Source organism: Atractosteus spatula, chromosome 14 (assembly GCF_055471065.1).
Source record: "Atractosteus spatula isolate fAtrSpa1 chromosome 14, fAtrSpa1.hap1, whole genome shotgun sequence".
Classification (NCBI taxonomy): domain Eukaryota; kingdom Metazoa; phylum Chordata; class Actinopteri; order Semionotiformes; family Lepisosteidae; genus Atractosteus; species Atractosteus spatula.
Window position 1 is genome coordinate 37,879,036 of NC_142719.1, and position 72,089 is coordinate 37,951,124.

General features: G+C 35.6%; 1 protein-coding gene across 1 annotated transcript; it reads right to left on the reverse strand.

Annotated features, from left to right (window-relative positions):
- Nucleotides 1-25,959: 25,959 nt before the first annotated feature.
- On the reverse strand, nt 25,960-36,224 carry slc25a48 (solute carrier family 25 member 48). The gene is made up of 7 exons (XM_088932731.1): nt 36,159-36,224; nt 34,533-34,576; nt 31,212-31,283; nt 29,704-29,956; nt 28,729-28,995; nt 26,971-27,104; nt 25,960-26,510 (listed from the first exon to the last, which is right to left on the reverse strand). The coding sequence occupies exons 1-7, from the start codon at nt 36,202-36,204 to the stop codon at nt 26,406-26,408; spliced, it is 921 nt and encodes a 306-aa protein (XP_088788857.1). The 5' UTR covers nt 36,205-36,224; the 3' UTR covers nt 25,960-26,405.
- Between the last annotated feature and the right edge of the window lie 35,865 nt (nt 36,225-72,089).

Here is a 72,089-nt window from a genome sequence, read left to right on the forward strand (position 1 = left end):
GCTGCAAAGAAATTATTCTTTTGGCACAAAGGCAAACTAAAAGAGAATAGATATCCATTGTGTTTATTCATTATTTTTACCTAAGAGCAGGATAATATATTACCAGCTGTTACAAAAAGCAGCTGTGCAATAGGTCTTCCATCCGCATACAATCTAAAAGCAATAAAGTGTTCTTTGTAATTGTTCCAATACAATTTGGACCATATGGTGGCTAAATATTGTAAAGCCTCATCAAAGTGCTTGTTTTCTGAATGATCCAAGACTGTATCGAGGGAGACGGTAATGGCTAAAGATGTATTAAGGTGGAATATAAATCTCATTATGTCAGAATGACACTTCCAGGTTGTGTTTACTTTCAAATTTCACAGTTTTCCTATATAATCTATTGCTTCACATTTTTTATCATCTCCACTTTCTTAGAGGACCGATGTACACCAGAACAGCATCCGCCTGAATACAAAAAGGTGGCAGTCAGTTCTTTCCACACGCTACTAAACACACACCCATGTCTCTGACACAGCAGCAATCAAGTTAGCTGCTCTATTCTCTGTCTTTCCATTCTCTCTCTGTCTGTATCCTGGTGGTTAGGCTCAAGTAAGACTTGGCACTCAATATATGCCATCTAGATTCCTCTCTCTCAGCTGTGGGATAAAAGTAGGCGGCTACCTTGCTTGGCAATACAACACTCCACCAGGTGCGGATACCTCCAGACAACCCTGGTTCAGCTAGCCAAGCATGTTTCTGGGAACACTTTATCCCAGTTGAGCCTGCCAAATGAACTACCACACAGCCCATCTGTCCAGAACCTGTGAAGGCCCTCAGGACAGCCTAAGCTTCACTTTCTCAAGGCTCACATGCTTATTGTTCCATAGAGCTGTAAGCATTCCCAATGTATCCCTCGCAAAAGCTCTTCCCCGTGTTACTGTTCCACCATCTCGCCACCAGAGGGCACCCCAACCTCTACTGCCTACTCCAACTGCACAGCAGAAGCACAGACAAAGCAAATATTGATAGCCAATCCCTGCTTGCCTAGTGTCTCTAGCTCGCCACACCTCCGCTCCTCAAGCCTATTTAAACCCTGTTCTTTGTTCAAGCTGTGCTTAGTGTTGGTTATACTACTCTGAGCTCTAGATCTTGTCTTTTCCAATTTTTTCCCCAGCTCCTGATTGCTTCTCTGTTTATCCTCTTCCTTGTCTTTGTTGCGGGTGTGGTTTTCCTTACCTGGTTTTGGACCTTGGCCTGTTTATTGTCTTCATGTTTTGGATCGTGTTCATGGTTGTTTTTCTAGATTAATCTTTTTGGTTCTGGACTTTTGCTAACCTCAAGATTCTCGGCGTTGGATTACCCTCAATTATTCTCTTTTGGATTTTTTGCTGCCTGGGAACCCAGATAGGGTCCATTTCTTGTCTATCTGATCTTAGGACCAGCCTTTCACCCAGGAGTTCTCCCTCTCCGTCCTCCCAGGCTGGAGCCTAGACAAAGACCTTTCCTTCCCATTGACCTTATAAGTTTCTAAATTAGTACAGAGGTGTGGATAATTCTATGCAGAGCCCATCCTTTCCTTCCCATGGAATCTCATTCCTTCTGAGTGTTAATTAGTCATTCTGTAGGTTTTCTCAATTAACAGGGGGCCATCTTGGCTCAAGGCCACACCACTGTGCTTGAGTTTTGAGCAAAGCTGGTGACCTATTTAAAAAAAGCCATGTTTTACTATATCCCAGACTGCAAAGATTCAGAAATGGTTAGCTTAACCAATGTACTGTCTGCTGCAAATATTTCATTAAACCCAAATCATTTGTTTTTTAAAGCACTAATTTAAATAATCAGGAGATAAAATAATAGATGACCACATTTACTGTAATTAAAGGTGAATAATGGTGTGTGGTGGACAGTTAAAATAAATTCTCTTACCAGCCTACTTCTCCCCAAGTTTTAGATGCTTTCTAAAGTTCTCCTTTTTCCTTTTTAGGAATCAGATGGTATCTGAAAGCAATAGATTTCAGTGCACAACTGACATAAAAAACAAACAACAAAAAGATTAATTTAAAAATTCAGTGGTTTCATGATTTTTTGTTCCTCTAAAAGCTTCTAACCACCTTATGGCATAAACACTTGATCCTGAAATATCATTATTAAAATCCAGCATGGACTGCACTAAGAGCTACAAGCAATGGGTTGGCAGAAATTGGCAGAGGAATCCTTGTCTCATTACTCAGCAATAACTCTTCTGGTTGGCTAGTATTTCGCTGAACTAGGCAATACATGTCAATCCACACTGTGCTGTAGTTACAGGCCGGCAAGTATCATGTTACTGTGAAAAATGATTCCAAAATATCTCAGCGAAGATGTGTCTGTTTCTGACTCATCAACACATGTCAATACATACAACCAAATATGGAAAATTGTGATTTTTTAGCGTAATTGTTAGTTACACAACTATTGAGTCATAAGGGGGAATGAAGGAGGGGGGGGGGTGTTAGAAAAATTCATGTGGAATAGCTGATAAAAGGAATTAAAGGCTGAAACTGTGACTTTTTTTCTATTTTGTTTATATTTGATGTTTTAAGAGGAGATGTGTATTGCAGTAAACGCTAGCTTCTTTTTGCAGAATCTTTGAAACTGCTCAGAAAAATTAAGCAATGGAAAAAAAACACAATAGAAAGTATTAAGTATGATACGAATTACATGATATACAGTATATACACTATAACGTGGAAGCATGAGACACTCCTTTGGAAGGAACTACGGTGTCTTGACCAAACTCGGTTATACCTCTTATAAAATATCTTACATAATGGAACAACTATACTGAGAGGCTTTACAAATGTCACAAAATGTTATTAGGACCCACCATGAAATAAAAATCCTTTGAATTTAATACCTATATTATATGCTGCATGAACTGCAGTGTGTCAACAGTAAATGTGGTAAGAGGAGAACACACATTAACCAATGCAAAATGGGCAAAAGATATACATTTGAGAGCCCTTTGACTAGACACTATCCTACCAAGGACCACCAATCACTAGAAAGGCTGATAGTCAGATATTGATGACATTAGTGATAAACCATGCTCAGTAATTACATGATGAAAACTCTTCTTGATCAATGCGGGGCAATATCGTTATGATCAGAGTGACTGATCTCCACTATGCTGATCAATATAGATGCTAATCAGTATCTAGGGTCACAGTACAGCCGCAAATTTCAAAAGCATGTTAATGAGTAATCTTAAAACATGTCAGAAAAATTTAAAAGACAATTAGAATATATATTTTAATGTTAAATGGAAATAAAACACTTAAATTAGACTTTAGGATGATTATAACTTTCTATATTCATTAGGTAGCATTTTTTTTAAAACCAGCACAAAACAGCTTGCTCCCTGACATTGGCAATATACTGTATGTCTGTTTCAAATCATATACACGTACTGTATTTTCTCTGCACAGTAGCAATATAAAGATTTAACAGAAATACTGCTTTGATTCATCTGACAGATGTGAAGGTCTTGATCGATGTTTCCAAATACCTTAGGCTTACTTCATGCACCAATATCCAGCCGTCACATAGAAACTTGTGTAATTGAAGATAATTAATTGCTTTACTTTTTTTTTTCTTATTGTGTTGCTTCTTCCATTAGCATAAACTTATTAAAGCTGTGGGGGGCACCTGGGCAGAAAATGGGAATGCAGGGGCCTGCAGGCTGTGAAATGACTGAAGTTCATTGCCCTAGCAGGAAATCAAAGAGACAGAGTTTTAAATCAGCCCTCTTGCCAGGGAAAGGAACTGTAATTATACAGAGCTGAAGGCTAGACACTGAAATATTAAAGAAGCACCTTCACCCCAGGCTCTTTGGTAATGTATTGCTAATGCAGGCTGCTTTAATAAAGGAAAATGACTGCACATGCTATGGATTCTGACATCGGTCAAGAATAGATTTTTTTTTGTGATAATCATTCAATGGTTTCTATTTGGTTATATCCAATATTTGTTTTATTACATGACATGTTAAGTGAGATGCTCTATATAAAACGTCACACAGCAAATCACAGTACCCATTTCAAACCACAGGCTGTCATAATACTAGCAAAAATATTGAAAACCATCTGGAATTGAAAGTCAGCAGTCAGGGTTTAGCTTGTCAGTGACATATTCCTTTTTTTCCTCCCATACAACACATAGTATATACTCCACATCTGTGCGTCTGGTCATAGAGAAGTATTGTCTCTTAGGTTGCTATATTCAGATAATGGTAATAATAATGATAATGAAGATTATTTAATCATGGTCTAATCATGGTCATTAATTATTTCAGTAGTTTGAACAAATTCTCCTTCCTTTTAATGGTGGCTGATCCAGGCACCTGCCGCAAGGCTGAAGATGAGTGGATGTGAAAATTAAACATGCAAACAATTACACAAGAATCATGATTCAGTATCATGACTAGTATCAGTCTCAGTATATTCACGACTTTTCAGTATATGTAGGTAGGCAGAAGAGGGTGAGATTAGGGTTTGACCTCCTCCTGACCCTTAGTTTGAAACTTCATAATATCATTCAATAATAAGGTATTAAGATTTTGTGTACAGTTAGACATAAAACAAAAGTAGTAAAAGTATACACATCTACAGTATAATACCTGTTTGTGGCGTGATGTAGATGAATTATAAGCATTTAAATACAGGTTAAGAGTTTAATTTTTCTCTTGTCAAAGACAAGCAGTGCATAGAGCACATATTTTATTTTCACCTTGACTGTGCTCAAGTTCCGTTTAAAACAGCAGTAGTCCCATGAAGTTCTGCAGGAAAGTTTAAGTTTTATTTCATTACACTGCATTTATACACATACTGAAGGCATTCAACATTTGGAATGCAAAACTGATACCCTTTCCATGAAAGCGTAATGTTTTTTTTTAATTCAAGCCAAGCAGTTGTTGGTTCTTTTCCATTTTGAATAATGTGACTAGGTCGAGAACAGTGCTTTGAGCCATTCAATTAGTTAAATGTAACTTATTTTCAAGGGGAATAGCTGTACAATTTAAGAGAAATGGCTCAATTTTCTGAGCAATCAATTGCAGACAATTTATAACCTGGGAATGGACCCTAAGGATAGGTGAATATAGGATGCCCAAGGTTAAAAGCTGTGCAGTGCAGTCGTTCATTTTGCAAAAGAAAAAAAAAGCAGAATTTAATCCATTATTCAGTTTAAACTTTAATATGCACCTCGGGCTGATTTGACTGGGATGTAGTTTGTTAAATTTGGATCACGATTGCTCTGTTTTTTACAGAAGCAGGCATGGAACTTGCCTTGCACAAGGAAAGCAAAGATAAAACTATGTTATTTTAACCACCAGAAGTTACTTTACATCAGCCATTGATGCTAACATTATAGGTGAAACATAGTGCATCCTTTGAGAATAATGAATAGTTCCAAATTCTCCCTTCAAAAATGTCAACATACAAAGGGATTAGCTATATAAATAAAAAAATCACATACTCCATAAAAAGGGATTCATTTCTTATTCTAAATAAAAACACAAAATGATTATTATATCAGTTAAAGTGACGTTTATTAGGTTTTTGTCGTTTCAGTTCCCCTTTAGTCACTTTCACTAGACATCCCTTTACAAATGACAAAAACTAGGAATTTTATTAATATATTTTTAATTCAATAAAGGTATGTAATCATATTCTACTGAAAATGTTTATGAAATTGGTTTTGATTGTAAAAAATTCAGAACATACAGAAAAGAAGCAGTACAGTACAGACAACCCGTTTAATCTCCCCCTTATTTTCTTCTACTGTGATGGAATTTCTTTGATAATGTTAACAAATATAATGAAAAATATTTGTTGAATACAATTCTCCTTTGACAGAAAAGATTTAATCAATATTAATTAAATATGTAACTTAGTTTTTCTTTTATATTTCACATACAATTTTAAACACTTAAACTAGCAGAACTATGTTTTATAATCTTTGCCACCAAGTTTTTTTTTCTAGCCTCTTGAAATGGGTGAACGAAGTCTGCAATACATACAGGTACATGCTTAAACCATGAATGCTGGGCAGTTCCAGAAAAGTGTTCTAGTGTGTTTATAAATTAATGTGTTTTAAAATGGAACACTGTGTTCAGAATCTCAACACGCTGGAATTTCTCATAACAGGTAAAATCTTGAGAGCATTCTAAACATTAAAATAATTAACGCTAAATGTTAAAACGTGTTCCAAAAATATGTTTGAGAATACATTCCTACTGCTCTTCCAGTGTAGGCTAAACAGAAACTGGAAGTAATTAAAAGGCATGCATACAAAGCTTGTACATATAATCATGCTTCACTCTGTACTCAACATTTTGTTTTGGTACCAGATTGCCATTTGACTCAACTGGGTATGTAATGAGAAGGGATGTGACTATATTTCCATGCACGTACTGTAAGACAAGCAGACACCGTTTCAGCAGTTAACAAATTAAGAACACAGTAAGTAGCAAGTGTCTCTAATGTCTGCACTGCACTGCTGCCTTAAATGGGTTTCCTTAATATATTTCTTTGAGCTGAATTACATTGAATTCTTTAATGAAAATAAAAATTGATTGATCATTTCTGTTTATGATTAATATAATGTACCGCTATGTTAAATAGTCAAACGTACAGTGGGAGAGTTGGATGTAACCACTATTAATAAGGAATCTGGACTGGCAACACAATGTACAGTATATGCAATATAGGTGAACATCTGCACGTGCAAAGAAGGTTTGAAATGCATGTAAAAACGAAACAAACACAGTTTAAACCCGGAACGAGATCTGGAACAGGGACAGGGAAAAAAAAAGAAGCCCCAGACTCAGATGGTCAGGACGCCGTGATGAAGCCGATGCCGTCGGGTCCCTCCTGGACCCGCTGGTAGGCGGGCTTCCGGGCGTCCATCTTCCAATGCTGAGCCAGGAATACCGAGAGCGCCAGGCTTAAATAATGAGACACAAAACAGGTGGCAGGTGCACATAATTAACTAAAATACAAAAGGGTCGGAGTGCCCTTAAGAGGAGGGATCCCGATCATGACAAAGGTTTGCCATCAATGTAATTGTCAAAATCATGTGAAATACTTTCTCACCTTCTCAGTTATACTATACCTTCAGCCATTTGGAATTTTAGCTAATAATTTAAGAGATCTTGAATCCATTTGAATTAATATATACATATATTATTAATATATATTAATAATATATTTCTAGTATCTGAAACAGTAATAAGTAATATTTTCGAGACGAATCTGGACAATGCAAGGTAATGGAATACATACATCAATACGAATATATGAAAAATATTTTTCTTTAATTTCAAATTTCATCCTAAGGCATTTTTAATGCATTCGTTAACATACAGTAATATCACTTTCAGACATAGAAGAAGTGTTTTTTCAGATAAAGTTTCATTTTAATCAATAGTTAAGATGTATTGTATATACACATCCTAGATAAATAGAAGATGGCGCTCATTTGAAATGAAAAGCTTTCGAAGCTATTTAAGATAAAGCTAAATAAGTGTTTAAGTCTTTTCTTTCAGACTGCAGACTCCAGAGATTTGTTAAATCAAGTGTTGAATTAAAATGTCTTGCTCATAAAAGACAACAATTCTGTTACACGGCAGCTCAATTAACTAACCCTACATTTGGGTCACTTGACTGTCTCTCTCCTTGTGTTTTCTTCACTCTTCATGCATTAAATAAAGCCTTTCTTACTGACTGTATCTGTGAGTAACCCTGACTGGAAGCAGATTGGAGCTGAATGCAAGCTCTGAGACCTACCTTGTTATATGTAAAGAAAAAAATAAAAAGTTCCCTTATTAGTTTGTTGCTTCATAGTCCCAATCCAGCAATTGGATATAAAAGCCACAGTGTTTTGTTGAAACTCATGTGGAACAAGTTGTGCTAGGGTGTAATTAAACATCATCAATCAGAGGAAAATTGCCATTTTAATTAAAGTAGAACCCTCTGGCAGAAATGGGATTTGATCACAATTTAGAATTTGGCTGGTTAAGTAGGCACTCTCTTTGGCAGATGTGCACAAGCAGAGTTGCAGTCAGATGCTCAGTTCACTTATGCCAGCTTATCCAGTGGAGTGAGTCCTCAGAAACACAGTAGGGTATTTGCTAAGATGCAGGGCAACTCCATTTAATCCATCTTTGTCACCAATGCCACATACTGTTGTGAACGTGTGCAGTAAGCAGCTTACTTAGGCTTTAGAATATTGGGGGAACCTACTGTACAGTAAAACAATTAGATGGGTTGAATTGACTTTCTTACAATACTGTAGGTCCTTAGCATGACCCTCTCAGGACATAGTGTTAGACACTATGTTAGTGTTGGATATATGAACAGCAAAGCCATCCAATATGCACCCCTCATTAATTAGACAAGCAAAAAAGATTTCTCTAGAGACAACTCTAGCATTCTGATCTATGACATTGATGTCCTCTGCTCCAGATGAGAGCTTAAGCACTGAATTGATATTCATCTTCAAGTTGCATCAGCAGGGTGTAGAAATACACCTTGAACTACAAAGGATAAGAACCTTTTTGGCTGAGCTTGATACTAATCCTGTGCAAAAAATGGAAAAGGTTAGTATATTATGCAAATGAAATGCATGTCAGTATAATGCTATAGTAGTTAGTACTGTACTGTATATATGGTAGGTTTAATTTTAAACAAAAGCTATTAGTAATATGTACTGTGTAGTATGCAGTATTACCACATTTTGTGTTGTTTCCATAATTACTTTCATTGCTGCGCATGTAATATGCCCTCTGTTAACTTGTCTTTTTGTTAGTACGTTAGTATTGGTACAGTAAGTTTAATTGTTCCAATGCTGAGCCCTGCATTTGTACTTGTAACATTGCATGGGCATGAGCTGCAAAGCTGAGCCAATGTCATACTGTAGGATTCGGTGCTGCACACTTGCCATAGCAGAGTGATCAACCATGGAATTAGCTCCCTGTTTCCAAATAAGTGGTTATGAGCTGTTAATGTACCATATATCTTAAAGTGCAATGTTTTCTTTGTATTGCTATGTTCATGTGTGAATGTCTACATTCAACAACAGTGATTCTATCAAGCATGTTCTCTCCAGGGAGTTTGCCCAGTAATAAGGCCTTTGATAAGGTCTTTGTGAGGGGAAGTATGATTGATTTTTCTTTCTTTATTTAACACTTCTCCTAGGGGACAAAAGGGGTGTAACTTGAGTCTGAAAAAAGGGTATAATGATTTGCTTTGAAATTAATGACCATAAATGGAAATAAATAAAACTTGGTCAGTTGTATTCATTTTAGACATTCCTAAAAAAAAATTCTTTATGTTCCAGGATTTGGGGTCAATGTTGAAGGTCTGTGTCAAATACGTTGAAGTAATATTTAGATAAGTTTAAGCAATGTTTAATCACTGGAGAACGTGACTAAACCGTAGGTTCAGGGGTGGTCACAGAAGTCATTAAAAATATATGCCAGACAAAGAATAGTGCTAAATGTGCTCTAACACAAGATACATTTTTAAAATGAAAAAGACAAGCTTTCAACAAAAATAACAAACTACTTTTTCTCCAAGGAATTTCCTACTCTGAGTTTCAAGACAACAGGCCTGCAACCCAGGTTACTGTATGTAGCAACATACTGTACAGACAAGGATACTGTCACGCCCTCTGCAGCCAGAGGGCGCTCCTTTTCTGTCCTGTCCCTAGTTTCCGGTCTGCTGTCCTTCCGGTCCCTCTCTTTCCCTTGGGCTATATATTTCCGGGTCTTGCACTCTGTCCGGGCTCAGCATTGATGTTCGGATGTCCTGAGACCCGCCTAGCACCAGGGCGCCCCACGTCCGCTCCCTGAGGGCATAGGTTTCTATACGGCAGTCCTGAACTCTTTGCACTAATGAGCCCGGGCCTTTTTCCCGTCTCGCCGCTACGCATATGGGTCTTTTTCCGCTCTCCTGCTCCCCACGGTTAGTCTCTTTGGACGTCCGTGACAGATACGCTAGACTAAGTCTAAGACTAAGTCTATGCTAGAATATTACGTTAAGAGCCAGGTTAAATACCCTTTACTTATGCTGATGGACAGGTAAACCTTTATTTAAAACAGAGGTGAGTCGGGCTCTGCCACCTGACACAAAATGGTGGGATAGACAGACAAAATGGCGGCTCCACAACAGGTAAGACAAAATACAGCCAATACGTTGATGAAATTAAAATTATTTTAATTCATAGCTTTTCTTCCTTTACATTGTGTAAAGTGTATGCTATTGTTGGAACAAAAGAAGAGAAAATAACCTCATCAATGACAAACTGTTAGGTGTCTTTCCCACAGTTCAATGTTTTGGTGAACCTCTGCAGATTACTAGAAACCACATATATTAACATGGAGTTTTGATTGTTTGCTAATTTTCTTCTCAATTCCATCTGTGTTGAAAGCATAGTGAAGAGGAGATCAACATGTTAGATCAGTAAGTTAGGCACCACAGGAACAGTAATTGAAAATGATCACATCATTAACATATCAGACGTAAGCATATACAGTAAAAGAGTGTCTAAGTTCCCAGAATGGAAGGACACTTGAGCTGTACAGAACTTGATATAGTATCTTTTTAAAAGGGCTGAAATGTTATAGCAAGCAGAAGGGGAAATAAAAATTTGAAAAAAACCAGCAAGGTGTTCACTGTGTGGCTTAACCAGTAAAAGTGCGCGTTTAACGTCTAGTTTTTACCCTGATCTGTAATACTCCAAGATTCTCAGGTCACAGGCATGCAATTAACTGAGCAGCCCTGGGGCTAGGAGGGTTTGAATCTCCTAATGCGTTCTGAGTTTGCCATGGATCAGTGATTCTTGTGGCTTGCCAAGAACCGGCACATTTTGTAAGTGAGAAACATATCTATCCTCTTGTTGGTGCCCTAGTTCCTTCATTTGGGTCTGTGGGCTTGCACTGTGGGACAGAATTACAGTAGATAATTTGGGAAGCTCACATTTACAAAGTAATGCATGTGCCTTGTCTTCATCTCTCCTGTGCCCCCACGAGCATGGCAACACTGAGTCAATATGATTAATAATTTAACATTCCAACATAGGTGTGCGTGTGTAGGGGCAGGGGAGAAACAGGTATTAAAATAATCTCCAGAAAGTCTGTGCAGGAAAGTTTGAAACTACATGTCATGATCCAGCACTATAAATTAAGGGGAGACATACACTAGATTTATCATCTGGATACATTGCAGTGCTGATTGTATAATAAAGGAGCTTGAATATTTTATGACGAGCTGCTGAGGGGAAGCTTCTGTGCCAATTGGAAGAAATGGTAATCTCAGTGACAGATAGACCCCAGTCAGTTAGGGCTAATTTTAATCACAGCAGAGGCCCCAAGTAGGTCCTGCTGTCTGTATTCGTCATCCAAGACTTGGATGACACAGTGCCTGGAGTATGAAATTTCTTGTCTAGTTTATTCAATTACCAACTAAGGTTAAAACATAAATACTCTCGCAAAATAACGGGGCTTAGATGATGCTCGTCTTGCAGAAGCAGTGCAGTGAAGTTATTGCTAAGGTTCACAGTACCAGAAAAATATTTTTAATTTTGCTTTTATAGGCCAAAACATTTTTGAGACGTAAAACCCTTTTTCCTCCTCGGAATTTATATTTCCCACTGAGGTTCGATCCTATTCACTTCTGAAAAATTGGCAATGCCCAGAAGTTACGTATTCAAAAATTAAACTTGTGATACATTTACAGATACTCTATTGTGTTTCATTGTTGTCTAAAGATTTATTTTACACTTTATTTTTCTATGTAGGCTCTTATGGCAGTATGCAGATGTCTTTGCACAGAAAGATTATCTTAACTTTTCAAAATGGATAAATCCAGTTGATATTTTTGAAGCACATCAGCAAAAACAACTAATATTTGAATGTGTTAGATTCTTGAATACAATTAAACATGTTTATTTTAAGTAAATGTCAAACAGTGCAACAGTCATAAATTTACATTTTCTAAATGAAAACGTATTATTCAGTCATTCAATTAAGGTTTTAAACAATGTGTGACCTTTTTGTCCATCCTTAAATTATTTTATTGCAAGCGGTTATGGTTATATTCCCAGATGTAAGAACTATGAAAAGCCAATAGCATTATTTAATATTATTCTGACACCTGGCATTTTACCTTTTGTTGTGTTATTGTTATTGTTCAAAATAGTTTTTGGCACCAAATATCTGGTAACTGTTTTTACCCAAAATATTCAAAGATGCAGAGAAAATATATTGATGTTTTTTTTTAAATATTACGTTATGCTTCTACAAATTGCTCAGGTTGTTTTATTTAATTTTATCTCTGACCCATTAATAATAACATTTATGCAACAGAAATGCAGTTATTTGATTGCATATACTGTAATATAGCAATGATATTCTGTTGTTCAAGCTTATTAATTGTTAAATACCTATAGAATGTGGGAGAATAAGCATGAGCAGGAATTGTTATGCATTTAAGTTTTTCAAAGACTAGTTACAACCATACAATGTGAAAACTATAGAATTTCCATTTATAGTAGTTTCCTCTATGTACTGTATATTGTCCCAATCACAGATATACAGCAGAATGTCTTTTTGAATATAAAGCCTATCAGTTCACAGAAAAAAGTTAAAGTAACACTATCCTCTTCTTAACACAATGAATAGTACAGTATAGCTACTGTCTAAATAAAGCAAGGAAGACTAAAACTGCGAAGAGCTCTTTTGATGTTGAGCTTTGCTCTGCTCCAACCTTCAGTGTGAAGAGGATGAAGTTTAAATGCTTGCTTTCAGGCCCAATTTCACAGTAGCTGTGGGATTAAGAAATGTCAGAAGAGATTAGGCATCCCTCATCTTCACTGAATGCAACAGAACTTCTAATTACAGGGAACTGCAAAATGATCTGTTGAGCAACAAAAGAAAAAAAAACAGGATTACCATAACAGGAAGATAAAATAATGATGCCACATTTGGCCATACTGTGCTCATAAAATTACTCTAAAGGCATTTACAACCTTATACATTGACGTCAATCACTGGCATGTTGTACCTTTCAATTGTATAAATGATCTAAAAATAAAATAAAATATAGTCATGGTATTGTTCTGAAAAAAAACATAACAGAATGAATACAACATCCTTGCAACATGCATTGTGTTCCTGTAAAATCAGACAAGACACAGGGTTTGAATAGGGGGCTTTATCAGAATGTGGGTTATAATTGAACAAATTGAACATCACATTCACCCTGATATATCAGGAGGAAATTGGGAATATCTTGATTTCTATGCTCCTTTACACCTTGTTCAAACCTTGTTCAAAGGCTGCCTATTTCACCAATTAATTAGTAGGTTTCTTTGGGAGTCAGGATTGTATTCTTTCTCAGGAATGCTCTGCATAACTCTAGCAATTAATTTGATTAGCAACATGCAGCACCATCAGTCCTTAACATAAAAATTGATTGATTATAATCTTGAGCATCCTGCCACTGGACAATATATTTTGACTCTAGCTGATGCTTTCCAGAATCAGAAAAAGCCCCACTTGAATGACAAATCCCTGATGATTTCATTCCAGAGGCTGGATTTCAGTCCCTGCCAATAATCCCTCCTCATACAAACAACTTCTTTTAAACGAGCAGTGCCTCAGAGCCTCACTGACCCAGAGCACTATCAAGACAATCAGAATACCTCATCCGTGGAATGATGACTCACCTGGTCTCATTTTGTTTGGATTGGCAACACTGGCAAAAAGTATAAGATCAAAAGGTGAACAAGAGCATTTTATATTTTTCATAAACTGGCTGACTTCTTCTATGTCTTCGAAAGAAGTGAAAAGGGACTTTTCAGAGATAGTATCACCTGGAGGAGAAACTAAGACTGCTGTTAGAAAACTTGAAATTTGCTGTTTTTCAAGATTTTCAAGATCTCAAGATCATCATATCGACTCTCCAGAGTGTAGTCTTGTCCTTCCAGAATGTTTCAAGGATGGGCTTTAGACATCGCAGCCTTGACTGGGAATAAACAACTTCCTGACAGTGGATCCGAAAACAGTACAATAGAATTGATATGGAAGAGTTCATTAAGTCTCCCAGTCTGTTTCAGGATATAGATCTAACTTTCAATGGACAGATTTAAACTGCAGGAACCCCTGACCCCCCATGCCTTCCATAACCTGCTATAAGAACTGTGAAGAGTGAAAGAAAACCTTTTCTCCCTAAAAAGACTAAAGAAATCTTGATTCTCAAGAAAAACAATACATCTTCATTATGTTGTTTAACAAATGTGTTCAATTTCTGTGTGATGGAAGGTTGGTGTTTCAGGCAAAAGCCATCACTTCTGCTGTGTCCAAAGTATGTAAAAAATACTAAAATGTTTTACTGCAGAGTCTTGACACTTTGCTTCATTTGAAAGATTACAAGAAATTATAGTAAATGGTTGCCAAAATTATGATAAATTTAATAAAAACAATATCTATTTTTTTTAATTGGACGTCCTTCACTGAAGATTTTGTAAATGGTAGATCAAAGTAAATTATGCTAACCCACAAACCAAGCTAAATACTACATAAAACTAAGGTTTGAGTAGAAAGTATGAACTGATTATATGTATGCTAATTTAATCCATATATTTTCAGGGATCTATTACTGCATGTCACAAATATTTAGGAACTATTTCAGGCCTGACCTGAGATTGCATTAATTATGTATTATTAATGTAATGTAGGCATTCGATCAAGCCGATCATTAAAACATTTTTGTGTAGTTTCTTAGAGTTCTCAGGAAGAAAAGATGCCTGCTATGTACCCATAGTTAATTTTTCCTTACAGCAAATATCCATCTTTTCAAGAACAGGCTGTGGAAATTATTGAACTTTAATTAATGATGCCAGAAATACATGCTAAGTGTGCTACTGGATTTTTCAAGTAGCATTTTCATGTCATGCATTGTTTGTTTTTTTTACTTTGCTTGTTAGTTCAAATGCTTAATGCTTTTCAAACTGAAGAAACACTGTGGGTGGGAACATATTAATCATAGTCTATTTTAGGCTATTAGACCCAAATGTCAAAATACACCCTTTTCACGGTACATAGTATTTAAGACAGGTAATGGGTTGTGGAAAATGAGGATATTTGTCATTGTTATTATGTGTAAAATGTATAACTATAGAACTCCAGAAACCTATTTCTAATCTTTGTTTTTCTCATTATTTTCATGTCAAAGATACACAGTAATGGTCACATGCACTAGCTGTTTGTTTATTAATGCTTCAGACCTTTACTAAATAACTGAAAGGTGTACATAGCCCTCTGAGTTATACAGTATACTGTAGGTCTCTAATTTTGCTTTTGAAAATCTGTTGCTCAGATATACACTGTGTACAGTATATGTACAGTATTCATCTCACTTTAGACTGACAGACAAGGTCTCAGGAAAGCTATAAATAAAGTATGAAGATATCCACCCATCAGCTTGCTGTCCTGGAAAGATATTTTCTTAGAAATCTCACAAAGATATTACTGCAAGGAACTCTAGTGAATCAGTTTCAGTAACATACTGTGGGTTAAAATTAGTGGCATATTCCAACCCTCAAACCATTACTATTATATGATATAGTGGTATAATAAGATTATTACAAACTTCAAGCTTTCTTTCAAATAAGGTCATAGTGAACCTTCAATACTGACTGTCAGTTCATTTTGTTTCATCATATAATCAAGGCATTGAAATCATTAAACAGGTTTTTTAGAAAAGAATAAGCATTCTGGGATAGTTGGGATACCTGCTGATGTGTCCATGGTTTTCTCCAGAAATTGTTAAGAAGTTTTATTTAGTCTGGTGTGACAGTCTGCGAAGCAGACTCCCTGATCATTAGAGCATTTGACAGTTAAGAGCCAGGACTTCCTTTCCGCTGCCTTGTGTAAGCAAGTTATCTCTCGTGTATCTCAAATCAAGCATGTAACCTGGGTTGCTGAAAGATATTTTGCAATTTCGCATCATAAATTTGCCACACGAAGGGAAACTTTACAGTAAATAAACTCACAGACGTCTATCTGAACACTTTGATTTAGGAAGTATTTCTGGAAGTTGTTGAACAAGCTGCTTTTAGTAACTCAATATTTTTAAGACTAGAAGTATTCAGTTCTTTCTGTCTGTCAGTGCTGGTCATTCCTGGAAGCCTGGGAATTTTTCTGGTCACTCCTCTCTCCGTTGATTGACGACAGAGCAGCAATGAGGTCTCACTAGTGCTTTATAACTTATGTTTTTGCTACCTACATGAAACACTCTATACTGTACATGTCTACATTAAATGTCATCTGGCAGGTTTTAACACAGTAATAAATTTTATCTAAATATGTTGGAATGTCATTTACTGCTTTTGCAATGTTTATGGTAACCCTTTACTTGAATGAGGCTACAAAAAAAACATCATAACTCCTTCATAAGTGCTACATTACACTATAAAACAGCACGCCTGAAAACCATATAGCAAAATAAAATTTCACATAAATATGCCAGAACCACTATTACAAAGCAGCATCTGCAGAAAGTCCTTTCTGCAGAAAGTCAACTCTCATATGCTAAAGCCTATGACCTTATGAAGTTCTTCTCTTAGCTTTTAGCTGAAAGTGTCTTGTTATAAACCATTATGAATAATTGCATGCCTGCAATATCATTTGCACAAATGTTTGCAAAGGATTATGCTTATTATTATATATCGCATAGTGTTTATGAAGGAGGTATGTGTCACGCCCTCTGCAGCCAGAGGGCGCTCCTTCTCTGTCCTGTCTCTCATTTCCGGTTCTTTGCTGTCCTTCCGGTGTTTCTCTCTCTCTGGGGCTATATACTGTATTTCCGGGTCTTTCAGTCTGCCTTCGCTCAGAATTGACGTTCGGATGTCCTGAAACCCGCCTAGCACCAGGTCGCCCCACGTCCGCTACCTGAGGGCATAGGTTTCTATACGGCATTACCTGAACAGCTGAGCCCGGGCTAACCCCCATCTCGCCGCTACGCATAGGGTCTATTCACTCTCCTGCCATTCTATGGTTTGTCCTTCCTGACATCCGTGACAGTATGATGGTGTTATAATTTTATAATGAGGTTGAATTTTTCTAAATAAATCTTTCCAGATTTAAATCACTAGAGAATTTTCTAAATTCTGAACTACTGTACAACAGAATTGTTTACCTCTGTGGTTTGTTTTAAATAGAAGTTTGCATAATTGCATAAATAGTTCATTTTTGGTTTTATAAACTCTAATAATCATACCCAGAGCTGTCTTCTCAGCTTATGCAGTTGAAGGCTTCTTAAATTCTTTAAAAAATAATTGTTAAAAACAGAGGCCGACCTGAACATTAAGATGAATTTAATTCAATTCAAACCAGTTGTGTTTGTGGGGTGAGGAAGAAAATCAGTTATCATCTGAATGTGTACCGTGTATGTGTAGAGCAGTGATACCTGGAGATACATTCAGGCCCTGTTTAGTGAAAACTGTGGCATGTGGTGAAGGGACCATCTGGCACAGTTTGATCAGGAATGGAGTTTGTCCGGATACGTTAGAAAAAGTGGAGTAAAGAACAGGAAACAGGCAAAAAAAGGCTTTGTTTGAAAAATGTTGCATTGTGTTTCAGTCTGGTTCTCTTTATCGCTGAAAGGAGGTGGGAAATGATCAAGTAATCCAGTGAGGAGGCAACACTCTTGATAGCCACCACTGGCTGGTCAAAAACAATGAGAGCACTGGTGCGCAGAGAATGGAATTGGTTCTCCGCGTGAAACTCTTGCCATTTGGAGCTGCCTGTATACACAGATGTGTGCTGCTAAACCTGGTTTTCTGCTTCAGTGGACAGCAGCCTCTTTAGATTCGGCAGGAATAAAAGGCGGCAAATGTGTTTGGTAACGCCTTGGATTTTGAGGATTCTAATTAGCAAAGCCTTCCTTGCATCGGTGTCTTCTCTTTTTTTAAAAAAAAAAACAAATCTTCATCATGCAGTATATCAAATGTGTTCTATTTCTGTGTGATGGAAGATTTATGTTTCAGGCAGAAACCATCCCATCTTGTGTCCAAAGTGTCCAAAGTATGTAAAAATACTCAAATGTTTTACTACAGTGCTCGACATTTTGCTACCACTTCATCTTTAAGATCAAAAGAAATTATAGTAAATGGTTGTTTGCCAGAGTTATGATAGATTTTTATAAAAATGACAATATCTGTATTTTTGTACTTGTGGTGCCCTTCACTGAAGATTTTGTAAATGGTACTATAGATCAAATCAAATTATGCTAACCAACAAATGATTAGCATAATAATTAACTCTACTAAGTCTAATGAAAAAACAACAATAAATGCCTTTGAAATTTCCAGACAATGATAGTAACAGTGCTGGATAGGGTTTTTTTGTTTGAGTGCCTGACAGGGTCTTACACAGACTAAAGAAAAGGTAGAAGTGTACTGAAGACCTAAAGAGAGCAAGCTTTGAAAGCAAGATAATGGCAACATTGATGTAGAGTCCTACACTGCAATCAGAGTACAGGTATCAATGACAAGGAAAGCAACGTGACCTGCACTCTGTTGTTAAAAACCTGTCAGGGGATAAGGTAGCAGAAAGATGTTGTGGAAAATGTAGAGTAGAAGGGACATTGTAGCATTTGTTTAATAAAACACAATGTAATAAAATGATGGAATCACAAATAGTCTCTTGTAATGTCCAAGGATGACTGTTTAGATCTTTATTAAAAAACAAATCTGAAATATAAATTGCACTCTAAATCTGGAACCCAGAAGTACAGTTTTATACACCCTACAGTATACTGTATATAACATACAGTACATACTTACTGTATCATACAATATACATTAGATATATTAGAAAGAATGCACAGTCTCACTTCATGTACAGAAAAATAAACAGAGTTTTTTAAATGATATATTGAGATTTTCCTTAAGAGATTTGTTTATGGGCAGGTAATGTTTATTTGTGTTTTAAATAATTAACAGGCCTATCAAACAGCCTACAGCACATTCTATTCATGAGACAGGATACAGTAAGTACACCAGTCATACATGTGATGCATACTGCCATGAATTCCAGAAACGTAGGAGAATATAATCTACACCAACCAAGTGACAAGAGCAGTAACACCTTGAAACTTACATGTAACAGTTTAACACTGAACCAACCATATTGATTTTGACATTTGTTATTATCAAGTTTAAAATATTATGCAACCTACACATAAGATTAATAGAATTACTGTATTGCAATCTGTATCCATGCTGTGAGTATCTGAGGGAAAAATTCTTCACAGCCACAGTCCCCTGAAAAGATCTGGTGGCTGGAAAGTTACAAAATATTTACAACACAACAGATACAAAACAGCCTCTCTGGGAGGCTCAGGATTTCCTAATATCTGAATTTCGTCTTCATGTACTGTAATTCCAAGAAGTAGTGCAGGATAACTTCTGGTTATGAGATTATGTCGAAACACCTTGGCTGCCCCTTCTCCTCTGTGTTTTTAATTTTATGGGGGCTTATGAACACAACATCAGCAGTCCTCCCTTAAAGAGGACAGACTCCTTCTTTACCTGTTTTATTGAGAGGGTTGCAGTAATCCTACACCCCTCTTTTCCACCATCAATAAAATGCTTACTGGTTCAGAACTTTTCCTCACTGTGCTGTGGAGTGTAACTCATTTATGCAATTCTTGCAAAATGGAACGTATAATATTAACAACTAGCTGGTGACCTCACCTCCTGCAGTCATGACAACTACGCCCACTGCTGCTTTCACAGGTTAGAGTTTTTCTCTCTTTGCTGCTTTTGATGCTGCATACAGCTGACATATGAATTGTTAGCTAAAATAAGACCTTCTACATGTGTTGTGGATGCTATTTCTAAGCCATTGCTCAAATCTTGCTCTTTGTACATTTAATAATAATCTCATAAATGAGTTCCTGAAATCTGTACTTGTACCTGTGCTCTTAGTCTTCTGCTATAACACCTGCTATGAAAACCCTTTCTCTAAAGCATTTAACAGCTACCATCCTATTCCCTTTCTGTATTTTCTCACAAAAACTTTGGAATGGGCAGTGGCAGTTTACTTACAGTTTCTTGCATTTAATGAGATCATCGATCCTTTCTTTTTGGGGTTTAGACATACAGGGTTGTTAATGATTTTCTGATGACTTACTGTATGTCTCTACATTAATATTCTCTTCCTTCTGGACTAAAGTGAAGATTTTGATACTGTCGGTCACTGCATTCTACTGGAATACACTGAAAATCTAGGGATTACTGGTACTTCCCTCGACTGTTCTAACTCCTGTTGTGATAACGAGCCAATTTGTAATTTTAGCTGTTTTAATCTCTCCTAACATTTTACTTTCTCAGGGTGTTTGACAGGATTCTGTGCTGAAACCTTGAAAACCTCAAACTCTGAAATATTTATACAGTATGGTGCCTATCGGTCAGATCACGGACTTGGGTTTTACTGCTATGCTGAAGGCACTCTAATTTACATGCAGACCAAATCATACTGCTGCTGATTCAGCACTTTAATTATCTCCATGTGATATTAAGATTTATGTGACAGAACGTTCTTAAACTAACCTGTGACAAGCCTAAAGTTATGGTTATGTTCTTAGGTACCCAGCATAATCTGCACAAACCTCGGGACTTTGCTGTTGCGTTTTGAGCATTTCTTAAAAGCACTTATAAATAAAGCCTATTGTTATTACTCAAAACCCCTTTCTTTTCTCATTCTATGACTCAGGTACTCAAGGGGTCTCCTGCCAGGAGCTCAGACCACTGCATACTATCAGGGAGGACCTCTAAGGCTTATCAAAGACTGGGCTGTGGGAGTCATGTGCTGAGTCCAGGTCGAGAGTGGGGTCCTGGCCTGTCTTCCACACTCAGCAGCCTGCAGTTTCTGGACAGCACAGCTGCGGGCAGAGCTACCAGGAAGAGTCCAAGAGGCCTGGAAATCAGGAACAGGAATGGCTCTGCTAGAAGGCTGGAAGGTGACTCAGGGGTGGTGTTGTACACATCAATGCCGGATCGCCAAGGAGAGATGGGAGAGTTTAAATACACTAGAACACCTCCTACTAAGAGCTCTCACTACTGACAGGTGTTAAGGCTGCCTAGACAACTTCGAAAAACAAAGGAGTGGACCCTGTGCAACTCTAGAAACAGGACTAAATCAAAAACTTGTTAGGCAATCCTAGGAGAAATAAAACACCTGAAACAGGAGACAGAAAACAAGTAAAAACCAGGAGGTAAAATGTGAAAAGAAGAACAGGAAACAATACTGAGCACTGAAAGGACTGAGAGCACACTTTATAAAGGGCAGAGGAGAGGAGGTGTGGAGCCCTAGGTATACTAGTCGATTCATGATTGACTAGAGCCATCTGTGTGGTCTTCATTTCTACTGCATAGCTGGGCTTGCAACCGATGCTTGAGATGCCCTCTGTCAGTGAGACAATGGAACTGTAACAATAGGTGCTCAGCATATCCTGTCTCCTTGCCGATCAGGGCAGAGCGGAGGTTTGGCTGCCAGGTACTGCAACCCTAACACCGCTGAGGCGCAGCGTGGCATATGTCGTGATGCGTGATAAGTCGTGAAATGTTGCAATTCATTGAAACACATTGTGATATGCCATGAATTGTTGTGATACATCGTGACATGGAGTGACACATGTGTGACATATCAAGACGTTGTGACATACTGGAACATACAGTATCGTGACATGTCACAATAATAACAATTTCATATCAGCATTTCAGAAACCACATCTAAACTGGCTAAATAGCCAATTGGCCTTTTCTCGTTTGTGGCCTTTTTATGTTCTTTTTATGCACAAGCTCCAACCAATTTTTGAGACCTCAGTGCGATGGCCAGAATGAATTATTTATCAAGGGATTGGAAACTAAGAATTCATCAAATTAATTGTAGCAAATTAACTTCACAAATATTACTGTGCTTGTTTTAATATCTCCCCCAATGCTACAGACTCATTAGCATAACGATTTAGTACATCTCACTGAGAATGTTCAACCTTTCTTAGCAGCTGCAACTAAAATTAGCAAGAGAAATTCAAAGAAACAACATTCTAAAGAAGAAGTCATTTTAAGCTTCAGTATGTTAAGTTCAGGTCTTGAACATATTTGCTTAAAGCCAGAAGATATCATCTGAAATCACAAATTTATACAGTAACAAAAAAGTAAGTTTGAAATTGATTTTTTGCCAAGCCCCATTAAATTTACTCATTGAAAGAACACTTCTAGCTCTTAATAGCTCAGCATGAGAGACTGGATGAAGACTTGGGGAACTCTATACAACAATCACCTTCTCTTCAGGGGTATCTCAATCAGGTGCCTAATTATTTCTCATCGGAGCCACTGTCAAAAAGAACGAAGGGTTGTTTTTAATGCTTAAAAGCTAGGCACAGCTGTGTTTGCCTTCCTGTACATGGGAAGGCAGATCTGCAGGCTTTAAATAATATGAATCTGTTTGAAGATAAAATGTACAGATAAGATTTCGGATCTGGGTTATGTTTTTCACATTTTCTCCCCGGTGTAGTAGAGACAGGAACTGATCAACAAAACTGCACGGACCCATGAAAGTCAGGGGTTCCTCCAAGACCCTCTCTCACAAAGTCAGTAGCCTTTTTTCACCACCTGACAGGAACGGGAATCTGTGCACATTTTGGTGCCAACAGGTAAACCTCACAGACCTCAGCTCAAGGAGCTCAGTTGTGCAAGCAGCCTACCCACCACCTTCAGCAGTTCCTCCTGTGAAGCAAAAAATGTAATCGCTCTGTTAGCATTTCCTTACTCAATCTGAGTGATGCGCAGACCACTTCAGCAGAGTTGGCGTGAACCCCAGCATCAGTATACCACTGATGGAGTCAGGATACAAGCTCCCAATTGCCATGCTGTTAATTTTTCATTATTTGTATTTCATTTTTTTCAAAGTATACATTGCTTTTACTGTGCTAAGGTTACACATTGAAGCTTGTAGTCTCATGGATGACTCTGCTCTAGGTTGGGAAGAATTCGTTCTGTACAATAAAAGGGTATGATACACAAATCCTTCATGAATAATGTTAATCCTGCAGCCTATAGTTTGAATTATGTAGTTAAATCTGTTGTGTTAAGACCAAACAAGCTAGATGGGTCGAATTGGCACCCTTCTCTTGGTCTTAAATTAGTTCATGTAACAGGCTTTGCGATGAGTCAAACACACTTGTTGTAAGTAAGTGGCTGGGTGGATTGTGGTCTTGTAGGGAAGTATTTTCTTGCTGGGAGTGTGGGGAGGTGTGTGTGGAGGGTGGTGGGGGTATTTGCAGAGAACCACATGTGAGTCATTGCCAAAACTATCAGGAAGAAAGGTGTCTGAAATCTGCAAGAAGCAACACACATTCCTCTGCTCTTCCAAGCTACCACCTCCATCCAGCCACCTAAAAGATTTCCTTAAGGCAAATTCTATAGATGACTTTCTGCCTAATGTAGTGTGACAGTTTTTACTTAGACGCTGTCATGTTATATTACACAGAAGTGGATCACAAAAATATCCTGCAGTCATGTATGTGCAAAATGTGTCTATCCATGGTATTTACTTTAAGCTTTTAACTTTTAAGACAAGATCCTTGAGAGGTTGTGACCCTGGAATTCTTTAAAGTTATGCATCTTATTTAAAATGCATTGGTTACCCCTTCTTTCAAAGAACCATGCAATGCTTTGATTAATTTAATTCTTGTTTCTTTTGTGGTTTTAATTAAATATTCTAGTGACTTTTTTTCTCAGTTACTGTATGTGTAGTGTCTTCATAGAAGAAACCATTTTTTAAGCAAACTACTAATGTAGGGTCCAACAGCTTTAACTTACAGGAAAAAATGAAACCATAAACAGAAACAATAAGCAAGAATTCTGTTTAAAATTGAATTTGCTTAAAGAGGTAGCAAGGTCCTAATGGGGTTGTTATGCATTTTTGCATATTTTTCTGTTTGCATATTCAATTCATTGAAATATTGAAACATTAACAAATTAACCAAGCTAGCAGTTTTATTCCACTTTATATTTTCCTCACACCTTTAACTTTTACAAAAATCCAGTATTCCCCTTTTTGAGAGCTAAATGAATTCGTAAGGTGGATTCAGTTTGGAGAAGAGTAAACAAATACATTTCAAGACTCAAAGACAGGTCCAACACTGGCAGACTAAAATAAATAAATCTTTTTTAGGCCAGAGAAGATTATGAGGGGACCTGATTTAAGTATTTAAAAACTTCAAAGATAGTCAACCCAATAGACTTTTATAAAATCCTTAGAGAAACACAAAACAAAGGACAAAAGTGGAAACTACAGAGAAGAGCATTTCAAACTGAGAAAAGAAAGCATTTTTTTTACAAAGAGTTAAGACAGTCTGGACCAAGGCAGCAAGCCATATTGTCAAAGCTAATATCGTAGTTTTTTGTCTCTAACAGATTCTTGGATCAATTAGCTGCTTATATCATAATGAGCTATACGGTCTGAATATTATTTTTTTGTTCATAAACAATATGATCAAAATGATAATTTTAATGACATTTCAAAATTCTTGTTTCTGCTTGTGACATTTAATTGTCACTATGGAAATGTGAAGGTAATCACAACTGTTAATGCTTTTGACATTTCAGTATCCTTCTAACAGCTTTGAAGTCTCCTACCAATAATATATTTACTGTATTTGCAGTCTCACACAGCAACACGAACTCTCACTCTGGCCAATGTATTTTTCTTGACTTGAAGCTGAATTGAAACAGCTTATGCCTGCCCCCTGCAGGCCATGATGGTCAATTGATTTATAAACCAATACAATTCTCTTCTAATGCTATTATTAATTAAATTGACACAATAATATAAGATTGTAACCCATATAGTAATAATATTTAAACTATGATCAAACTATAAAAATAATCAAATAAACAAATTTGGTTAAATTAAGTATTAGCTCTAGTATTACACTAAGTATTAAAAATAATTAAATGTAAAGTTTTGGTATATGTCAGCATATAGTAGGATATAAATATAAGCCATTACTATAGTCTGTGAAGTTAAATGTTGTACAGTATGAACATACATTTTCTGCAATATTATGGCTAAAATAGCTGTACTAAAATTAAACTGATTTTTTGCAACTATACATATTTGCAGTTCTTTATTTTGCTCCAAATACATTACAATACATGTATACCAAGCTTAAGACCTATATGAATTGTTTTCTATAAAGCATAATGTAGCAAAAAATGATTTTCAATATAATCTGAAACCTAATATTTCAACTATAGTACGCAATGATCCTGAATTGAAAGAAGATGTTAGAAAATGAGTGAATGGATAACTATAATATGCAGCGACATAATTTATTTGTATGGTATCTATACATACACAATTATATAAGAATATTTGTAATATTAGGACCGTTTTGCCTAGTATTTTGATCAACGGCTGTACTGGTTGGCTGAATTTATATTAAGTGTTTGTATTCCCATAAAGGTTGATAGTTAAATGATTTACAAAATGTGCAGTTCCCAGCTATTTGAATGACAAATAGCTCCCCCTGCTGGTAAAAAAAAATACATTTCAGTAATCTAAATTTTCAGTAACAAAATGCATATCACCTTGTTGAACTCATGCCATGACAACATCTGAACAAGAAATGAGGAGAACAATTTTTATGGTCCAGTCACACACCAGATGTATTTTATTATTCATAAATTAATTCAGTCATATAAGCTCTAGATTTAAATGATTAAATATGTTTTTCTAAACAAAATTATGCATTTCCTATTCTTAAATTAATTTCTTTTGTTAAAAGAACATTCTTATAGTTAATACTGTAATTTCTTACAACTAAATTTCAGTACATGATTTTGATATATTTTCAATCATTGTCAAAGCATTTTGTGACAACCCATTGTAGTTAAGTGATTAAGTGATTTTTGTTCAGAGAAGTTGTTTTCTGTTTATATACTGTAACTGCAGTTTTAACAGAACATAAAGTGCACATCAATAAAGAAATGGTTTCATGCTACATTTACATATTACACAAGGAGAAGAAAAAAGCTCTCCTTTGCAGTGTGTTTCAGCATTTTTTCTCTCATTGAATTCTTTGTCTCAAGCAACTAATCAAATTCTTAATATAAGAAAATACTGCACACTTAAAGACAATCACTTTGGGGGGGCGTTTTCAAATTAATCAGACTCCTGTTGATGCTTCTTCTACAAATTTGCCAAACCTGAACATGAAGAGAATCAATTCTTCCAGGCAGGTCCTCAACGTCAGTCAATAATGAAGCTGAAATAATTGTGGACAACAGAAGAATGAAGCCAGCTACAAGCCTCTAAAGAATTTCAGAGTGAGCTCATAGCTAAGGAACATGGTGGCACTCATTGGGAATCCCCGGATAGCATTTACTGTAGCACCTCGAAAGAATACCTAAGAAACAAGAAAATTCATCATCAGGAGCTCTTCAATTATACCAGTGACACAATTTACCCCAAGAAATTGATATACTGATTTCCATAATTTACCCTAAACTGAGTGCAGGGTACAGTATGTGTTTCTTTTATATTTATGCATACAAAACTGTATGAAGAGGTGGAACAACAATACTTTGGAAAGTCATGGGATTTTGTTTTAGCTGTAAGAAGATAAAACATAAAAGTCTTTATTTAGAGACAAATTAATACAATGCACAGATGCTGTAAGACTTTTCTTTATTCCTTTTGTCTTATTAGAAATACTGTCACTCCAGAACGAGTCGGGTTCAATCTGTGTAACATGCACTCAGTTTTTCTAACTTTAAATCACACAGTTAAGATCTACAGGATAGGCTCTATTCTGCATTAAGAGGCTTGGCTATGGGCAATTTTTTGTCTCTATATAGTATGCTTACTTGTAACCCATCTGTCTTGTAACTCTGCAAGATACAGTGGGAAATCCCTTTGTATTGCCTTTGGTGAAGAGCATCAGCTTGGAGACGGCTCTTCACTACATCTGCTGGTGTTGCAGTGACCCAGGAGATCGAACCTACAGCAGACAGTTCTGGTTATAAATTGGTATACATGCTGCAATTGAACTTTACTTTAATTTGATTGACTTTTCACAAATCTAGCAGTTCTGCACTTACAGTACATTGAAATAATAAAACACTGGGGTTAACACCCTTAATCTTTTCAGGAAACACCCTGGGATTTTTAATGATCACAAAGTGTCAGGACTTTGGTTTTATGTCTCAACCAAAGGACAACGCCTTTTTAACAGTATAGTGTGCCCCTCACTATACTGGGGCATTAGGATCCACACAGACTGCAGTGTAGCACTCCTTACTGGTCCTCCTACCAGCCTCAACTTTCCCAGGAGGTCTCCCATCCAGGTACTGGCCAGGATCACACCTGGTTAGTTTTCATGGGTTACCAGTTGTACAGTAAGTTGCAGGGTGATAGTCTGCATATATTAGCAAATCAAGAAGTATTAGCCATTATTTTAGAGAACTATGCATAGTTTTTTTCCCCAGGATCTTAAAAAAAGCTAAAATGAGAACAAATGCCTCTGGCAGATATATCATTGTTTGCAGTTGACAAATTGCTGGTGATTGTTGGTGGTGATTGACAAATTGTCAATGATGAACTGATAAAGAATCAATGGTGATGAAGTGTTTTAGACCACTATCATCTTACAGTGAAAGATTACATAATTGTATGTATGTCTAAATGATACAGTATATTACTGGTCATTTAAACATCCATGATCCATTTTAAGTCTGTACATGACAAGTACAAAGAAATTCTTACTGAAGATGCTAGCAGGTATAAAGATTCCCAGCAGAAGCTGGGAATAAGATGACCAACCCTTTGTTGAGACTGAGAAGTATCATGCAAATGTATTATATTCTTATATACTAATGACTATAGATCCTTTATCTTATGTTATTCATCAAAATATCTAATTATTTAAAAATTAATAGGATTTTCTCTCCTGTCCTCTTTTATAGGATGTCGTTCATCTTTGTTACCTTATTAACTATTTCAGAACATGCCTGGCTTGCACTACTTTGCATAACTCCACTGACATACTGTATGTTGAATACCAATATAATTCAAGTGCTGAAATTTAAAACTTTGAAAGTTTAGTTGTAATGTAGCTGTTTTAAGATCTGAGCACTATCAACATTTTCGTATCAGTAGTGATACATTTGTGTCACATGCTTATTATGCTAGCTTTTCAAATCAAAGTGCATACATCCTTTAAAAAGAGGCAGGTACTTCAAAGAGGCAAGCAAAATGCAATTAAAGAACAACCTGTATTGAATTTACACTTCTAGTGTGAAAATATTAAATCAATGTAGAAACAATTACAATGAAATTTACGGTTAAAACCTACTCATTTAGCCCATAGTCTTTGGGGGATCTAATCCAACAGATATTCATACAATATGCAAAGGCTTCAGTTTCTGGTAAAGGGAGAGCCATGTACTGTACTTTACCTGATTCTGCAGTATGGTGTGCATTTTGTCTTCAATGAATTAGATTTTTTCACATTCAGAAATTAGGTTTCCTAATACAAAAGGGTATGAAGAGGCAAAAGGGTAAACATTCATGCACCCCAGTATTCCCTATACTGCAGCAATTGTGATGTTTCTACAGTTTCTTACCAGCTATTCCACCTGCAAGCCAAATGCAACAAAGGTGAGGCGAAGTATGTCCCTCTGGTGTCATCCAGCCACAGAGAAGGGCGTAAGGAATGAAGTAGAGAGTATACCCTGGAACGTCTCTGAGAACCATGGCCCCAGCTCCACGATACAGCCCAAGGACCCCTTCATTCTGGAGAATGTTGCTGATGCAGTGAAGAGGCCCCCTGTACACTACTCTCTCTTGGACCCCAACTGTGCGCCAGCACTCACCCGCAAGATTCAAAGCCTCTTTAAAGGGAAACACATTTTTTATTCAAACAGTGCCATCTTTTCTAAATACCACAACCCTGTATTTTGGAAAACATCTTCTTCAGACTTTGAGAAAAGATATTGGTATCTTTTTGTCATTTTCCAAGTGCTTTCCAAGTGCTTTAAATTACTCACATTTTACACTGTTGCAACATTAACTATAGGAACCATGGTCTGGCACATGACGTTTTTGTGATAAATAATTACGTACGCAGAACTTAGCAAGGAAAACAAAAATCAGATATAACAGCTACAGGTGGGTGTTGCCTAGACAGGCTCCACTTAAGTCTCATCGATTTTAAATATACCGCAGTTCACTATTGTGTTTAAAGTTAAGCTTTTCCATTGCAGCACTAAATCCATATCCAGCTTTTTAAGATCCATCTTAACATTCTGGAAAAACAGATTTCATGGCACACGGCAGGGTTTCAATTTTGCTTCATGGCAATTAGACGAGAATGTCATTGACAGCCTGGGTAGCAGCCCACATGAGCAATGTTTTTCTGTTGTGGAAATTCTTCCCAGTACACTTCACTTTCTTTAAGAAAACATTAGAGGATTTCTGAGCACTGAATTTGTGTTTCAGTTTTCAGCATTTCTTTGAAGAGCATCAGGATCCCTGGTTTGACAGGTGCCTCTCGAGTTCGAATTATTGTTATTTAAAACGAGCTAAAATGCTTAGTCTACCTGTAACGACAGGCTGGGTCTGCATCTGCAGCCGTATTTTCACCAGATCCACAGGGGCACCAATCCCTACAGAAATGAAGCCAGTCATCGTGCTGGAGAGTGCCAGGTCCAACATATCGGAAGGATGCCTCCTGTCGCCATAGCGAAACTGGCTAATAAGCCGTTGAGTGTTGCTGAAGGTGCCAAATACCACCGAGTTGTAGAGAGTTATGCTGGCCAAAGGAAAAGACAGGCCTTTGAAGAACCCAGAAACCTGGCAAGAACAAAAAGTAGGGAAAGTACGTTATGGGTTAGCAAAAAACACTACTAGCAGGGAGCCTCAGAAATGGCAAGAGAAGGTGAAATTCTTTTTTCTCATTTTCTAAAGCCATTTAAGGCCCAGTTATTTTCCATCACTCTCAGGTACTGGTGATAACTACAAATGTGTGCTTTATACAGCTGGAATTTTAACAGCATGTTCTGAATACCAACCCACGCTGGAAATAACCACAGTACACAGCTTAGAGACAAGCACAGCTTGAGTGATTTATGTCACAGAACAAAATAAAGCACTCATTTATTCCAGCTTCTGAAAAAAAAGAAATCACTTAACAGATGAAGCATAATTTATATGCACAGTCAAATATTTTAAAAAAGTCTGAGTTAGTGAGATACTATACAGTAATTATTTCAAATACTGTATATAGAGAAAAATCTTTGTGGAACTATTTTCAAAAATTATTTCAGTCTCCCTCTTATAAGAGTGTTTTTGAAAGGACCTTGCAATGAAAATATTAAAGATGAGCTGTTGTTCTTTTTTGCATTATCTAGCTATGCCAATTTTAAACAGACATCACTGTTATTATCACTGAACACATAACATATAACTGAATTAGCTTTAAGCAAGAAATAAAATAATAAAATACAGGTGGCTTCTTTATCGAACATACATTCTAGTACCCTTGCCAATACCTAATACATTTATTTCAATAGTAGGATAACATTCATGGACCTAAATTTATCTAAACCCACTGCCTTGTTTTAATTTTTTAACTTGTCTTTTTTGCCAAATCCTGAATACAAAGTGTTCACTAATTTATGATTTACATATTTCACAATGATGGAGGACTGTTCCCTTAATGGCAAGTCTGGCAGAATTGTATCATATCATTTATATTCAAACAAATATATGCTTTTAATATGTAGCAATTATTTAATTGTGCTACATAGTTATAATGTTATTGTGGTTTGTGTCTGTAGAGCTCCCCAATTTTAAAAGAATGGTCTAACTCAGAGGTTTAGCTTCTCTTCAAAAGAAACCTTAAAAAGATAAAGGACTATAATACAAAACTATATCAGATGGCAACATTTTTGTGTTTTGAAATTACATTTATCATCTTTGTTTTGTGACAGAGATGTAAACACAATAATTCTTCCTGTCTTTTAAACCTTAACATCACAGAAAAGACATTAAAAAGCAATCAGGCTCTGAAATGATACACAAAATAAAAAAAGGGTCAGACACTTACATTTTCTTTCTGGTAGACTTTAAGAATGCAGTGTAATGTGTTTTTGTACTCTTTTCCAGCTTGTAAACGTGTCTGCAAGACAGAATGATAAACTATATATAGAAGAAGAGAAAATAACCACGTAGCATCAGAACAATCAGAACAGTCCAATGTCTGCAAAACTGGAATTACACAAACTCAGACTATTCTGTCAATCCTGAATATGTCATGGTGTTCAATATGTATTGAATATTGCAGTTTGGTATTTATAATGTTTATACAGTATGTTTCCTTCCATGCAGAAAACAATCGTTATCTAAATGTGGAAATGCAAAGTCATGTATGCTAATAAAGTTAATTCAGACACTATCACATCACCTGCCCCATCACTCTTTTCTTCTTAGAGACTACTGTAGGTGAACAAAGCAGCTTGTTGCCATTTGTTCACCACTGTTGTCCTGACTACAATTAGATTCAGGCCATATTGTAATCAGTTCAATTCACAGAGTTGCCTATGCACACAACCATTCACACCTTAATTTAGGAAACTAAGATCTCTGAGCTTCATGTTTTAAGGCAGGAAAAAAGTCCTGAGTCTTAATGATTCAGAGACCATGTCTTCAAACTCTAGACTAGATGCAAACTAAGTCCCCTGGTAATGTTGGACTGTGCCAGGTAGAGTCACAGACTATGTATGCCTTCCTGGATTCACAGTCTATGAAGCCTGGGGAGTCCTGCTCCAGAATAAGGGAATGTGCAGCTTTTATCTTGGAAGACTCATATCCTTCCTGAATCAACATGTGCACACACTGCAGCCCTTTCCCATGCTGACGATTAACTGAGAGTTTCTCTTACTTGGTTCACATGTGTGCTCCTTTCTTGAGAAGAACTGCTCTTAGCTGTGGTTTCAGCATCTCATCTCTCCACACTCCCCTTCTCCCTGTGCCTCAGAGTGCCCCCTTGAAAGGACCACTGAAGTGGTGTCTTTTGCTACCACTCAGGATGATGTTTGCACCTTATCATGAAATAGTGGTGCGCCATCACATCCCTCCATGCCCCCTCTAAGGACACAAGTGTTTTAAATCCAGCTGTTCCACCTGTTCCACCAGCTTTGGGAATCAGTGCACAGACCTTGGATAGGGGGCCCCAGTCAGCCCACCATCCATTTTGATTCTCTCTCTGGGACAGGGACAGCACTTGTGAATCATTGCCATGGCACACTATTGGCCTCTGTATGTCAAAAAGCTGCTGCCTTCCAGTGCTGTGCTCTTGAATCACTTCTCCTCCTCCAGCTTCCCCTGTGACACATCCTCCTGGATCAGACAGGAGGCAGTCTGTGGAATTTCTTTACTCAGTTTCACGCAGTTCTGTATTAGGACCTGAATGGCACTGCTTAACCATCTTAAACCTCACACACAGTGGGGTACTGTATGTATGCTGCTGAGTGCCTGCACATTCTCTACTTGACTGTAGTACACCTGTCTTTGCAGTCTGGTGTGTTGTGGAGTGTGGAGACTGCATAAACCTCCATATACAGTACCTAACTACTATACTTTCTCATCCAATTAAGACAGGTGGAAGGAGAAACAATAGGCTTGAATTATTTAGTGTCTCTTTCTCTGTTGTCTATGTAATGATTGCCTTTCACCTGAAAGGGAAAGTTTGGCTATCATATTGACCATGGCTCTTTGAAACGAAGGCACAAGCAAAGAGCAACAAGATCCTTTTTTTAAACTAAAATTATTACTACAGTATTACTACAATCATTGATCAGGAGATTGAGAACTTAAAGCTACTTCTATTAATCTACTGTACATCAGTGACATCACAGAATGTGCAGGGGCTTATGTTTCACACCTGAAAGACACTGAAAATACCGTAAAATGCTAAGTACATTAAACCTGAATATTACATAAAGCATCACTCTAAGACACTTTGCAGCCAAATGATCTGCAATTGTTTTGTTTTTCTCACACCATGACTTTAGGTGTGTAAACAGTCAAGAAAAAACAGTCTGTAGTCATTTAGAGTCAGAGAAACATATAAAATGAATCACATCAGTGTCATTGATGTTCAAAAGAAGCACTGAGTGCTGTTTAGCAGGAAGAGATGCTATGTCCAAGTAGATTTAACCAACAGGTTTTACAATTTCTAACCCAAACTAGGAGTTTAATTCTAAAGACAAATAAGTCCCTGCGATGGCAAAAAGAGTTTGACAGCAAGAGTTCAAGTTCAAGTTCAAGTTCAAGCTTATTGTCATTATACTCATATACTGGTATATGGTATAACGAAATGCTATTTGGCTAGCTCTCAGACGATAAGTAGTACAAAAAAACAACAATACAATTGTATGATAAAAGAAGGACAGAGCCAACAGGCAGTGTGCAAAAACAACAACAGGCAATGTGCAAAACAACAAAAAGGTAACAGATAATGTGCAGAACAACAGCAGATGTGCAAAAACATGCATCAACAGAATGAAATAAAAGGATAGAAATTACGGGGAGTGAGCTTTTTGACATGTGAGGTAGAGGTAGATTTCAATGTGTGTTTGAGTTTTTGGTAAGAAAGAAGGCACTGTGAGGTTCAGATCATAGGTGAGAGGTGAGGTGAGAGTGAGAGAGGCTGGGAGTTTAATAGTTTGATAGTGCGGGGGTAAAAACTGTCTCTGAGTCTGGTAGTCCAGGCCCGAATGCTCCGGTACCGTTTTCCAGATGGTAGAGGGTCATACAGTACAGTCTGTCTATTTGAACTGCCTTTTCAAACCCATGTAGGTCTTCAGAATCCAAAGTAAAACGTGAATTAAACACAAGTAGTAAATACGGTAATCACGCTTCAATGTTTTGGATTCTATTTCAGACTACTTCCCACTTCTTTACAACTTGGTAAAACCCCACCCTACAATTCCAACAAATTCGGTGGACAAGGCTTCACTCCACAGAGAATCAGAGTCTGATCATGGATGCCCCTTTCTAATGTTTAATTTAGAACATCAACCAAGAATTCATGCACAGAAAAATATTTACATAGTGTTTAATTGCAATATTTGGCTCAGTGTGCCTGGCTGAGGGCCAGCCCCCTTGCTGGAGGAAAAAGAGACTGAGAGCCCCATGCAGAGTAAAGAATTAAGGGGTATCAACCGGTCAATCAAGGGGTAGCTTACTTCAAAAGGATTACTTACGGTATTTATAGTTGTTGTTTTTATTATTTTGGAAATGATCACAGTACATCTTATTTTGATTCAGTACAAAACTCATTAATTCTAATTAACTAATTTGATTTAGTAGATTCGCTGTAAATGTATTTGCAAATAGAAACTTTAAATAACCCAAAAAGTATTACCTTTACAGTGTCAAGTGGATGCCCCACAATAACACTGGAAGCTCCTAGAATTATAAAGAAGAAAATCAGAATCAGAAAGATACTCTTAGTTCTATTTCCCATGTAGACAAAAACATTGCATAACAATCATGTCTAAATACCAAAGACATACTGTATTAAACCATGAGCACCTTAACCCTATGCGCTAAAGGTCTGCAAGTGACAGGTTACTGTCAAAGAGCAGCGAAACTACAGTATCTTAGTATTCACCGATAATGTGTACGAAATCACGAGATCACGAGGATCGAAATGTGTGTTTCATAGTAATACTAGGCGATTTCCTAGCCCAGTGAAGTAAAATATTTTCTGATGATCCATGATTATGTTCAGGATAAACACATGCAGGTATATACAGTATAATACAAAATTGTTCAAGTACTGTAGGTGTCTGTGTCAGCATGCGTACTGTACGCTGCAAAGGAACAAGTAAAGGTTTATTCCATGCTGAAAAGAGAAGAAAAACAAAGTTTCAGCTGTGGAGCCTTGACACCTGAAGAAACGCTGTGTTTCTTTTCTTCTCTTTTCAGCATGGAATGCTGTAGGCTTCCAGAATCAGGATTGGGAATCCTAGGTTTAGAGATTTTCCAAAACATCAACATCTTAATGGTGCAAATACAATCACATGTAAGCAGGGAAAATAATCAATTTAGCGTGTGCTAAATACACGTTTCTGAGGCCTTTGACTCTTCTCAAATGATCCGGATTCTCCTAACACCCATCTTCTTAATTAGCGATGAAGAAATATGTAATTAAGACAAAAAAAAATCTATACACGAATTTTATTTTCCACGTTTTCTCAGAAACGCGGTCTCAAAATTACGTACCACTGTTCTGCATTTCAACATATATTTTGTATGTACGCCTACATGTTGAAGTTTCGGGAAAGAGATTTCATTAATAGAAGATTCAGGAAAGCTGAGAAAGTAGGTTAATTCATGCCCCTGATGGCGTCAACCTTTTTAGTATGCAGCGCATACGGTTCGACTGAATGCATTTTCAAAACTGTCCTGCACCCCGAAAGTTCCAAATGCAAAACTATTTGACATAATAATATAAAGAAGCATTGCCAAAGTCAGTTTTCCAGACAACTAGCATCACTGCTGTACAGTAAATATTCACTATAAATGCAATATACAGTATATAGCCAGCATTGTAAACAACATACATCATGTTTACGCAATATATCTATGCCAAAATACCTAGTACTGTATATAATAAAGAAATCTGCAAGATCAATAACAATATAATTAGTAACAAATTATCACTAACAATAATAGGAATTCATATATCCTAGATGTTGTTACAAGAAAATTAAGGGTCCCCGTTTATTGTGGAATACAATATTAATTTTTGTATTCTTTCGAGTTGTATTTAGTGTATGTTTATTTCCAATTCATATACAGTATATAATCATATACAGTTTATACAGTATAAACTGGATATCTGCTTAAATTTAGATCTAGACCCTTTCCTTGTTAATGATGTTATGTAAATATTTACAAAATAAAGTAATTCAACGCCGTAGACTTTTGTTTAATCGAAACTTGTTGCAAAGTTTCCAAACAAGTCCGACAAAAGCGCACTCACCGCCTATCCACCCAGCTACAAAGTCATCTATATGAAAGCAATTCATTTCTCGCTGAAGGTCCAGCTTTAAAAAAAAACAAAACAGCACTTTTAAGAGATGTCACCCAGCTATGACATACTGTATGTCAGGAGAGTTTGAGACCTAACAGGGCTCCGCCTTCTCCATCTGTACGGGCGAAATGATAACTAACTGTACATGGCATGTGAGAACGATGTTTTTGCTTGATGGATTTCAGTTGGCCAAGGGGAGTGTTTCTGACTGCTGGAGGCGTTACCGTTCAGCACAAAGCCACTGGTCACCACTGAGCTGAGGATAAGCGGGGGTTGTCCGGACACAGCAACGGGCTACTTGTTTCAAAGGCGTGATTTTTTCAAAGTTGGTTGTTTTTAGTAATATGCCCCGCGCCCCCAACCTTTTCCTTTAAATTGCATAACCGGTTATTTATATTATTTAGCTTTATCGACATTAACTTTTTTTTTTGCTCAAGAAATACAATGTGTCATTAGTTTCAGCACAAGCTGCTTGGCTTTTTTTTGAGGAATGCCTGTTGCAGTCAGCAACTGTTGGAATTTATCTCAGTTGTTTGCTATAAAGTTGACGGAGGGAAAAAAAACTTTTCGTCGTTTCCATATTGCACAGTGCTTGTCGCATGTTCGTGTGCTGAAAAACTTTCAGGTGAATTACTTTTTTCTAGCATCAGTTCACATGAGCAGTTGAATACATACAGTACCACTTTACTGATTTGATTACTTCTTAAAATACGGAAAATACTTAATTTTACCTACCGTGTAACGTCATTGCAAATAATTATGACCAAGAGTTTATATGTTTAATTTATGTTTAGGTTTGGTTCTGTATTTTTTACAAGACGTTGTTTTACAGTAAAAACTAATAAACTGCAAACTGTTGATCTTGTGGTAACAATCGCTAAAGGTTTGTTCTTCCTCTATTTCTGTTCTTCACTCACCTTGCAAATAAGAGAATATCAATTGCCAACTAAAAAAATCACCGTCTGCACCTTCACAAGAATGAATTCTTTGAAATGTCTAAGTGCAATATGATCAATTATAATTTCATTATGAAATAATAAGTTAACAAGATCTCTTAATTTTCAAATAATAAACATATCAAACTGATCTGTTTCTAGGCACGTACAGTACAGTACCCATTCCACACACATTCGTTTTCCATTTGCCAGTAGCAATTGTATCTCTGAAAATATTCCAACTGAAATATTTAACACAAGTTGCGTGTTTTATCTTCCATTATACACGGTGTACATTCTCAAATGTATCTTTTCTACCTAGAAAGAATGTGAGATGGAAGTGTACCAAGGCTACTGTTAATACTGAATGAACGACAGCATTCAGGAAAAGTTGCAATTTGTATTGTGCCACAACGTGCCTCATGTCACTGGCACATTGTGAGTTTGGTTGTTTTTTTTGTTGTAACACAGGAGTCCCTCTCTTCATGGACTATCAAGCATACAACTTCATCCCTGAAGTGGGAGTAATTGCTTTATTTAAAAAACGTTATCAAAAATCAGGATGAATGAACACATTGAATTTGTGCTGGACATCTGGTTTCTACTGACCTCGGGGTGTATGCTCAGACATAAACCTACTGTAAAAGTGTGGAGTGAGTGGAGGATTTTGCTCTGTCAGCAACATCTGAAACTGCCTTGGCAGTGCCATCTTTGCTATTTCTGGGGGTTGTCTCAGGTTACTTTGGGGGTTCATTAATGGTGTCTGTTTTCATTTGCTTTAGAGATGTGTGCACTGGAATTCCACTTTCGGTTTGCTTAATGAAGAGTTGATAGTTACAGTACTTCCTTTCCCACAAGTTTGATAAATAATTATTTGCAGCTTATTTCTTTATGTTGTCACTGGTCCTCTTGTAGGGATGTTGTTTCCTTTTTCCCCCTCAAATGAACGCAAGGGCAGTATAATGATAGAAGCTGCTTTATTTTCTTCCATTTACTGTGCCTTGCAAAACTATTCAGGTTCATGCTTTGAAATGACAAAATAATGCATACACGTTATTTCAAAATCTGAATGGTTAAACTGAAGCTTTTCTTTTTAAGTAAGTCTCTGTCAACTTTGCATGCTGGCTTGGTGCATTTTGTTTCCATTCTTCTTGGCAGATAGATTCATGTTTTGAAGTCCCACAGATTCTCAATAAGACTCACATCAGATCTTTCACATCAAGGTCATTTGCTTTCTTATTTTTAAGTCACTCCAGTGTAGCTTCGGCCTTGTGCCTTAGACCATTGTCCTGCTGAATTTTTGTCCCAGTTTTTGTTGCAGAAGGCAGGCTTTCCTTTAAGATTATGCCCGTCCCAGAGGCAGCCAGAAAATACTTTTGATTTCGTATGGGGTAGAGGATATTTTGAACAACACTGAGCCATTTGATATTTGTCTCCAGAATGATCTGTTCTGAGACAGCCTGTATCATCTGTAAATAAATAAATAAATTTGTGAGCACATCTCCCTGTGTTTGCGTGGTGCTCCAGTTTCCTCCCACAGTCCAAAGTCACATAGTGGATTCTAGGAAAACTGACCAAAATGTGAGAGTGTGTCCTGCTAGAAAGTGGTGTCCTGTCCACAGTGTACCCCACCTTCTGCCCATTGCTTCCCGAGTCAGATCCCAGCTCCCCCCAGATCCAGAACTTGATGACATGGTTAGATAATGGATGTACATTTAACCTGATGTAATCACAGGTTCATAGTACTCTATGCTTAATATGTTCTTCATAGAAAATGCACAGAGACATGACACAGACATAAATGACATAACTATTTAGAGAAACTGACTCACAGAGTTTATTTGAACAATAGTTCATGGACAATAAGGAAAACTCTGGTCAGAGTATGATCAAGTGACATAAAAATATATCTATATGTCACTATCATATCATACTGTAGTTTTATATGAACCTTGAGGATAACTATGATGATAAATAATGTGATATAGTTGGTATAAAAGTAACAAACCCCACAAAGACAGAGATAAGAATACTAAATGGGAGAAAAGAAGACTAAATGATTTAAAGGTAGATATACTGTAGATATAGAGATATAGAGTGAGCTCAAAGGTTATTCCTTTATTACTTTGTCATTCTTGCTTTATAGACCTGAACATTTGCATCTGGGATTTTCGTTCACCCTTTGATGTACAGTAAGGCCAAACTTAAATTAAACCATTTAATACATTTTATAGAGTGCACACCTTTATGACTGCAATAAAATGAGACAATTTGATCAGACACATTTGACTTTATTCAGAACTGAACTTTCGTCTTGCACTAAAGCTTGGTTTGTGTCTTCACATAACTAAATACTTGCTGATTCAATGACTTAAACTAAACTAGGTATGTGTCAGCAAAAACAAGTTAATTATCAATTAAAGTGAATCTTGGTAAAGTTCCAGCTTTCTGATGTCAAAAGCCAACATCTCTAAAAGGGAAGCCTTGGAGATGATGAATTAATTATCTCGAACCCCAGCAGGAGTCTGAACATTAAAAGAGTCACAATACTTCTAAAATGCGCTTTGTTTTGTGAATGAAAAGACATACCGGGATGAAGCAAAAACTGCTCTGTTAGCAATGTGCACTTATAAACGTTTATCTCAGTGTACAAACACTGTAGACATTATTAAAGTACTGAAATATTTTTCATTTCTTAAGGTAAAAAACACTATTAATTATTAAAATAACATAAACATTCTGACCAGACCTGCCTTTAATCCTTTAAAAGGCACGCCTTCCTAAAATATTTTTAATAAAGAGGAGGATTTCTTAATCACCCACAGACCTGCTTAGTCAACAGAATTATTTTATTTATAGACAGTGCTGATTACAGATAATGTAATAATGCAAAGTGGTGCCAGTTTTCTTTTGAGATTTTTTGCTGTTTTTGCTGTTTTCGTTTGTGTACTTATAACTAAGAGTAACAACAAATTTGATGTATTTTTCAATTTTCATAATAGACTAAAGAACCAATTCTAAGGAAAACATTAATTTCCAAACTGTTTATGATACATGGAAATACTATTTAAAAGTACATAAAAATGTACTATTTACTTCAAAGCAAAACACCAACTTTTTTGTTTTATCAACTAGATAAAACTAGTGTGTGTTTGTGTGTCTGCGTGTGAGAGAGCCCTGTATCTAACATTCCATGTTAGTCTTTAAGTTACCACACACATACCAGGAAAAAACATTTCTCTATAAAAAATCATGCCACACTTTCCTGCTTCTTGTTATACATTATAGTGCATGAAAACATAACACCTTTTCACTTCATTTTTCATGGCACATTACACTGAGGCAAAGGGAGATTTTTAATCAATAACTGACAACTGATGTGTGCCTGTGTTTTTCTCATTTGGACTGATTTATTTTTAGCGAACAAGGGCCGTGGCTGATGTGACGTTTTGTGACTGGCTATAGGTTTTGTTTTGAAAGCTGAACTCAATGTTTACTTGACACTGATAACTGGTGTTGACACAGAGAATCAAAATGTTTCATGTTTTACTGCCAATGCAAGTGAATTTCTGTCCAATTCCAGGTAACAGGTTCTGTTTTGATTTTTTCAGCTTCAATTCTGCAAGGGCAGGGAGGAACAATGTACAAAATCTCTTACTTTTTCTTTCTGTTTGTTGGTCATATTCACGTGTAATACAGCTAAAACACTTCCATCACTCAGTAGAGGAAACAGTATGGAGTAGGGATAAGGCTTCTGGATTAGTAGATGCAAATTCAAATCCCAATTATGGACACTGGTGTTGTGATGTGAAAAAAAAACAACACATTTTTGGTTCATATTGCTTTACTAAAATACCCAGCTCTCAATTGGTGTAAAAATGTTATTTTGGTCATTAGTTGAAGTGCAGAAGACGCTTTTTATATATTTTTTATAATAGACATATTATACCAGGACTTTTTATAAAAGCTTCTAAATGAATGTTTTAATGTTTCACATCTGAAGAAGGCTCCACAGCCGAAACTTTGTGTCTCTTTTCTTTTCCTTTCATCATGGAATAAACCTTTATCTGTTCCTAATGATTAATGTACTTGTATGAAGACATCCTTGAAATTATTTTTGTTTCCTTTCCATTTGTTTTCTGTGTCAGCTATGTTTAAGTTCAAAACAATGAAGAAAAGTATTTTAGTGCATATTCATGTCTATGTCTGTGACATTTGTTAGTAACAATATTTACTGCACAATGTCATATGGCTTATCTATGTTTTTTGTGCGTTAATATTTGATTTGACATTAAAGGGTGTAGAAGGAAAAGGCTGCAAATTCAATGTAATAGGGGACAAAGGTTTTGGGAGGTACATGAAAATCATGTAATGAGTTTGCATTTTGACCTTGTATACTTAACAGTAACACATCATGATAATACATCCTCACAGAGACCACACAGAAAATTTAGTAAATGGCTTTTGTTATGCAGTAACCACAATAACCTTAAATGTACCATATCTCTTACACAATTTCAGCTAAACCTTGTCACACACTGTATGTGATCAACCTACATCTCATCCATTTACTGTAGTGACCTGATTTCTGGAAAATGTTTATTAATGTACAGTAGGCACATGACTTTACTGTACTTCATAAATGCTGTTATGCAGAAGAAAAACAAAACAAAACATATCTGACTGTACCTATGAAAAAAAAAGAAACTCTTTCTTTGCAAAGTATTTTTTTTTTCTTTGCAGGTTATGGGAGTTTGATGCCAGTTGTTAGATTCTTTCTGTGTTTTAGTTTTATGGTACAAAGAGTCATGCAGTTTGGAATAACAAGCTGGTGTAACACTCTTTCAGTGCAACAAAAAGCCCGGATATCCAGACTTTTGTGGATGTTACAAGATAGTGGGGAAGCCACTTAAGCAGAACTTTCAAACTGTCTACAGAGTGAAACTAGCGGTTATCTTCCCTCACATGTCATGCATGAAGAAAACTTACTGATGCCTTCAAACCTCATTGCATATCCCACATTCAATCAAACTACTCTACTGTATAAAGGAGTATTGGTTGATGGGCAAGTGCAATGAGTGGTTATGTGCAAAAATGAGGGGGCATAGGAGCTTAGGGTGACTGTGGGGAAGTAAACCTACTGTATAGGCTTTGGTAAGCTGTGTGGATTCCTGCAGGAGCTGTGAGTAAAGACTGTAGGTGTTGATGTCTTTTTTGTAATATTATATTTATTTTAATGTGATGTTTATGCTGTATGAGCTGTTTGTATGTTTTCATCTCTTAATGTGTAGAACATACAGTAGCTACCTGGATGCTAAACAAATTTCTGAGAAATCAGATTTATCTTATTATCTTCTTATGATTATAAAATTATTGTATCATACTTTTTTTTAATAGGGAATGCAGGTTATTACATTAGAAAGCAAAACAAGTACGCAAAAGGTTAAATATAAATATAAAATGGTCAGGCACTTTTTTATAAAACAATACTATGAAGAAGAGAAGGGACTGAGAGCATGAAACTAAATCAAACAGCTTACATTAGTTTTATCTGATTACAGTAATCACCTAGGCCTCTGACTTTTAGAAACTATTGTATAACCTACATTGAGCTTTAAAAAGAAGCTTTATGGTAATGGCACAATCTAAGTTGATCAAATAAATAAAAGATGCTTGTATGCCTTTATTATTAACTTCTCAAATACAAACCATTAAAGAAACAGTACATTTGGACTACTGAAAAAATCTAGCAATGATGTATTTATTGTTCTAACTTAGTGCCTATGTAAATAAATATTTTAAACCCTTATATATTCATATTGGAATCAGTTAAACAATCGGTAAGACTTAAAGGTGCAAACTGTGTCCAGATGGTGGAGCCAAGAGCGTACTGTAGATTAAAAAAAAACATTGGAGGTGTGGAAATCCAGTATATTTTACATGAAACACTAGATGGAGCTGAAAAGCATTATCAAACATTGTTTTTGTGCTAATAGTACACCTTGTAAAACAATCATTTTTTATCAAATAAAACCACTACAATCCCTCAATAAAACTCTCTTGTAGACCAGTTTTTTTTTTTATCTGAAGGTTAATAGTGCAGTATTTGATAAAATAACTAAATCTCATTCTCCTTACCTGTATTATGTACACTACTAAGTCAGACACACAGTTCTTTTCAACAATAAAGAAGAAAAAGTCTGGTGTTTACAAAGAACATTGCATTGTTTATTTACTGTATATTGAAAACTCCAGTACTTACTGTACAGCAATGTTGTTTTCAATATCTCAATTGGAGCACTGTATATCACAAGGAGCATTTATGCTGACGAATTTGACATTAGTTTCGCCGAGACTGGATTTTCCTTGTCAAACTCTTCTACTGTCAACTGTAGCGCTTTCACAAACCTTTCTTGGAGTCTAACATACTGTACGACATTGGGAGACAGGAGATAGTGAGCTGCAGTTTGTCACAAGAAAAAAAACTTTAATATTTATTAGTTTGTTCTATGAGATTTCCTTTTCAGTGGCCACTTGATTAAAATGTCAATACCTTCCAAACACTCAAGTGATATCTATCACTGCCCATAACATTCTGTATAGGCATTTCTGATGTGTTGACTAACAACCAGTTACACAGTAGCTTTTCGATACAATACTGCATTAGACAGCAGCATTACCACTTTCTAGACTGATCTGCTCAGATCTCAGGCATTAAGCAAGGCTGGACCTGCTCAGTAATTGGTTGGGAAACCTCCAAGGAAAACCATGGATTCCGCTTTAAGCAGTGTTGTTGGAACTATAAGTGGTACTTCTCTCTCTCTGCACCAAATTTTTTTAAACCAATGCCCCAGGATGGCACCTGGGAACATTGTGCTTTAGGAGGCACCATCCTTCACTGTCAACAAGCATGAAACCAAGTCCCTGACAACAGCCATTCTAGATCTCATGTCCCTTTTCATAAGATAAGGCCTTAGTGTACAGTATGTAAAGAGATGTGAGACATAGGTGTATATGAGACATAGGTGTATATGGTCTAGTTAAATTCCACTCTTGGTTTGTTTAATAAATGAGAGACTAAAAGTCTCCCCTTCATTCAGCTGGAGAGGCAGTTTCTGCCTTCTCCACCTGTTATGTTTGCAGAGGATCTGCAGGTTTATAATGGCTTCAGCATGTTAGGTGTTGTACTTCACTGGTACAACACCTAACATGGTGATCTTCCAGGATGATAGTCAAATGACAAATACTACAGTTACTTATAAGAACATTATTAGATCAATTGCATGTGTACATAATTTTGTGTGTATAATGCATGATTTACATCATACTGTAAAGTTTTCGACAGATTGTTTAAATATTGTAGCTCAAGAAAAAAAAAACATTGAACTACAATAGTACAATGTGCCAGACTTTACCAATAGGTTTTAAAAGACAGCACAATGTCTAGATTTGTAAACTGTCCTATATCTATTTATTGTCCTACTGTTTCTGTTTTCATTGACAGGTTGGAGGATATAGAAAAAAAAAGCATTACCAGCTATTAAATCAAGCTTAATCTGTGCACATCATTCTGTATCAACTGCAGTTTCATGGATCAACAAACCCTCTGCTCTCTGCAATCACTATGTTCTCCAGGTTTACTGTCCTACTTTTACAGGTTTGCCAAGGGCATTATTGAATGCTGAGGGAATTATCATGTTATTTCTTTCTTTTTCCTTTCTTGGTAAGAAATGGAACCTAATTTCACAGAAATAAGTTTGATGTGATATTCATCCTGTCAAACAATGAAAAATGGCATCTCTGTATTTAGATAGAAAAATAATAGACTTATTCCCTAACAGATTTTCTGAATAATGCTGTATGCCACATAACCTGTTCATTGTGCTTATTATTAAAAATAAAACAATACTCTACAGGGCTGTTCTCTAAAGTAAAAAAAAAAAATATTCTGATGTTGCATGTTAAGATGTGAGCATTGTCTTTATATACAGTATACCTGTACACCCTAAATAAATATGCTTCACATCATGAAGGAATTAAAACAATTTCTAAAGAATGAACCGTGAACATGAATTTTTCATTTATCATCCAGAGTGCTAAAAATTGGTTTTCAACTAAATAGACAATATTAACCACCACATTTAATTGGGTATTGATCCAATTATGATATTTAATCGAATGTATGCATTGTGCAGCACGTGGTTAATTTGCTTTATGTATTTATTTTATTCCTCCCAATTAATTTCTGCCTCACCACAAGAAAAGGTAAAATCAGGTTTTAATTTAGTGCAGTTTAACAGCAGTTTTCAGAAAATGTTTAGCTGTAGGTTTTATTTTACCAGATCATTGATGTGTCGGATAATTATTTTTAAGACCACTAGGTGGCACAATAGGTTAATTCATGAGTATTCCTGTCTTGCGTTTTCTCAGTAGCTGAATTAACCCAGTCTCGTTTGTTTAAATTTAGTGGTTCTCACATGTATCCATATAATAAACATTCACATAAAAATATATGCAACTTGGAATTCTTAAGTCTTACCAACAATTCTTAAAATAGCCACAAAGGATAAATCAAACATATCTGTCATATACTGTAAGTCTGTGCCTTAGTTCTGAATAGCAATAACGCAGAAAACTTTTTAATTGCTGTGTGGGGAATATACAATACAGTATAATAGCTTTATCTACCTTTATACATTTTATATACTTTTACTGTCTTTTGTGTTATACACAAAATCAATTCAATTTAATCTTTTAAACCTTGTTTCCAACACAATAACTACTTAATATTTTCCAGTCTTTTTATTTTATACAGTGTAGTTCAGCCTCCTAGGTACAGTAGCTTTATACAGTATATATGTTTGTTTACTAGTAGCATACTGATAACTTTTTATTACATCCTTTACATTTTATTTAGAATCCCATTTTCTAGAACATTACTTTTTCTGTTTACCCATTTTTGATTCTAGTCTTTTTCAAAGCAGTTACCATAAATACTGGTGTGTCTAGTTGTATAAACAGTAGAGTGGAGTAATGATCATTTTATGACCAGAATGTGCAGACTTAATATGAGAAACAAAAAGTACCATTTAAACAAAACCATTGCAGCTCTTCTTGACTTGTCCGCTATTAATAGATCCAGAAAGTGAAGTGGAGAGAGCTGCCTTTGTAAAATCCCTGTTATACTCTCTTCTTCTCTTGTGACTCCTTGTGAGGAGTCATGTCACGCAAAACGGATGCATGGATGATAATTTAAAAAGGATGAGCTTCTTGAGTAATCTGAAATGAATTTAAACAGGGATCCTTACTTTTCTGCAAGTATTTCTGTATTTCATATTTTGTCATATTTGTAATTGGCTCTGAAAAGTATCAATGAGGCCAAGTTTCTATCTGTTACACACGTACACTTTTCAGGCATAGCTGAGCTTTTCTTATAGAGGATGTGATAGAATAAAGTGTCAGTTCCAGTTCCCTCTCTTGCTGCTAAGGGTTTTACATCTGAATAATCACATTTCTTCTGGAATCCTGTGACTGATACTCTTTAAATTTTTCTTCTGTCCACTTTTGTAAATAAGCTTAATCCCAGTGTCACAGACAGAAGGTTTGAAACACCACCCAGTTTTAACATCATCTTCTTTGATCAACATGCTTATTTTTGCTCCCTGCTCATTCCTCTTCTGAATATGTCAGAACTGTTCCCAGAGCTTGGCTTTCACGTACTTTCCTTTCAAGGTGCTGTTGGGTAATGGCTGCTGCATTCTTCAACACAGTTGTTTGAATTTTAGTGGAACTCAGAGATTGGAGGTTCAAACATTCACAAGTTGAAAAGTTTGACTTCATAATCAAAATAAATGTTTAGTTATGCACAGTTCCTGACTTTGTGCAATGACCTTGGTAAACAGGGAAATGCATTTTATATTATAGTTTATTAATAAACTTTTTTGAAAAATGTGACCGGTGCATGTCACAACAACAGCAAAAAAAAAAGATTGTTTTACATTCAAGTACACTAATAACCTGGTCAGCAGTTTAAAAGCCACAGGAGGCATTCCCAGTGCCAAGTAATTCAGGGCGATGAGTTGAGAGTTGTATTTGTGTAAAGCAAACTTGACAAAATGGAAATTCTTTTTATTGTCTCAATATAGAATGAAGCCTGTCTGCACCATAATGTAGACAATTTCCATTTCAGTATTCTGAAATTCACTTGTATCCTGTTTCTAGATTTGTGAATCACACTGAACAGAAATCTTGAATGGAAGTGTTTTCTGTGCCCAATTCCATTTTACATACAGTATCATTGAACATGTCTGCTTCTGAAGACCTGTTTTTTTGTGCTTGAAAGAGCTTGGAACATGTTTTGAATTGTGGCAAAGTTTTAAAGTAAGAAAATGCAGTTTTTTCACATTATTTGATCAAATATATACAGTACAGTGCCCCTTTATTCTGATCTCTTATCAAGTAGTAATATCAAGATTCCTGTAACTTGATATTACTTGATATTGCATGCCAGCAGTTTAAAATACCTTTACACTTGAAGCAATGTTTAACATACTGTGTTGGACAATAGTGAACTTTTCTTTGTAGGGCTCATGACTGACTCCTGCATTCAAATTTTTGAATAAAGGAAACTGTCCTGAACTTTTTCACAGTACAATGTTTTTTTAGAAACTTAAGGTTACAGCTGTCCTGGAGTCACAAAGAGAGAATTTGTAATTGTGATTCACAGAGGGATAGATGTTCTGTAGAAGCCAAAATATTATTTTGTTGCTTATGAAAGGCAAGGTCATAGTCTGCCCTACAGCTTTTTATTGAAGGTGAGACACTCTAATTCAGTTTGACAGAAAGAGTTTAGCAGAAATTTGTGTTGTGAGTATGGTTGAACGTGGCTGTTGTTTTTTTCACCGTCTTATGCACATACTCACACCTTTAATTCGATAGAATACAGAAGAGTAACAGTTGTTAACAAATTCACAATTTTTAAGTACTGTTTTGAATAATAGATTGTATTATTGTATTACAGTTTTTAAGTACTGTTTTGAATAATATATAGTATGCATATTTTGAAGAGCAACTGTATTACGGTACATGCCATTTTTAAATATATACAGTATATATTTATACACTGTATTCACAGAATTAGATTTTGTAAGTCATATTTGATTGTCCAAATTGAAAAGCTTATGCTATTCATGTTTATCTTTACAGCAATTGTTGTTCTCCATTTCATCCTGGTTTAAAAAAAGTCTCAAAGAAAAAAAGAAGGAATGCTTATTTAAGGAAATATTTGTAACAACAGTATTTTTTTCAGTATTATTTGACTTTGCTTTGCATTTTGTGTTTAAGTTTAAATAACAAATGCTTAAATCTGGCATACTAAAACACTTTCTGGAAAATCACTAATGTGAGAGGCAGTACATTCTGAACAAATCTTCAATTTTCGTTTTTTAGCATAAAATATCTCATAACAAATTTGAACTACTGTAAATGCAACTTCATCATGTATTCTTCTGATTCGCCTGAAGACAGCATTAAGCTAAATCAAACTTTCACAAGAAGTATTATTATCATTACATGAAAAATAATTTATGGAATTAAGACTTTTTGTATTTTTATTCAGATATAGAGTTGATAGGTATATTTAGGACACTGTGTACTGTACTTACACATACAGTATATGGAGGAGAACAAGCTATTTCATCTTATTTACAGTATCTTATTTATTTATTCATCTTAATTATTACAAATGTCTCTTGAAACAAATGTCTCCTTATTGTAAGATGTTACAGGGAACTCCATTTTATTTGGTCTCTACAATGGCTAAATGTCTCCTGTGTAGCCCTGGATCTTAACAAGAGAACTGTCAGAGGGCCTGTCGTGCACAGAGCTCTAGGGCTTTTTAATCATTGTACTGTAGCTTTTGGCTGACTCTTACATGTTGATCTATCAGATGGATATTACAATGACTAAAGTAATATCCTTGAATCAGCAGAACTATAACCAATGGAATAAACCAAATACATTTATTGCTGGAGAGTGGAATGTGATATACAGTTTATCTGGTATATCAATGTAAATACATAGATAGATATACATAGATATCAGGTAGTTTTATATACAGAAATCCATGTATGTATATTGAAATTATACTTTCTAGGCTCAGAAATTATGACAGAGGCTAATATTGTAAGATGATGAAACACACCCTAAGCATAATTATAATTTCAGAGGGGGAAATCCAGTGGCTATAGGCAATTTTACAAATTAGCCAGGGTTGCATTTGTTTAAAAAAAGAAATATAGAAAACACTTTTTTATTATTAAGTTTGTTTGCATATCTAGTTGTATATTTAGGCAAATACCAAAGCTGTCCAGCGAGGATCAAGCCAGTCATTCGGCATGTGATTAGATAGATACTTTATTGATCCCGTGAGGGAAATTGCAGAAGGAGCATGGAGAAGGAGCATGGAGCATGCAGAAGGAATTAAGGAGCATGAAACAAAATTCTCTAAACAGGTCAGTGTTTGCAAAGCTGTTTGCAATTAAATTCAAACCATGGTCCTGGGGGAACTGTATATACAGTATTTATATATAATAATGTAAGTTATTAACATTTTTTGGGACATGCAGGTTCTTGGATTTGTCCTTCAATGCAAAGTGGAATTGGAAATAAGGATCTTGAAAAATAATGTGTGTAAATGGGAAAGAAGTACACAGGAACCTATGAACAGTAAGTACAAGAATTGATATTTTGCTATGCAGAAGAAGAGTTTCATTTGATACAGCACTTTCGCTTTGTAATAATGATGTATGGCATTATTGAATGCCGTATAATACAAATATAATAAAATGTGAAATGTTTTGTGATAAATTCCTCTTAATGTTTTTCTCTGCTCCTGATAGGCATGCATGCAGCACTCTTTTATATAGACAAAATAAATCTTTGTAATAGAGGCAGCACAATAAAATAGCATAATACTTTTTTTTAATGAGTTTTTTCAAACGTATTATACACATATGTCCCTTGATAGAGGATACTGAGAAGGACACCTTCCCAATGGTATTGCTGGACTTGATCTGTCCACTTCAGATGTCAACTCTTCCAAAATGCCATCAGTCAGGTTTCTCCATATGGCCCAAAGCTGGCAAAAAAAAAAATTGGTACAGATGGTGCCTCACAGTAGCCTCAGTTTGGCCAGAGTTGTTTCTGCCAAAAGCCTCTCTGACTGACTGGGTGGCAGACAGAAACCTGTTACACAAGTGCCTGAAGTGAACTGTGCTCTTGCTGAAGTGTGTTTACCAAGAGAGTTCCCCAACAAGGCCTCTCACACACAGCACAGAAATCTCTCTCTGTTCAGATAATGGCAGCTGCATCTGTATTCACTTAGTCTTCGGTCTTTGGTGCTGTAGATAAAGAAAATCTATTACATATTTTCAAACAGGAGTTCAGTATTACTACAGCATTTAATTAGAAAATGCAGTGGTATAGAAAATGAAGAGGGCGTTTAGGGAGAAAACTTCCTGAGCAAACCTGCTTAGCTAATAAATCGATGAGCTGATGCATTAAGGAATGAAAAGAGATTAATACTGAAAGAAATTCATTCAGCGTTCAAAATGAAAACAATGTCACCATGCTAACAACATTAGGAAAAGAGGAACAATCTAAACCCCCATGAATCTCAAATAAAATTAAACATACTGTATATGCAGTATATAGTTTAGAAAATATCTGACAAAGAGAAACTTAATAGAAAACAGAGGACAGGAACATATATTTTGGATCATTAAAGTTCAGCTCATTGACAGTTTCTGTATTATGGTCATCATAAAAAGTATACATTCCTTAAAAATATTAACTTTTAATGCAAGGTTGTCCATCTCTGGTCCTAAGTGGGCTGATGTCTCTGCAGGGAGTCTAGGTCTCTTTAAAGCAGCAGCTCCTAAAGATGGAGGAAGCTCATATTTTGGCTCAATTAAGCCAGTAATTGCCTGAATTAGGTTAATATGAACTGCGTTAGTATGGAAACCTGCAGACTCACATGTCCTACAGAATCTAAGAGTTGGACCTCTCTGTTGTATGTCATTCATATTTATGCCAAAAACAAAACCTTTAACATTAGAATGTACTGTATTTAAATAAGAGTGTCTCTTTCTATATCTATATCTTCTTTCTATTGATAGCCCACTGCAACACTAAATTAGACATTATTGTAACAAAAATGTTCATGGATATCAAAATAAAAATGCTCAGCATTGTATATATATATACTGTACAGTATTTGCTCATTGCACACACATCTTACACAAATAAGTTTGTATTTGTGACATACTGTATAATGTGACATAACTAGATGTGAATCATGACCCCAAAATATATTTATTGGAATTTTTACTCATTTAGGGGAATATATTATGAGGTGTAGAGTCTAGAAACTGAGCCCACATGACTTGAATGGAGAAACTTCCAAGGCATGACAGAAGCACTTAATTTCTAGATAAGCTTCAAAACAGTCTATACTGTAGCTCTATCCCATTAGTGGAGGCGAATAGAAATGATATTCTCTGTTTTTCTAACTTTCCTCTTCTAGGGACTGTTTACAGATAGACTTGCTCCTTGGTACTGAGACAGCTGGGTCCTGGATACAGGAGATATCTGTCCAAAAATGTGTCACTTTCAGAGATATGAAGTTGTCTGTGTGCTATTCCATGCATAAAGGACTCTTTGATGCCTGTGCACCTGTATAAAGTAATTGTGGAACACTCTCAGGGGGGCTGTAAGGCCTACTAGCCTCAGCCAAGGCCATGAATCTCAAACAACAGCAGGGGCACAAGCTGTGGATGGTTCTTTCAGAGCATCTGGGATCTCTATAGGAAGAACAAACTGGATGCCAGTTCTTGCATAGTGGACAAACTAATATAAAGAGTAAACTAGATGTCAAAGCATTGATAAGACTGTTGAAAAAGATTTGTGCTCCCTGTAATGAGTGATCAAAAGGAACAAGTAATACTGTAGGTTTATTCCATACTGAAAAGAGAAGAGAGAAAAACACAACGTTTCGACTGGGAAGCCTTCTTCACGTGTGAGGTGTGATTAAAATCCTATTTTCTTCAATTTCATAGACAAATGTGCAAAGCACATAATTTCCAAGAATTTGTGTCTATTTTCCTAATTGTTAAATTAAAATAGATTGGGTGCTGTAAGTATATTTATTTGATTCAAACTGTTCTTTAAGTTAAATTATTTGGTTCCAACATGTATTAAAAAAAATCAGAAAAATTATGTGTGTACTGTATATGTATTTCTTCTGATCACTTCTAGAAAATATTTCATTTAAATATTGCTTGCAGTTACGGATGTTTGAACACCTTTCCAGTATTGTTTTCACTAGCAAGGTGTCAAATTCTGAAAATCACACTGAGAAAATATAATTGCTAACTATGTCCAGTTTTTTTCAGTTTAACAGGTCATTAGGGAATTGATTGGATGACAATTCCAGAGATTAACTGGCATCTTGTCTTTTACAGATCTCACTGAAATTCTGGTGGGTTCATCGCCAAAAGAAATGACATCTGTTACTATGTGTTTTTGCATTACTGTTTCAATTAGACCACTTGTGAAATATGTATTTCTGAAGTAAAGAACAGAAATCGGTCTTAAAAAAAGATTGGGAGGAGATTAGATCTTAATCTCTCCCCTATGTGATCTCTTGCATAAATATCTCACCTTCCAACATGCAATTCCCTTCTACTTCGCATTAGGCTTTAACCAAATTATTGACATACTGCATGATTCTTTGATATTCGTCATAACAGACCTGTGCAGTCCTGTAGACTTTTATCCTTTTTATAGTGATGTCTGTGGGATTAATTAAATTTGAGTTGTATGACTATATCTGAATATTTATTTGTCTATCTCTATGATAGCATCCTCCCCCCTGCAGCTCTAAAACACAGCTCAGTAACCATTGTCACTCTCTCAGACAGGACTGAGCAAGACTATGGTATTTGCATTCTTAGCAATTTTCTAATAATTTCATGTGTCTAAGTACAGAAATGCCCACTGATTTTAGGGACAATAAAGCACTTATACTCACTTCTCTTAGCAGAAAGAGCATATAACACATAAACTCCACATTCCACTGTTAGGAAAACAAGTCAGATTGCAGATGGGATAGTGTTTGTGCAGGTCATCATTTAATGATTTCTTGGACATTTAATAAATATAATCTGGAATTTACCTTTAGACTTAAAGCGATTCTTGTTCAAATGAAATATTCTTTTAGCTCCAAACAACAGCACAAAACCTATATATATATATTTGCCATATCTCAAGGCTTATATTAAATAAAAAGATAAGAGATGCATATTTTCATTTCTCTAGCTAAACTTCGGCTTAATTTTAATACAACAAATAAAACGCAAGTAGCTCTCACAAACATTGGCAGTAGTAAAGTGCTCAAAAGACAAAACCAAGATCCTTAAATTTAACCAGTTATATATTTAGATTCAATGGATCAAATATGGAACAAGAATGTGTTTTACTTACATTTTGGGGATTTAAGGTTAAACTTTCCAGTTGAAATTGAATAATAATAGAAATAACAGTAAGGAAACAAGGGGTTAATGCAGTGAATAGACATAACAGTAATATCCCAGCATACAAAATATACAGTATGTCTTCAAAAGATGTAGAACATTAAAAAATAAACATTGAATTACACATGAAGAAATTTAAAATGAGAGGTGAAGAAACACTGCATATTAAGAAGTGAAGCACCATGGAAATGTATAATTTACAGCACTTTTGGAGTTTTTTGTTTTTCTTTGTTGTTTTTTGTGAAAAATGATCTGTATTGTGTGTTGGTTGTTAGAGCTAAACACTCAGTACAAATAACCAATTGCGCCTAGCATACTAATGAAAGAATACTTGTTAAAGTGACCTCTACCTTTCAGTCTAGATGGTTATATTGATTCATAATGTTCTTGTCTAGACAATGTAGGATAGCAAAAGTGGCACAATAACAAAAAAAAAACAAATATGAGATATAAAGTACAGTAAGAAATGCAAAGCCCATGAATAAACCTCATAAAGCTCCAGTGCTACCCTATTTGTAATATTGTGTTTATGGTTGGTCTCTAGGGCTAAGAAAAATGGAAAACAAAATCTTCCTTATTGGGGAAGTAATTCTCCTTAGCCACTGAATCTCATAGCTGAAGTAAACCAGACCTTAGGTTTGAAAGCATCATACAAAACCTAATATAGGTACAAAGACACAAGGAGCACATATTGAATGCAAGTGAAATCAGCGCTGAAATCAAGAAATACAATTTCATGAAGAACCAATTTACTGAAAAAAACTACCAGTGTACCGGAATAAACTAGCAGAGGATGTTAAAGCTGATTCACCCTGCTGCTTAAAAAATAACCAAGTGACGTTTCTAATGATTATGATAATAGTGCCACAATTAGCTCAATGATCTGAATGACCTCCATAAAGGGGTCACCTTTGCTTTGAGATTCTCCTGATATCCTACAGAATGAAATCCACAGCTGCAGTTCCTCCAATCCGTGTTGAGGAACACTGGAGGCAGGTTTGTGATGACATTAGCATGACACAAAACAAGAAAATATTACATTTTATAATAATGGGAAGGCAATTTGAAATACGGCTTTAAGAAAGTTATAAAATGTAAGTGTGCAGCTAAAACCAGTGCTTTTTGCAGTTACTGTTTATACTGTATACATACACTATAAAATGCTGTGTGACAGCTGTTGGGCTGCTGGAATACAAAATGCAAAAATGCCATAATGAGGCTCCAACAATGACTGCTGTAACACCTCTTGGCCACCTGCTTGCTTTTCCTAGGCAGTTCCCAACCCTGACAGCCCACTGATAGGGGTTATGGGGCATGATGCAAAAGTAAAAAAAAAAATTCTACCAGAATCTTTTTGTCTTGGTTGCTTAAGGGCATGAAATGAAAAACACTGATAAAGCTTTGAATTGTTTGGATGTTCACAATATGTTACAATATTTACCTCGATGAAGCATTGCTTTTCTTCAAAATCCCATTTTTCTGTTTAAATCCTCTTTGGCCCTTTATGATGCTTTCAATCATGCTCGAAGACAGTTATGGCTTGAATATGGAATTGTGTTCATCTGATTCTAGAAGAGAAGTAGCTAATGGCAGAGGCAATATGTTTGACATCTTAATTTCTGATGAAAATTAATTTATTGTTTGACCGACCAAAGATAAACAGTTATTGGACAGGTCTCTTTTAGTTTTATAGAGAGTAATAACTAATGGTAAACTTTAATTAATAATAAATAATGTTATTTATATAATAATTTTTAATCTCAACATAGAGGGGGGTAACCACTCCATCCTCCACTGAAGTACAATGCCCACCCCTGCAATGAAAGGTAGCCATATTGAGTCAGCAAGCCCATTAAAAAGCAGATCAGATAGAGCAGTGAGAAACTGCTACGCAAACTGAATTAAGGCACCACTTTAGATAGTTGAGATTGCAAGGTCAGAGTGGAATTTCTTAGCCAACACTCTAAGGATAACATCACCACTCTTAAAGGGCCTTGGTTTAACATTCCATCTGAAGTACAGCAACACCTATAACACAATGCTCCTAGTCAGCATACATTGGCTGTTGAAAATTCAGGTCTATAAGGAAGACTGGACCCTCTAGACCATGGACTATTTACTGTACAGCAGCAACTTGGTCTTTCTAGTACTGACCAAGTCCCGCCTTGATTAGTGTCTGAGATCTGACAAGATCAGGCTAAAAGGCACTATTTTTTTTTTCATCTTAAGTCAAATGGTAATTAAGTTGTGGGGAGTAATATCTTTTACAGCAGATTCTTGAATTTGCTTATTTTTTTATTCACATACAGTATATGCTACAGTTACAGTAGAGATAGGCAATAATCTAAAAGCATTGGATTGCAGTACTATTTCTAAAATGGGTATATCTCATTCAATGTATTGGGATTTAAAGATTATGACTTCTTCCTAACATAATTACATGTGTTACATTCCATCAACTACCAAAAGAATGACACTCATCATAAAAAGCAGACTGAAACTGATGCTAACAGAATAAACCATTTCTAATGTTTCAGAAAATCACTATGAAAATTCTGAATGATCCAGAGAACAGGTTTTTAACTTCCAGAGCTTTATTAGCTAAGTTTTTCCTACTTCGCCAGTGATGATTGTCTGTGTTTCGAGACTAAGATTTTCATTTTAATAGGATGACTAGCTGTAAACAGTATATAACAGTTTCATACAATTAAAAAAAGAAGAGCTGTAGTTTTAACAAGAAAGAATTGGTGATATTGTTTTACAGATGAAAATGCCTAAGTGATATACAATTACGTAATATAAAAATATAAATTTACAATTTGAAATTCATATAACTGTTATCTGCATTTTTTAATTTAAACATAAGTCTACTGTATATACTGTAGATACATTTATATATTGAAAAAATGCTCAGGATTTTGTTTGGGTGACATACATTATAAAGTCGTGTCCAAATGAACTACGCAAGCAATTTTGGCAGAAAAAACCCCCAAAATGAGGCACTATCTTACATACAGTAAAAGAAAAGCCAAATGCATTTCTTTGGTTCCTGTTCTTTCTCTCTTGTTCAGTGAAAACAGATGTATCCAATAAGGGTGCAACATTGGCTATAGGTATAAATAAACTGGCATTCATTTACCTTTCTGACACTTGGTAAGTTCTATCAGACAGTGGCTGAATGAGGTCAAATTTAGAGCAATCAAATGCCTCTCAATTAATTATCTCAGCAACATCTGCACTGCTTTTGAAAGAGAACTGACAAGGTGGAATTAATACAGGATGCGTAAGTCTATGAATGTTAAGAATGTCTTAAACTGGAAGCATTTATTCACATCTATTTATTTATTAGATACATTCACCATTTTAAAATGCATTTTTAAAATGCATTTTTTAAATATGTCCTAGGCAAAAGGAAGCAGAGGACAAAGAATACATTTAAAGTGCCAGGAGTATGAGGAACCTGTGAAAGACACCTGTCTCCATTTACATAAGTTCATTGGCCCAGTGCTGGTCTAGCATTGGCTAATGGTAGTCCAACAGCAGAAAAAAGGCATGCCAAGATTATATTAGTCTAATATTGAACATCTTTTTATTACTCTCTCTCTGATACTGGTCCAATGTTGTCCCTAAGAGCAAAATGATGGTGAGCTCACATTGTTAGGTAGCCTCTTTCAATGCAATATAGAAGCTGTAATATTTACAGATGTAGAATTATGACATTCCTTATATTAGCTCCATTAATGAGAGGCTACATGTATTTTAATTTTGAAAGGCATTTTTTTCATATGGCTATTTGAAATGTATTTTTTTCATATGGCTATGAGAAGAGATCTCTCTGTTTGCTCATATACTGTATGAATGTGAATTGGGAAAGGGTTTTGATTTCTTTCTGGTTTCAGGAGGCAGACACACTCCATGGCAAATTACAAATATGTTGCAGTTTTTAAAATAAACCCAATGGCATTTAGTGACCTTTTACAACTGTTAACAGTTAAGCTGCAATTTCATTTTACGTTGTATAACTTTTCATTAAGTTTACACTACTGCCTTCATACAAATATCAATAAGGATTTTATTACACATTTTACAGTTCTGTGTGAAATTGACTTGGGTTTTGGCAACCGTACAACACTTTTTTTAATCAAAAATAAATCTATTCAACATTCAACAAAAAGGACTCAAGTTACTCAGGCATTGGGAGTGTGGAGTTGATGTCCACAGCGATCTCCAGTGATGTCTGGACAGATGCTGTCCAAAACCAAAACAGATTGATTGCATCCTTGTTCTACTGTACTCATGTATGGCAGCTGGGTGAGGCACACAGTTGACAAAAATGAGCTTCACAGTTGTTTATTAAAAATGAAACAAATACTCCTTGATACCTGTGATAGAGTAGAGAATAGTGCCACATAACGATTCAGTGCCATTTTCCAGCTCACCTTCAGAGCTCCTCTTGTTCAGCTTGGCAAAAAGCTATTAGATCAGGTACAATCCCTCAGACATACACCTGGTCTTAGCTATAAATCTCTGTCTCCATTATAGCTCTGCCAATAGCATTGCCATGCTGGCTGCACACAGTCTTTATTGCAGAGTTTGATGTGTATTTTACAAGGGTGCAGGAAGGATGACAGAATGGGGTTGGGAAACGAGAGAGCAAATTCATTATGCCACCACAGGATCGCAATGCAGAGTCACCAAAACCTTCACTTAACTCTTCCCACCTCTCTTCTATTCTGCATCAGGGAGAGGTCCTGGGACTCCTCATCGACCGCTAATTCTTCCATTTCCAATTTTGCAGCAGAACGAGGGAGCAAATCACAGACCCTTCTGTCAGCTGCCTATTGACAGGACTGCAGTACCCACTGAGCTGAACAATAGCAGCCATTAATTAATTGTTGATGAGACTGCAGTATAATAGAATAAACATTTACATTGTATTTTTTTTAGCTTGGACATAACCAGCAGTTATATTTCTGTAAACACATACCTACAGTACTATTTATTTATAGGAAACATCTTGTTTTTTTCCATGAAGAAATATTCATTATCGTGTAAAATAAAGTATTTTTACAGCTGCCATCTTTTTTTCTCTTTTAAAAACAGAGTCACCAGCACTGGAATCCAAAGGTGCTATCAGAAGCAGTTTTTGAGAAAATAGATCAATATTAGTAATAGATCATACATCAAATCACTTTTATTTTCTCATATAATTAATTGATAACAGATACTGTACGTGTCTGATTAAGTCTAGTTAATGCATTTTATTCCTGTTTTACTTACATAATAGGAAAATATTTACATATATAAATATATACGATGTAAAAATAGTTTAAAACTTCATTCAGATTGTCTTATTCTTCATTTTACATTCTGCCTTGAAAAGCCTTTAAAGTGTTAAAGTGTTAGTGTCAATGTTATATGTGGTATGTACTGTAATTCACTCATTATATTCCCTAGCTGTTCCACAAGATGTATGCATGGCTGCCATATCTCTTTCAACAGATTCCAGATTGTTTTGATATTTGAATTAACATATCCTGAATCATAAATTACCTGTTACCTTTTTGTTGTTTTGCACATTTCCTGTTGTCGTTTTGCATATTGCCTGTTGTTGTTTTTGCACACTGCCTGTTGTCTCTATCTTTCTTTTATTATACAATTGTATTGTTGTTTTTTTCTACTACTTATCGTCTGAGAGCTAGCTAAATAGCATTTCATTATAACATACACCTGTATATGAGTATAATGACAATAAACTTGAACTTGAACTTGAACTTGAAATCACCTTGGGACTGTAGACAAATGTTTTTTGCATTCCTCCCAGTAACAGATGACAGTCAAAATTTAAGCACTATGTAATCTCTGTTATGCTGTGTTGTGTTACTCTATGTGTTATGTGTTATGGCTATGTGTTAAAGGTAGCCAACTGGCAGCATTAATTCTCTGAGAATTAATACTCTGAGACAGGAGAGGTTTATAAACTTGCTCTTAAGGCAAAACAAATGAAGAAAGAGTTAAGCTTTTGCTTAATTGATAGCTTTATTACAGTGACTCAGCATTATGGCCAAATTCAATAATAACTGTATAAAATATCAAAAATCTTGAATATTAGTCATTGTTCATTCTTGCTTTATGTACAGTATGTTATGAATATTTTCATCATTATTATTGATTGACAGAATTAAAATCCAAAAGCCCAAATACCCTTATCTTAGAGTATTTTATATTCATTAATGTCCGGCTACAAGTAACAATTACAAAAGCCCAGTGGTATGGGAATCTATATGTCAGACTCTTGCCATTTACTGTATTTTGTGTATGTTAAAAACATTACAATATGTAAAAGGACAAGTTCAAGATTGTCACATAAAAACCACACAAAGATGACTGTATTTTTCAGAAAACCTTAATCATCATAACCTTTCCTTCACCAATATATCTTGCTAACACATTTCTAAGATAATGCAGAATAGATGTACAGTACCAACAGTGTGTAGCCACTCTTCTTTTCTATTATAAAAATGTAATTGATGCAACTCATTCTTTTTTATAGATACTACTTAAATGTATCCAGCAATCTTCATAAGTTAATTTTATATTGAAGATGCACATGGACTTATTAATAACTCTTAGCGCTGAAAAGTATTTGTCAATATCTAATGTTATTAAAGCAGCTTGTCAGTAAATGATTTCTCATAAAGTCATACTAAGTCAAAGAAAAAAATTAACAATGACTCCAGATGGTAACATTTGATTTATGATCTGTAGTGAATGCAGAGCTATCTAGTACTGCTAAAGATGAAGGGCAACAGTAGATCTGAGAAAATTGATCTGTTACTTAAGCAATACTGACATCATGTTCCAGTCTTTCTCTCACAAGTCTACAGAATTGCGTTTTCATACGTGTTAGTATAACTAAATTCTAATATTCCATTTTTTGTTTTGAAATGGTAAACGCATCGTTTTAAAAAATCACAGAAATACATTTTCATTCAAATTGTATAAAAAGTATGTACAGATACCTTTAAAAGCTCTTGGAAAAAAATGGATGTGCATTTCATCAAAAAAGCAAACAGTAAATAGTATACTTGCTTTTGTGTGGTGTCCTTTGTTTTTTTTTTTGCTATTGATCACATTTTAATTCTTGTTGCGGTGATCTGCAGAGCATTCTGGTCAATGTGTGAGCCATGGTGAAGGTAAGAAATGTTGTGAGCAGTGTGAAGAAAGCACCTCAGCTCTCTGAGGAATTGGCACTACACCACTGTCTCCAAACACAGCCTTGTCTGTAACAAGGTAACAGCGTTTGGTGCAGTGATGAAGCTTTGTGTCAGGCTCAGATCAACACAGATTGAAGAACTGGGGAGTAAGATAGGTTATTGATGAGGAAATAATATCTGCATTAAATTTCTGGACGGAAATTTTGCCGCAGTGCTGTGAGGAAAGGGAGCTGCAAGACAACAGACTCACAGGTCTGAGCCAGGAGTGTTGCCATGATGTGTAGGATAATGGGCAGTATCTGAACTGTAAAAAAATGTCAAAACAACAATATAGCCACAAATACACAAATTACAACATATGTTCTAAAGATAAAGTTCATGCTAACAAGGAAGACTCTTGTATATATATTATATATATATATTTACAAGGAAAAAGGATTCTGTAGAGTTGCAGCAATGACAGAAAAGGAAATACATTGTAAAATCTTTGTACTCAATGGAAATCATACATGCTATTGTAGACATTTAATTATTTGCTGAGTAGCAAATTTGTTACAACCTTCAAATCTTTACAACCTTCATTTATTATCTACTTTATATCTATTAGCTATCTATTTTTTATCTTTTATCTATTTTTCCACATTAAAATATATTATTATGTCTAATAGAATATTTAACAAGATACTGTCCTACTTTTTTATCTGTAACAAGAAGCTTAAAATGTTTAAAATGTATGTTTAATTCACAAGAAACAGAGTCTGGGTAAATGTAGATCATGAGCTGGGCACAGTTATAAAGTGGAGAGTGACAATTTTTCCCCGATTGTGTCTTGTAGCATTGACATTTCCTGATGTTTTCTAAGACATTGATTATTGTATACTGAAGCAGTATATTTGTGTTAAATATTTAGTGTGATAACTAATGATCCCAGGTCACAAGGTCACCCTTGAAATGACAGCTATATTTTCTCATTATAAGCTTAGTCATATGAATTATGACTGCTATGTAAGATTACTGTACTGTACTGTATGTATGATTATATACTCATGATTTTGTGGGTAGTATTACTTCTGCTTGCAATAAGGAAGACACTGTATAAATATTAAAATTGATTATATAATAGTTTCATTCTTGACATAGTCATTAAAATACACTTTGTTGCCTAAATGATTATACAAACTGTGATCTATTTGTGTGAAAACACAAATGTAGATAATGTGTTTAACCTTCTCACACTGGTGAAGTTATCAGTTAGATTTATAACATCCGTTCACAGAAAACCCCAGAAACTAATTGCATTTTCAGCTCTAGGACATGTTGGCAACACTTGAGAAAAGGCACAAAGGAAATTTATGTTTTAAATATAAATTGGTAGATGCATTTTGAATTTCAGGTCAGAACAATCCAAAAACTCAACATTATATTTTCTAAAGCTTTCTTAGCCATAATGTTGGAGATGAAGAGAGGCTGAAGCAAGAAAAAGATATGTAGGGACGGAAAATTTCTGCTTTAGCTCAATTAGAGACTGAAGAAAACAACAGGTCCATAGCACAAGAATACAAAACAAAGCCACGGTTTTGTCTGAAGTCCAGTACTGTGACTAAATCAGTTACTGAATTCAGAGTTTAAGATGACATATTATCTCCAGTCTCCAACATACTGCAGTTGACTCCCTGGCCATTAATTTTCACGTAATCTCGTTTGCCTGTAGCGAAGCTGCGGTTGGAAGCACGGGTGAGCCATCAAGGGGTGGAGTCATTTCATTCAGGAAAGCCAATTGTGATTCAGACAAGGAAATCACGGAATTGGCTGCTCCTGGTGACTTTAGCTCCCTATAAAAACGGTTCCTGAGGCAGGCAAGATTGCCTTTGCCTTTCCGTAAAGCCTTGCTTCGGAGCCTCCAAGGTTTTTGTGAAACGGTGAGCCTAGCGTTATAATATTGATAGCAGCCTCGGTCGTTTTCCGGGTCGGGACGCCGGTAAATAAGAAGACGGTTAATGAGCGCACCTGGCCAACCGGAATCGACCGAGAGAGGTTATTGCCACTGCTATCTGGGAAGAGACGGTTACAGGTTAGGGAAACATAAGGTCCCGGTTCATGTGGAAACCACTTGGCCACGCTACCCAATAAAAGGGGGCTCTTCCACATTGTCCTACTCTCTTTTTCTCTTGCCCATTATGGAACACGTTACGCAGGACAGAAACATCTGCTGTACTGTATATCCGCTTCCACCTCATATTACCTGTTCTGAGACCTTACGTTAAACTGTTTCCTCTGTTCTCATCATTGTGCTTAAACTCATCTATTACTCTTTTTCTATTTTGCTGTTTTTTGCTCATTTTGCTGTTAAAATTACATTGTCCTTCACTTTGTTCCATTACTTCTTGTATTGTGCTATGGAAGGCACATGCATATAAAACCATTGCTGTCTCTTCAGTTGCTCGGAGTTTTAACACTATCTCTATTTTCTTAACAAGGTTATTGCTCGATTTCCTTGACTGTCCTTGTTTTAAAATCTCATCAGTCAGTGTTACACAAGTAATGAGTCACCAAACTCATATCCACAGAAGAAATGGGACCTATCTTTTTGGACGCATCCAAATGATGACAAATCCACTGATGGCTACACATTAAGCTAAAAGATTATGCAGGGGTTGTGGGCTCAGCCTTTATGAACTACATACAGTAAGTGAGGCCTTAGGGCTTAGAACGCAAGGCAAAGTCTGCATGGCTCTTTTACAATGATATCTATCATTGATATCTATAGTGATAAAACATGTTTCAGAACACATTCATTGTACTCTTTAAAATCTGAATATTCAAATTCTTTCACTCAAAGTACCTTCTGCTTGATTTGTAACATGTCAGTTCTTTAAGCATCACACCTAATACTAGTTGTACATCAATGTCTACTTTTTTAAGACTAATGATACTCATTTTACCTTTAATATACATATTAACTGTATATTAGTTCAGGTGGGGAGCTGCGTCAGCATGCGTAGGCTGCAAAGGAGCAAGTAATAGGTTTATTCCATGCTGAAAAGATAAATTCTCTTATTTTCTTTTCAGCATGGAATAAACCTATTACATGTTCCTTATTAACTGTATATTATACAACTCTTCATTTTACAATCATTCTATTGACACATTTTCACATTAATGCAACCTTAACTATCAACTTCTACCTGTCAGTGAATCGTGACCAGTTGATGTTGATTACTGACACTTTTTTTTCTCTTTTATACTGTAAGGAAATAAACATGATTGAAATTGTATGCTTTTTATTTTCTATTTGACTTCTTTATTGATTTTCTACATCTATTGGTACTTTAGATGTAAATTAATAAGTATTTTTCATACATGCACATACCATCGAGTTAAGCGTTTTCTGTTTCACATCTATAGTTTTTGCAATTGGCAAAAATCATCCGACTCTGCACTTGTACAGTAAGTGTTAAAAGCTGTTTGCCCAGTACTGAATTCTATCTAAATCTTTTTGAATAACCTAAGCTGCTTCTACAGTGTTTGCTTAACATTTTGGTTTAGTCTACTAGAGTCTAGATTGTCAATATAAATTAGTAAGGACTTTAAAACATGTCTGTGATACCTCAAAAATTATGCCATCTCAAGTTAGAGCTTTCACCCCTTACCTGTCCTCTCTGTTTTCTGTTCAGTAAATATTGCTCATTCCAAGCATAAGCATTACCTTGAATACCTAATGCCTGTAATATGAGAATTAGTCTTTTATGAGGAAAAATACAGAATTCATGATGGATGTTTTTTTTATGTGTGCATTATTCGTGCCGCTTGTTTAACAAGTTTTTAAAACCATGTTGAGTATCCCTTAACTTCTTTATTGCCATGTGGATGATTTAAAAGGTTTGAGCTAATTATTGATAATTAAATCTAATAAATATTATTACATGTAATGGAGATAAGGCTTGGTTTCTAATCTGTAGGTTCAGTTTTGTCACCCTTTTTTATGGATTGACACTGCATGAGAAATTGTCTAGTCCTTGAGTACCTTGGAAGAGTTGTGTCAATGTCGCAGTTATATCTTAAATTAATTTAATAATACCTGTAGAATTCCTACATCTTCTTTTTAAATAGTATTTAATAGAGAACTTTGTCTTTCTATAGTCTGAGGTATTTTTTTCCTTAGTTAAAACCTGAATGAAATATTCATTTAATATATCAGCCATTTCCTTTACATTGTCTAGAAGTTTTCCATTATTATCCTGAATACTTTTTGCTATGTCTTATATTGTCCCTTTGCTATTATAATACTGAAAGAATATTTTATTATTAATTTTATTCTTCATGAAATATGCATTTCAATCTCTTTCTTTCTGCCTTTCTAATATCCATTTTATTTGTGCTTGTAACTTATATATATATATTTCAAATGGATTGTTTTTTAATCATGTATGTAATGTGCTATCTCTCTCCTTATATTTTTCTGAATTGATGTGCTAAACAATTTGGGCCACTGCTTCCTAGCCTATGATTACCATTTGATTTCATGGGATGAATCTGTTCTGGTCTTCAGGCAGAATATCTTTACTGTTGTCATCTATTCTCTGTTTCTGTCACTGATTCCATGTCTATCTTGTTCCATTCTTCCTCTGTTATGTTCTGTCTCATTCCTTCCTGAAAGTTTTTCCTGAAATTGTAAACTTTTGTTTTGGAGGCTTCTTCAAAGTGTACCATATTATGCCCCCTAATGATTCTCTCACCTGTGTTTTCCTTACTTTGTTTTGATTGTTTGCAAAACCTAAATCAATATGTGCATTCCCTCTTGTACTGTATGTGCTCTGACAAACTGAGTAAGAGAGCGGTCATTAGCCATGTCTACCATTTCAGTTTCTGCTGCTGACATTCCTCTTAGAAAAAGTACCATGCCTGAGAGTAAATTGAACTGCCTTCTCACAGTAAATTGTCTTGACAGTAGTCAGATTACCTAACCCTTTCAATAACATCTGGCTCGGATCCAGGTCAAATATATTTACATATAACAAAAAGGACAGGACCTTATGAGACCCAACTGGAAATGGGATCTGTATAGTCCAACTGATGATTTAAGGAGAAAGAATCAATTATAGTTTGGGGTTGGGGAAAAGAACAAACAAAGTTACTAGATTTCTTTTCTAGGCACTGAAATAAGAAAGAATCAAAGTGGAATATATCAATCTGAAGTGATATCAGCATCAACAGCATGCTACAGTAAATGTACAATAGTCAATAAACTAGTTTTTTTTCCAGTAGTTCCTTTTATAAGATGTTGAATATGTATATTTCTAAATCTTTTAAATGATTTTATGATGGCCTGAGTGGAAATTGTCATAAAGTTTTTAACTGCTTTGCAGTTGAGTACAGTATGTACAAATACATTTAATTCACTTTGCAATTCTTTTTCCTGTTGGATTACAATTTTATTTATAAAAACATTTCAAAACGCACAGGAACACAGTTAAACATTTTAAAATATTGCCCTAAATCGATGGATTCCAGAGAAAGGGACAAAACAAAGGAAACATTCTCCCAAAAGACAAAAACAAATACCACAAAAATTTTAAATACAATATGATATTCACTGATTTGATCCTGCTATCAACCTCAGTTGTCATATACACATTTTATTTCCAAATGAGAAAAGTAAGTTTTTATTAATTGCCTGATATTGTGTCCCAAACTTTGGAATGAGTTCCCTTGGTTTCTTTATGAAATGACAATACCCTTTTCTCTATATACTGTACTGTACAGTAAAACAGTTCCTTTGCAGGTACAGTAGCAGATGTAATACCTTTAGAAGACTTCAGCCAATGTTTGTATTTTGTATCACTGTTTTTAAGTGAGAGCATTGGCCATTTCTTCAGTTTAGTTCAGATGCTTTTGTGTTGAAAAATAAACTTTTTTCCCCCCAAATTAACTTTTATTCAGGACAAGGAACTGGTAGTAGATTCCAGTTTCTGACTCACTATAAAGTGATTGTGATTTGGTTCTTATTTTCTAAATGACACCCAAAAAATACAGTATTTGTTTACCCTTATATTATTACTATATTACTATGCTTCACCATAGTAACAACGTTGCATTGATAGCTTCACTTGTACATAAGACTACAATTTAGAAACGTGAAGCTGGAAGATTTATCAAACAAAACACTTTCATTTATTGAAATCATTAAACAATTTGATCATTAACAGAAAGCCAAATGGCTAAAATATAAGAACTTCTCAATGTTTAAACTCTGAAACATAGGAGCCACTCCACGTCTTCCATTTTACAACAGTTTTTAAAAGTCTAGAAATTAAAATGTTAAAACTACCAAAGTGTACTGCTATTTACAACTGAAAGAACTCATAGTTGCCATATATCTGAGATTACCAATTTCCCTTCTCAGTCTGCTTGGTACTAATATTAAAAAGGCTTATGACGTCAAAGTACCGTGTTAATCATGTGGTGATTTTCCAGATAAAGATGAAAACATTAAATGTATAGCATGTGACATGCATTAACATGCATCCAGTGCAAAGTCATTGATCAAAATATAGCTATTTTATATAACAATAATATTGAAATATAACTTTTTGCATGTTTTCATGCTGTGCTATTAGCAAGCTGGTACAAAACAGATAATACAGAAAAAAATGCAATAGGACATTGAGATTACAGTGAAATGTACTGTACATTGTGATTTGTAAAGAATTCCAGCATTGTGTGCTGTTGTACATTAACTGATAACTATTTTTTTCTAAGATTGGGGAGACTAAGTGCTGGCTTTTATTTGGCAGCATCCTTTATAATTTTTCCAATTATGATGGATTAACTTGCCATTGTCAGGAGAAAAGATTTTTCTGTAACAATGGATGTCATTATGCAATGTCAAAATATCTGAAGCACAATGTCTAGAAAATAAAACAAAGCAGCACAAACTTCACACATGCTGATGCAGACAGCAGGACTTTAATTCACTGGGTGTAATCACAAGATATGACAACTTCAGTGCTGTTAGAAGTGAAACATTGTTATTTGGTTTTCAATATATGCAGGTCTGCTTTTTTCTAATATTAATTCATGTAGCTGATAAACAGTGTTCCTGCTCTATTTAAATGTAAATGTCATTAATATGTCAGTGTTGAAGATACTCTTGAAGATATATGTATGTCTTTAGTCACATTTGACAACTCCACTCTTGTTTTATCTGTACTTTTCATGTATATGTGTATAATGATATTAACAAAATAATAAGAATAAAGCAACAACTTTACTGTAGATTACAAACTGAAATATATATGTTCAGTTCTTAAAGAAAACTGACAATTCGGGGAAATACTTTTTTAAAGTGTAGTGATGTAGAAGTAGAGGACAGTGAATTATCTGGCTTGGATCTCTGTCACTCTCTTTTCTTCATTTGATTTCTTAAATCTCTCCTAAAAGTTTTCACTCGTGATCCCTCATCCCTTCTTCTTCTGCCCTTTTCACATCTCCCTTTTCTCTCTAAAGCCTTCAAACACTGCCAGGTCCACATTTTCTTCTTGCGAGGATGATGCATTCCAGGTTGGCACTCGCTCAGAACATCAGATAGAAACTGGCCTCCTCTCCATTAATGATTCTCTGTACTGTACTTAATTCATACAGCCTTCCTTCCTTTAGGTCTAAATCCTTCATGATCTCTCTGCCTCCTTGGTCACTGTGGATCACTCTATTCTGTTAACACTCACTGACCAAGAAATGGCACAGCTCATTCCTGGTTCTTCTACTTCATTGCTGTTTGGATATACTAGGTCTCCCGGCAAAGCTCACTCTTTGCTTCTTTATCTCCATAGTTGTTTTCTAAAGGTCTGTATTGAGTCTACTGCGTTTTTTCATTGTCTCTTACAGCTGCCCATGTGATTTAGAAGCTGATGATGCTCAGATAATCCTCTCTTCTACTATCACTGACACCCATGGATGCAATCCCAACTTCTTTACTTCGCTGGTCTATGTGACTCTGTTTGCCCTTCCTCTTCTGCTCTGTCTGTGGAGCGCTCCATCTCTTTTCACCTTGACTCCTTTACCACTATATTCCTACCCTTCACTATCTAGTACCTCAGCATCACTATGTTGCTGTACTGTATGCATCCAGTTCACATCACTGTTTCTCTTGACCTCTCTGCTCCTGCCTATCTTTGGCCCTTCATCTCTAAACACTTTTGTTCCTGATTTTATTTTGGAACCAACACTCGTCTGTCAATAATCATCATCATCATCATCATCATCATTCCCTGAAGGATGAACAGAAAAAGTAGAATGAAATATCCTTCACTTTTGAAATTTTCCATTCAAAACCAGACGTTTACAGGAGAAGCAATGAAAAAACAGATTCTAATTAATATTCCAAGCTTGTGTAGCTGGTATCAATTTGCATGCATCTCAAGATTGTTCTACAAAGTAACAGCTACTGTGAAAGAGAGTAATACTGTATGTTTACCTTTATCCCTAGAAATCCGGGATGTTTTGTCAGATGTGTCCGTAAGCAGTTTTATGGAATTAAATGAAACTGTTATCAAACTGAATGGCCTCATATTTGTAGAGAGGCTTTATAATTTTAACAGAAAATGTTTTCTTCAAACAAATTTTTAAAAGCAGTTTCAAGGTGACAAAAGAAAATGAAATACAAAAAGTCCATTTAAAAATGAAAGAAGAGTGAGAGAAATATTATCATTATTTATGTTCCACACCAAATCCTGTTTTGAAATACTGTACTAGAAATCTTGTAGAGGTCAAGTGATTTTATTTTGGACGTTTAGCCAATGTGGTTATTTATCAAATTTATGGAGACACTAAACAAAGTTAAGTTTAATTTGGCTTATGCAGACTGACCTTGGCGTCTTTGGCAATGCACACTGACATTGAGTTCTGCCTCAAGCATAATATCTATTCTTTCAATTAAACTCTACCAGTGATTACATACAGTAAATGAATGATGTTTTGACATGGAAGCTCCAAGACTACTATATGTCTGTCTCGCAAAGTTCTGCATCTACACAACTCACGTGCTGTACATATACAAATAGATGACTAGATATGCTTACTAATAGCTTGGCTGTATTCCTGAATATCTTCCACATTTCTAGAGTAAGAATTTGCACTGTTAATGTACTTTTGCCTGTATTAAAATGTTGTTTTGTTGTTGTTTGCCAGTTCTTGCCTCATACAGTACAAAATGCCACTATGTTTTCATTTTAGTATACTTTGCAGTTTCAATAATAAACATGCACATTCTTTCCTGCACTTTTTTAATAAAAAATCTCAATTATACTGTATGTACACTTTGTTTTATAATGGGTCTCATACAATATGTTGGTGATGTTTGGGAAGTGTCTGTTTACACATTTTTGCAAGACATCTGAAAATAGTGAGCTAAATCTATGTGGCAACTATGTGTATAACCAAATAAAAAAAGAGACAAATACACATACTGTATAATATTACTTATTAGTATCTCAACAATATGTAAAAGAATGCTAAGGCATCTATTATTAATTAATAAAGTGCATGATCTCACTTCAGTGGAGAGACATTTGGAAAATTGTTTTGTTGTTAATATATACTGAAAAACTGTCCAAATTGTTATTTTTAATCTGTAAACTCTTTTACAGATAACTCCAAAAAAGAGAGAACTAAATAATTTGTTGTATTTTTCTCCTTGGACTGTATACAGAAATGAAAGAGAAGATATTTGTTACCTTATTAATACTATCAAAATATATCAGTATGAATATGTATATTCTGTAGATATTATCAAAAATACTGCAAAACAACAAGTGCTATCGAAATATTAATAATAACATGAGCAGTAGTTGTCTGAATTCAAACTGCTGTCTTTCTCCGTTTGTCAGGAAATTAGCTCCACAAAGTCCTAATATTTAGGATCTTTAACACCACATTTTCACTGGGAGAGGGTCTTCAGCAGACACAGCCAGCATGTCTGAAAAAAACATGATGACAATAAAATACAACAAAAGATCTCTGCTTGTAATTTCACAGTGCCAGCCCTGGATAATTATAGCAGGGTTTTTGCCGTCTATGCTTAAAATTATTAAATTGGCCTGGAATCTTCATTTGCCCTAGTGAAACACTAGGATTGTATAATTTATAGTCATGCACACCTCCTGAATCAGTCAGTCACAGTCATCCATGTACTGGTGTAGCATTAACTTATGAAATGGATTTATTGTTTTTGGGAAGTATATCAAACAGCATATAAAACAACAACATGGTATTGCCATGAAAAATGTGTTGTGGGTGTTGCAAGATAAAATTAGTTAAATCTTTTTCGCTGGATAGAACAGTACCAGCTAGCTGACAAATTGTACATTATAACTGTCTGCTGAAATCAATGGCTTCATAACTTTGTTCCAATACAGCATATATTAAATGAGAAAGATTTATTTTATAGCCCCTAGTTTGAAGTGCTGCACTAAGCTATTTTCTGAAGCAGTACACAGCCTGACCTATCAACATTCAGTCCAGAAGAAGCTATAAATTACATTGCAGTGTTTCAGAAAAGAGTTTTATTGATTCCTAACACCGAAAAGTACTGCAGCAACCAGCTCTATTCTGATGCATATTAACTGCTTGCATAAGTCACTGGACTGAAGAAAACAGAGGAGATGCAAACCTCTGATTACAATGAGGCCAGAACCTACTGTAACTGCAAGGGTTTGAAGAGAGAAACAAGAATGAAAGGATAAAACAGCAAGAAACAACATCTTTAAAGTACTGTACCACCACCAATCAAAATCATTTAGTCTTTAGCTTTTATGCAGAGGTTTTGCTCTGCAAACATAGTGTCTCATTATTTAATATGTATAATCTAAACTGTGAATTGGTGTCATTCAGATGTATACAGAACAGTAAGATATTCTTTAAGGCAAGATGTGCACCTGACTTTTAAGTATTAAATGGTGAACAGGTTAAAGATTTGATTTAATCCGGACCTAAGAAAAACATAGCCTTTTCTATTTAGGAAGTTCAGACAAGACCCCTACTCAAGTATGTGAAAAATCTGAAGTATGTGAAGAATGTGGAAAAAAAACAATAAAAAGGAAATACAGTAACTATCCAAATGGAAGTGATTGACTTTTAAAG

Coding starts and splice junctions, on each gene's coding strand:
- slc25a48 (XM_088932731.1), bottom strand. CDS start 36,204: ATGAATTGCTTTCATATAGATGACTTTGTAGCTGGGTGGATAGGCG. Junction 31,284..34,532: donor ATCCACTTGACACTGTAAAG/GTAATACTTTTT, acceptor TCTGTCTTGCAG/ACACGTTTACAAGCTGGAAA. Junction 27,105..28,728: donor GCTTGCAGGTGGAATAGCTG/GTAAGAAACTGT, acceptor TGTCTGCTGTAG/GTTCGATCTCCTGGGTCACT.